The 70870-nt window shown below is 48.3% G+C and overlaps 1 protein-coding gene and 1 non-coding gene across 5 annotated transcripts; one reads left to right on the plus strand and one right to left on the minus strand.

The window, feature by feature from the left end:
- The first annotated feature begins 2177 nt into the window (after nucleotides 1-2177).
- FGR (FGR proto-oncogene, Src family tyrosine kinase) lies at nucleotides 2178-54393 on the plus strand. Of its 4 annotated transcripts, none has more exons than XM_035118679.3 (13): nucleotides 2178-2669; nucleotides 36389-36449; nucleotides 43711-43975; nucleotides 45500-45602; nucleotides 46193-46291; nucleotides 46613-46716; nucleotides 47322-47471; nucleotides 48444-48608; nucleotides 51175-51354; nucleotides 52508-52584; nucleotides 52946-53099; nucleotides 53523-53654; nucleotides 53780-54393. In XM_035118679.3, the coding sequence occupies exons 3-13, from the start codon at nucleotides 43723-43725 to the stop codon at nucleotides 53986-53988; spliced, it is 1626 nt and encodes a 541-aa protein (XP_034974570.1). In that variant the 5' UTR covers nucleotides 2178-2669; nucleotides 36389-36449; nucleotides 43711-43722; the 3' UTR covers nucleotides 53989-54393. The 4 variants fall into 4 exon arrangements, with proteins under 4 accessions (XP_034974570.1, XP_034974572.1, XP_088528509.1 ...); XM_035118681.3 differs by lacking the exon at nucleotides 48444-48608 and adding an exon at nucleotides 49756-49911 and having other exon boundaries at nucleotides 2209-2669; XM_088672383.1 differs by lacking the exon at nucleotides 2178-2669 and adding an exon at nucleotides 23105-23229.
- Nucleotides 34782-34855, minus strand: TRNAT-GGU (transfer RNA threonine (anticodon GGU)). Its single transcript has one exon. It is a non-coding gene; the product is annotated as a tRNA-Thr (tRNA).
- Nucleotides 54394-70870: the final 16477 nt, after the last annotated feature.

A 70870-nucleotide genomic window follows, 5' to 3' on the forward strand; every position in this document is an offset into this window, starting at 1 on the left:
CTTCTCACCTCCACCTCTCGAATCTTCTCTTCCCACTCATTTCCCTTTGCAAAGCTGCTCCGCTCTGCTTTGCCTGCCTAAATCAGGAACAGTTTATTTTTGTGTTCGCAGCCAGTCTTGAGGGAGGGAGGTGGGGAGCCACAGGACTGATCACCGTTTAGGTTTAAATTGGAGCTGTGCCCCAGCTCAGCGCATGGGCATAGCTGGGGGAGGGGGCAGGGAAGGGCAGCTACCCCCCCTAAACCAATAAAAATCAATAATTAACTGAGGTTCTGTCCCCCCCGAACAAAAATTGTGGCTACACCCAGGGCTCAGAGTTCTCCCCCGTTTGGCATCTTTCCCCAGGGATAAGAATCCCTCTACATAACAAATGACACCCTTAACAAATGACAACTCCCAGGGTTCTTAGGGATGATGGGAGTTGTAGTCCAAAAAAATAAATGTTTAGGGGTATGCATACCCCAGCATACTTCCAGAAAAAAAGCACGGACCATAGGTGAGGTTTGGAACTATATGCTAATACCATGAAAGAACAGCCCTGCAAGTCTTTAGTCAATACTTCCCATGTGGGGATGGGGAAATTGCAGCCCTCCAGATGTTGCTAGAGTATAGCTCCTATCATGCCTGACCATTGGTCATGCTGGGTGGGCTGATGGGAGTTGAAGTCCAGCAGCATCTGGTGAGCCACAGGTTCATAGAATCATAGAATTGTAGTTGGAAGGGACCATGAGGGTCATCTAGTCCAATCTCTTGCAAGGCAGGAATCTTTTGCCCAGCGTGGGGCTTGAACCCACAACCCTGAGATTCTCGGGCTCTACCAACTACCCTATCCCTACTGCAGGTTTTTTGTTCTCACCTTAAAACACATTTGACATACAGTACATTATTTCCATCCAAGAATTCTGGTCGCTTTAATTTACCCCTCAGAGTTAAAAATTGCTGGCAACCCTTAACAAACTACAGTGCCCAGAATTCTTGGAGGGAGAGAATGTGTTTCAAACGTGCTTTAAATGTATGATTTATACAAGGGTTTCCGGAATTTGGGTCTCCAGCTGTTTTTGGACTACAACTCCCATCATCCCTAAGAACCCTGGGAGTTGTCATTTGTTAAGGGTGTCATTTGTTATGGTGCTGGAGGAGACTCTTGAGAGTCCCATGGACTGCAAGAAGATCAAGCCTATCCATTCTGAAGGAAATCAGCCCTGGGTGCTCACTGGAAGGACAGATCGTGAAGCTGAGGCTCCAATACTTTGAGAAGACTCCCTGGAAAAGACCCTGATGTTGGGAAAGATTGAGGGTACAAGGAGAAGGGGACGACAGAGGACGAGATGGTTGGACAGTGTTCTCGAAGCTACGAACATGAGTTTGACCAAGCTGCGGGAGGCAGTGGAAGACAGGAGTGCCTGGCGTGCTATGGTCCATGGGGTCATGAAGAGTCGGACATGACTAAATGACTAAACAACAACAACAAGGGTGCTGAGAGCTATTAGGATATTTTTATTCCTCTCACAGAGCTCCAGTTGCCAGAATTCCCTGTGAGGAGGGATTGTTTAAACCACTTTGGGAACTGGAACTCCATGTGTGGAAACAGAACTCCTAAACGACTCTCAGCACCTTCAACAAACTACAGCTCCCAGCATTTTTTGGGGGAAGCCGGCGCTGTTTAAAGTGGTGTCATAGCTCTTTAAAGGTATTGTGTGAATATGCCCTAATACAACAAAAGAAAACTATAATAGAGTTCTGTGCTGAGGGCCTATGAGAAGCAGAGGACTTCAACCACATCCCCAACATACATTTAAACCACATGGGTTCCTCACCATTCTGGGAACCCATAGTTTGTTCAGGGTGCTGGGAATTGTAGCTCTGTTGAGGGTGAACTACAGTTCCTAGGATTCTTTAGGGGAAATCATGTGCATCAAATAAAGGGTGTCAATGTGCCTTAGTTATTGCCTAACTCACATTGATCAGGCCTCTCCAGGAAAAAAATGTTCTAGGGCTTTTCCAGAGTAGGAACACACACAGGTAGTTATTCCAGAAGTGCTCTTCTACGGATGGGGATCTGGACTCGCCCACCGTTAGGCAGTGAATAAGGCTAAGAATAGTTTTAAAGGAGGAATATTTCCTCTTCTGAACCAACATGAGATGCCTTTAAAAAAAAACAACCACCCACGAGAGAAGCCCTTCATTGGCCGTTCCTTCCCTCCTCCAGAAAGCAGCAAGCCGGCAATCAATGAATGGGTGGGACCTGGGGAGTCGGGGGTCCCGCCCTGACAGCTGATTGGGGGCGGTGGCGCTGGAGCAGAGGCGCTGGAGCTAGAGAGCTGCTTCCCCCCCTCTCCTACAATGAGCTTCTGCTCGGCGAGAAAGGGGAGGGCAGAGAGAAGGAAGGTGGGGAAACAGAGGAGGTGCTTTTCTGTTCGTGGCATTACACCAGCTGAAGGGTCAGTCCGGGGGAATATACAGATACACGCACGCACACACATGCCTGCGCGCTCAGGAAGTACTCTGGCTGGTCCAAGCCCACTTTCCCTGCGTTTTTAGGGAAGGGAAGGAGCAATCCCAGCAGAGGAAGCGCCGGGAGGAAAAGCGAAGCGACCCCAGCGCTGGTCTTGCCAAAGAGGGACCCGTAGCGGGCGAGCAAGCTGGACGAGGAGGCGAAGCAGTTCCAGGTAAGGCGAGCCCTCGATCTCCGGTGCTGTTCGAAGCTGAGTGGCGCGGCGGGTGCGCGGCTTTGTGGATGCGCGCTCGGAGTTGGGGGTCAGGGGCTTAGGATCTCTGCGCCCAGAAAGGATCCCCCTCCCTCCTGTATATATAGATATATATGAAAGACAGAGAGAAGAGAGGGTCAGGTCGCCTTCCTGTAGTAGCTTCACCATCTCTGTGGCTTGTTGCTGCATCGGGGGAAGGAGGAGGAGGAAGAGCAGCCCAGGCCGCGGAGGCTGGAGACTGGGGGGCGAGGAAACACGTCCCTAAATAAATGATCGGGGGGCGAGCAGTGGCTAGTGGGGGCGGCAAATGTACAAAGGCGTTTGGGGAGGAGGGTGGAATGTGTGGGTGCTCAGGGGAGTGACTTCCCCCGAGTATTGGGCGGGGAGAGAGGGGGTGTTCTCGGGGTCCAGCACCGTTCCCGGAACTGCAGTGTGGTGGTGTCAGTGGGAGGAGGAGAAGATGGATGGGGAGCTGTAACGCTCTCCGGAGCCCTAGCAGCCTCCGTGGTAAACCACACTGCGCAAGCCGAAGGTGGGGAGGAGAAGGAAGAGAGAGGGCCAGAGAGAGAAGGAGGTGTGTTTGATGGGCACAGGTTGATGTACCTTTGTCTCTCCGCCCCCCCCGGCTGTCCTCCTCCCACCCATCCCCGTTTCATGCAAGGATGTGCAGGCAAAAAGAAGCAACCACTGTCCTTTCCTCTCTCTCTCCCGCCTCCAATTTCAGCAGCTGGAGTGAGGCATCAATAAGCTCCTTTTGTGATACCCAGAATCTGCTGCTTATACTGGGGGTGAGGGGGGTGTTTTCTCTTTCTACTGACGCCCCCTCGCCCCCGGCCGCTTTCTCCTCCCTGGGGACGCCTGGGCCATAAATCCTTCCCTTGCCAGCCGCGCTCCACACAGCAAGCAACAAAAGGCTCGGCAGCAAACAGCCAAAGGGGTGAGTTGCCGGCTGCTCCAGCCCTGCAGGGGGAGAAGCGGTTTGTGTATACTGTATGTGCGTGCGTAGCGTAGGAGTGTCCGCCTCCTCCGCCCCCCCCCCACCGTTGTAAGGCCGGCGACCTACGGTACGAGGATCCCTTCTGACGCTGGACCCGGACACCTGTGGACCACCTGCCTGCCTTTTTCCTTGCCCGCTTCAGTCTCGCGTTTCTTGCCCCGGCCGGAGCTACATCGTTTCTTTAAATCATGCTTTCTTAATTCCCTTTCCTCTCCGGCTCTTCCCTCCCCCGTCGTGTCTGCTTATCTGCCAGATCGGATGTTGAGAGAGGTGTAAAATTAAACCATCTTTTCTCCCCCACCCCCCTTCCAGCTCTCTGGCCATTGATAAGATTCTTCCCAAGCCCCGCCCCCTCTTCGCTCATGTTGTGAAGAGAGCGTGGGCAACGTCGCCTTAAGAGAAGTTGTGCCAAGCAGGAGTTGCAGTCACGGCATCCTCGCAGGAGCCCTGATTCCCCACCAGTGAACTTCGGTCCTCTTGGGTTCCGGAATTGGTGGTCTTTTTTATTTTATTTTATTTAAATGCAAAGCATGCCTACCTCTTAAGCTGGAAACCTGTGTTTCTACAAAATGTAGCAAGCCAGCTGTGTTTCTGGGTGCCCTCCTGCCGAGTGGGGCTCCGCACTTCTGCCCTAAAGCAGAGCTGTAGATACGGGTGAGGTGGGCTAGCCAGGTTTCTCCCCCCCCCCCCCGTGTGAAACCTCCAGAGGGGCACTATGGAGGCTCCCAGCCTCTGTGTGTGTACGCCGATGCACATGAAGGGGGTGCCAAACTGGGTCTTTGACAGGTTAAATAAAGCCTAGTTTCACCCCTGCCTAAAGTCCTCCAGACTCAGGGACAGGCGAACCACTTTTTCATTCTGAGATCCGCCATTTGTGCTAGGCAACCTCCTGGAGGCCACAAGATGTCAACAGTGGGCAGAAGATTGAATGTGGTTGTTAGCTATGTACCATACAGGGCCATCTTACCCATAGGGGTGTGGGGCACCCAGTGCCAGGCTCTCAGAAGCACCAGGCCGAGAGTCCGGGGAAGAGCCTGTCTGTCAGTCAGAGTATTGCGGTGGGCTCTTCTGCTGCAGGCGGTATTGCGCCGCGAGTTCGGAGGCGACCGAACCAGCAAGACGCTGAGGCGACCAGCGGGCCAGCTCTGCCCTCCTGCGCGCCTGGGACTGGGCAACCTGGGGGGGGGGCAGATCTTTGCACCCCAGTGCCGCATATGCTTAAGACAGCCTTGGTACCATAGGCTGACTTTTTACACACATGCACCCCTCTCTGTTGCCCATTTGGGCAAGAAAGAGGCATTATCTAGGCAGGTAAAAGCACTCAAGGAATGTGTGAAGCAGGATCCGTGAGGGACAAGGCAGAGTGGGTGGGTGGGTGAAGTGGCCTGGGGAGAGTCCTGGGGGTTAGATAGGCCTGGAAGGTGCATTTGACCCACAGGCCCAGGGTTCCCCAGCACTGCCCTACTGCCAGGCTTCCCCCTTCTAACCATGCACATGGCGACCAGGCCTCAGCACACATTCAGGAGGCTCAGTGTTATGCCGAGAGAGCCTCTGAGGGAAACAGCTTGTTTCCTTCTCTCTTGGAACGGCCCACCCCACTTGTGTCTTTGGTTTCTCTCCTGCATTGTTCTTCTTCTTTTTTAAAAAAAGAGAGGGGAAAATTGCCTGTCTCCTTCCCAAAGCTAGGGGTTTCTCCTAGAATGTGACCAACAGTTTCCGCCTCTCCTCCAGCACTCACAGATCCGGGAATTGGCACCTCCTTCCGGCGGAAGTCCTGCTTTTCTCAGCCAGAGGTTGAGCTGGGGGGAGGTGATAGGGTTTATGGGGAAAGGGTTACCATGGCTACTCCTGCACAGAAATGAACATTTCTCTTGCCTTTCTCTGGGTCACTTTGCGGAGAGAGTATTTTTTATCAGGTTTCAGAAGGACATCCCTTGCGAGGGAGGGGCTGCAGCCCAGTGGGAGAGCTCATGCCTTGCCTGCAGAAAGTCTCACCAACATAGTGAGAGCACCGGAAGAAGGCAAGCTGCTTCACACTGAGTCAGGCCATTGGTCCTTCTAGGTTCGTCCTTTTTTCAGCCAAAGGGCCGCATTCCCTCCTGGGAAGCCCCCAGGGGCTGTGTGTGTCACTGTTGGGAGGCGAGGCTGGGGGCAAAAGTGGGTGGAGCAATGAATGCAAATTTTGTACACTTGGCTAACTTGACACACATTCACACAACCTCCATCTAACGAAGCAAGAAGCACTATTAGAGTTGCAGCCAGGCAAAAACGTTCAAATAGGGTGTGAATAACAGAATCAAAGTATCATAGAGATGGAAGGGTCATCTAGTCCAACACCCGGCAATGCAGGAATCTTTTGCCCAATGTGGGGCTCGAACTCACAACCCTGAGATTAAGAGTCTCATGCTCTACTGACTGAGCTATGTAAGGCGAGTGAGGGGTGTGGTGTGAAAGTGGGTGTGGATAGAGGAGTCCTGAGGGCCAGACAGAGAGGGTGGAAGGGTTGCATTTGCCCCCCCCCCCCGACCTGAAGTTTCCCACCCCTAATCTATACTCAGTGCCCCATTGCACTGTCAGATAGGATATAGGGGAGCATAATATTCAAGTTACATTGTTGTTATTGTTATTATTGTTGTTTAATCTTTGTACCGCTTTTATGATAAAATAGCTCCTAAATGGTTTACAACTACAAAATCAATCCACAATTAAAGTACACAATAATTTTAAAGCACCCTTAACTAAAATACACAATAAAAAATAACAATTAAAAGCAGTCAAAACTATAAAATCCCAAGTTCAGTTCAGGGGAAAGCTTGCCAAAACGGGTGTGTCTTCAGGAGCTGAAGAGTTGTTTGTCTGTATTGGATCACAATCTATCAGGGGTGCCCAAACTTTTTTCAAAGAGGGCCAGATTTGATGAAGTGAACATGTGTGAGGGCCGACCAAAGTTGTTGAGATTTTTTTAGGATTTTACCCCAGGACATACACTGCAACGGGGGCTGGACTAAACTGACCGGCGGGCCAGATTAGGCCCTTAAAATGGACTTTGGACACCCCTAGTCTACTTTAAAAGTCTGTCTCTAGTAACTGGGAGGTAGGTTGCCCCGGATGTGGAAGTATATGACTAACTGTCATGGCAACAGTCATTGGCTGTGCTTACCCAGAATGATAGAACTCTTGGGTTGCCTGTGCATTTGGGATGGCCCAGAGTTTTGGACTGGACCACAGCAAATGTGTGAAAGCAGTTGGACGATAATCTTTTGTATTAGAGTGGGTTGAGGGTGAGAGAATCAACCTCTGGTCCTTGTGCTAATTTCAGAAGCCTCCTTCATGCAATCTGTTCCGCTCCAAGCAGCCTGCTGAAGGTGGGGGAGCCACACCCCTTTTAGTTTTGGCCACACCCACATGTCAGCATGGGCCCTCTGACAGTGGTGGTTGGTGCCCATTAGTACTGGCAGGGCAGAATGCAGGGAGGCCAAGGGAGGCGGAGCCAGAGCCTGATTGGGAGGAGCCAGAGCCTGATTGGGAGGAGCCAGAACCCACAACAGACAGAGGCAACCAATCCTGGTTCCACCTCCATCCTCTTTCCTGCTGAATTTTACAAGGGCAACACAGAGACCAAGGAAGAGGAAAGTGGCTGTGCAAAAGAAGGGGCAGACAGAGGTTGGTGGGGCATTTGCTCATCATCCTAATGGACAAGCCACCACAAGATTTATTGTTTGCTGCCTGGAAAAAGAAGGGGGGAAATATTCTAATACATAAAGAGAGCATGCAAACAATAAAAATGTGGAAGAGGCCACATTTTGAGATTTAAAAAGCAAGCACACCTGTGTTGGAGCCCAGGTGTTGGGGGATGAGTGTTCAGACCCCTGGGCTCTCACTTGTGGGGTGCCTCAGGGTTCCGTCCTCTCCCCCATGCTTTTTAATATCTATATGAAGCCGCTGGGAGAGATAATCAGAGGGTTTGGGCTGGGTGTTCATCAGTAAGCAGATGACACCCAGCTCTACCTCTCTTTTAAATCAGAACCAGTGAAGGCGGTGAAGGTCCTGTGTTGTGAGTGCCTGGAGGCGGTTGGAGGATGAATGGTGGCTAACGGATTGAGGTTGAATCCTGACAAGACAGAAGTACTGTTTTTGGGGGCCAGGAGGCGGGCAGGTGTGGAGGACTCCCTGGTCTTGAATGGGGTAACTGTGCCCCTGAAGGACCAGGTGCGCAGCCTGAGAGTCATTTTGGACTCACAGCTCATTTTGGACTCACAGCTGTCCATGGAGGCACAGGTTAATTCTGTGTCCAGGGCGGCTGTCTACCAGCTCCATCTGGTACGCAGGCTGAGACCCTACCTGCTTGCAGACTGTCTCGCCAGAGTGGTGCATGCTCTAGTTATCTTCCGCTTGGACTACTGCAATGCGCTCTACGTGGGGCTACCTCTGAAGGTGACCCGGAAACTGCAATTAATCCAGAATGCGGCAGCTAGACTAGTGACTGGGAGTGGCCGCTGGGACCACATAACACCGGTCCTGAGAGATCTACACTGGCTCCCAGTACGTTTCCGAGCACAATTCAAAGTGTTGGTACTGACCTTTAAAGCCCTAAACGGCCTCGGTCCTGTATACCTGAAGGAGCGTCTCCACCCCCACCATTCAGCCCAGAAACTGAGGTCCAGTGCTGAGGGCCTTCTGGCGGTTCCCTCGCTGCGAGAAGCCAAGTTACAGGGAACCAGACAGAGGGCCTTCTTGGTAGTGGCACCCGCCCTGTGGAACGCCCTCCCAGCAGATGTCAAGGCAATAAGTAACTATTTTACTTTTAGAAGACAACTGAAGGCGGCCCTGTTTAGGGAGATTTTTAATGTTTGATCCTCTACTGTTTTTAATATTCGGTTGGAAGCCGCCCAGAGTGGCTGGGGAAACCCAGCCAGATGGGCGGGGTATAAATAATAAATTATTATTATTATTATTATTATTATTATTATTATTATTATTATTATGATCCTGTGAATGAGTGCATCTGGGAACATAAAACTTAGCTACGTGCTCTGGAATCAGTTTCTGCTCACAACCTGATAGAGAAAAAGTGAGTAAGAAGCAACACAGTGTAGGTTTATTAGATTATGCACGGCGTGTGGAGAAAGTGGATAGAGGAAACTTTTCCTCCCTTTCACATGACACTAGAACTCATGGGCATCCAATGAAGCTGAACGCTGGAAGATTCATATAAAAGAAAGAACTTCTTCATGCTGCTTTTACTTTAAACTATGGAACTCACTTTCCCAGGTGGCAGTGATGCCACCAACTTGAATAGCTTGAACATAGGGTTAAACAAATTCATGGAAGACAAGGCTATTGACCAGTGTTTCTCAACCTTTTTTGGGCCAAGGCACACTTGTTCCATGAAAAAAATCATGAGGCACACCACCATTAAAAAAGTTAAAAAATTTAACTCTGTGCCGCCCTATATTGACTATATAATTATGACTGTAAGAAACACTTGCCAATTGCTGTGTTGGTTGCAATCTCCTGTAATAAGGCTTCACAAGCCGCTGATTTCTCTGCCAGCACAATCCTTTGCTCAGCAAGTTTCAGGTTGAGCTCATCCAGCCAGCTTCTTTAAGTTTGTCTAAAACCACCCTCCCGTGGTGGTGGCTGTTGAGAGCTGCGCTCGCCCCGCGTCGTGACCCGGCCAGCTTCCTTTCCGGTGGGTCAGTGTAGGTTATTGGCGGCCGCCAGGCACGTGACAATGCAAATCGCCCTTCTCGTCGCCGCACGTCGTGGCACACCAGCCAGCGTCTCGCGGCACACTAGTGGTTGAGAACAGTGGTTGAGAAACGCTGCTATTGACGCTTGCTAGCCAGGATGGCTGTGCTGTCCTTCCATGGTCAGAGGCAGAGAGCTTGCTGCACTCATTTCTGGTTTGCGGGCTTCCCATAAGCATCTAGTTGGCCACTGTGAGAACAGGATGCTCCTTTGGCCTGATCCAGCAGGCTCATCTTATATTCTTAACCTGCACGGCCAAGCAAACACCATCATGCCATTTTATTAACAGCACACACATGTTTCAGTGGCAGGTTTTGCCTAGAAAACCCTCTTGATCTGCACACCCCCCACCTCCCCACTGGCATATATTCTGCAGGGTTGAAGCCTCTGTTTAAACATATGTGAGCCATTCAGAAACGCCACCATGCACATGCAGTTTGTACTCAGGAAATCACCAAGTACAAGATGTAGCAGCATATGAAGCAACCCCCGCAATTCCCTCCCCTCCCCAAGACATCCCTCTGCCTATTCAAGGTTTTCAATGGCATGTGGAAAGTGTGGGCAAGTTGAAATTTGAATGGAATAAGGAAAGAATGTTCATCTACTCTCTGCTGTGTGACCTTGTGCTTCTGTATCTGGAGCTGCACAATGTATGGTAGTTTGTTTTTCAGTAGCATTTTCAGCATGCAAAGTGTGCTGTGGTGCTTATTGTCTTCATCCAGTCAGTGCTGGGATACAATTGAGGCATTTTGCATTATTTCAGGCCAAGTTCTCAAAAGCTTTAATCTGCCTCCTGGAGTATTGCCGTTTTGTGTGTGTGTGTGTGTGTGTGTGTGTGTGTGTGTGTGTGTGTGTCCAGGTTGCCCAGTGCCTCCATCTGCAGCATTGAGCAAAACCATGTTAACTCTTTAATTCAGGAGTATCCAATATGGCACCCCCAAAATGTTGGACTCCAACTCCCATCAGCTCCCAGCCAGCATAGCCAGTTGTCGGGGTTGATGGGAGCTCCAGTCCAACAATATTTGGAGGGCATCATTCTGGCTATGCCTGCTTTAATTGATAGAATCACAGAACTAGGAGGAGCCATATGCATCATTTGGTCCAGTTCTGATTTGATGCAAGAAATCCAGTTCTAGAGCAGCCCCAACAGGAGAGGGCTGTTTGCTTTTTCTTGAAGGCCTCCCTTCTAGGTAATTGGTTCTATGCCTAAAATGCCCACCCATTCAAGAATTTCCCCTTAATGTTAACTGACACCTACCCTCCTGTATTGCAGGATGCAAATGAAACAAGTAATAGTGCAAATACACTGGAACTTCAGTTTTCAAGCATCTTGGAAACCGAACAATTTGGAACCTGAATGTTGAAAACCTGGAATGCTTCCATTTTCGAACACACCTCAGAAGTCAAATGGCTTCCAAGGCGCGTTTCTCCATTTTCCCCATTGAAATCGCTGACCGCCCATTGCGCCTTGGTTGTCGAACGTTTCGGAAGTCGAATGGTCTTCCGGAACGGATTACATTCAACAACCAAGGTTCCGCTGTACCTGCTATCGGGAGTGGGCTCCTTGTGCAGAGGATGCCAAGCTCCCTCCTGCTTTTGCATTGCCATCATTATTAGGAACATAGGGCGTTGCCTTATAATAGCAACTCGAAACGCTGGTTCGAGGAACTCCGTATTAACACAGACTGCCAGTGTGGTTGTGCAGGGGTTCAGAGAAGTGTCCAGCTCAGCCTGGAGATGCCAGGGATTAAATTGGGAACCTTCTGCGTGCAAATCTTGTGCTCCATTACTGATTCTTGTGCTTCCTTTCTACCTCCACTGTCAGAGGCAAAATGTCAGTGGCTTGGAATCACAAGGTGGGAGAGGGCTGTTGTGTTAAGGCTTTCTTGCGGGCTTCTTGTAGGCATCGATCTAGTCCAAGATGCTGAACTAGATAGGTCTTTCACCTGATCAGGAGGCTCTTCTCATGTTCCAGCTGATAGAACATCACATTGGTGTTGGGGCACCAGTGAAAATATTAATCTCCTACAGCAAGAAGGGGCAGTGGCAGAGCATCTGCTTTGCATGCAAAAGATCTATGGCTCAACTGGTGGCATCTTCAAGAAGAGCTGGGAATATCCCTTCTCTGAAACCCTGGAGAGCGATTGCCAGTCAGTGTAGACAATACTGAGCTGTGTGGAGCAACGGTCCGATTCAGTATAAGTCAGTTCCTATGACAGGAGAAGCCATCTATGTTGGTGGAATATTCAACACCATATTTAAAGGTACAAAGAACCCTCTCTGGGTCTGGAGCTGGCACTGTGTCAGCCATCCAAGTCAATGGGTGTGAAGCTCATGAGCCAGACATGATGGAGACATGTCGTTGATCGGCCTCGGCAGCAGCTGGGCATCAAAGGTATGTGTGGCCTGTAGAGTGGTCAGATGCAAAAAAGAAAAGAAGATCAGGCTCCTGCACCTTTAATAGCATGATACCTGCTGAAGTGCCCTCTTCTACAGAAAGAGCATGTAGAAGGCAGAAAGGGATCTAATAGACCTTTTGGTGCTTTAAAACAGATTAGCATGGCTTTCTGGGTGCTCCCCCCCCCATAGTGCATTGGAATGCGTTTTCCTAAACAGCAGATTCACTTGGCTTCTTGATAAGGCAGACCTGGCTATTTGCCACGGTTTCTGCTGGATGCATCGTTCTGCTCTGGGTGACTCCCAAATGTTCCATCGTGCAGGAAGCTATGGAGAGAGGCAACATGTTCTCAGAGGTGGAGTGATCCTCTTCACAGCCCTGCCACTGACTCATGCAGCCTTGGGGAAGATGTTTCCTCTTCGTGAACCTCTTGCTTTCTCGTCCTAACCCAGCAAACAGAAAAATGCTTGCTTAGTGCCTTCTCCTTTGGACACCCTCATGATGGCTGTCACGTCACAACTGTGGCAACCTCTGGGTAAATGTTGCTGGGAAAGTACCGGCGAGCTCCCCCAACAAGTGTTTCAAGTTCATGTTTAGTGGAGGAGGATGTGGTATCTATCTCAGCGTACCACATTTCTGCTTAATCTGGATACAGATGGTGCTGCGGGTATAAGGTTTTTTAAAAATGAAAATGTGCATTTATAAAGGGTCATGGCATAATCTGTGCATAGTCTGGCCACTGATTGCCTGTCGCCCACTATTTCCTTCCTATGAATCTCCTGTTTGGAGCAGGGGTTCACAGAATGTGCTCTGCAGACCACGGATGCTCCTGGTCCAGGAGCTTCCATTCCCTGCTAGTACTCTCCCCAGAAACACTTGTCTGGCATCTGCTTCACTAGCATTTTAACACCACATGAAGACAAATGTTATTTCCCTTAGCTTTTAGTGGATGATGATTATTTTTATTGCTAAGGATGGTCAGCTTAGCCCATTTCCACTTTGTCAGTTTCACATGCACCCAGTTGTGAGTTTGTTCCATCTCATTTGGACAGATTTCCCCCCTAAAAGTATGAGGGGAAAGAAATTGCGTTTGAACCATGTATATTCTTAATCTAAAACACACATTTTTGAATGCTTTCTGGTGCATTTGCCCCCATAAAATAGGCTTCTTTGGTGTGCATTTTTGAACTGAAATTCAGTTCCAATCTATGTACAAGCTTGGTTGGTTCACTTCAAAATGTGGACCAAACAAATTTCTACTCCATCCCCTATTTATTACTACTTCTATTATGTGTGTGTGTGTGTGTGTGTGCGCGCGCGCTTCTATCTTATTATTTTAGCTCTAGTGTTAATTTGTTGTATCTGAAATGTTTACTACTTTGGAAGCTTTGTTCAAAAGGTGAAACAGAAATCTTTTAAAATGAAAACAGATTATGTCTACACAGTCCCATTGCGTTCAGTGGTGATTACTCCTAGGTAAGCGGCTGTAAGGATTGCACTTTAAGGGTAGAAATGGCAAAGCAGCAGGATTTGGCTAAAGATTTGGAGGAACCTCTTAGTGGTAAGAGCTGTCTGTCGTGGAACAAAGCCATCTTGGGCGGTGGTTGGCTCTCCTTTGCCGGAGGCTGGGTGGTCATCAGTAACTGCAAATGTCTTGCACTCAGCTGGGTGTTGGGCCAGATCATTGGTGGGCAACCTCTGGGCAATCTTGGCCTGCCAGGCCATTTCCCCCAAACCATGCCCATCACTCCACCAGCTGCCTTCACTGGTGGCATCAGCTGATGGGTGGGATTTGATCCTTCTGGGGTCTTGGGGGAGCAAGCTGGCAATGCAGACCCCTGCAGTCAGCAGAATTGCACTCACCAGCTGGTGAGTAGAGAGTGCAATCCTGCTGGCATCAGCTTCACCCACCCCTGCAGGTCAACTCTGACAGGTAGGCAGGACCACCACCTGTCAAGCAGCAGATGTTCGCCTGGCAGGCTGCAGCAGCCTTTGCGAAACAGCCATGCCGACTGAGTTGCAGTCAAAACATCTGGAGGGCATCAGGTGGGGCTTAAGAGAGAAAACAGAATGCAAGGTCACCAAGGTCACAGACGTGGCTAATCTGACCCGGAAGATGATAACTTCCTGACTCCAGCTGCAAAACAGATACCATCTGAAAAAATTTAAATGCCTTGTGGCACATTTTTATAAGCTTGTAGATTGTGATGTGAAATGCCCATGTCATCAGTTGTACCCTATACCTAATTAGGTGAACGGGGCCAGGAAACCCTTCAATATCAAATATAGGTTTTATATACACTGTACTTTTAAAGTACATTTAGAGTGTGGGTAGAGAACTTTGAAAGAATCCTGGGAACTGTAGTTTACCACTCACAGAGCTACGTTTCCCAGCACCCTTAACAAACTACAGTTCCTGGATTTATGATTCTTGGGAGGTGCAGCTGTAAATGTACGGTGTGCCTGCAGCTTCTGAGTTTCCACTGGCGCGTTCAGTACTGTACACCCGAGTGCCTCATTGCAAGTAATAGATAACTGGTCACAGTGCACACTCCAGAGATGAGCTTCTGGCAAAGTGTCATTTTATAATTTAAAGGAAGTTTCTAACCCTTAGGTGAACAGCGGCAGGATTGAAATAGTAAACTGGAAATGGAGTGATGATGATGGTTAGAAGAAAACACCGGGACTAAATCAGTCTGGGTTCCAGGGGTGAGGTTGCATAACTGGGTGACCCAACCCATTTCTTCCTGTCATAACCTCCCCTGACTTACATGATGTTGCTTCCTTTCTTTTTGCTTCTTGCCATATATTTATGTGAAACCCTGGAAAGTCCCAGATTCTTCTATTTCCCATAATTAATGCGATTCATGTGTCTTGCAGAATACAGTCTATGCCACAGAGCATACCTAGACTTCAGTGTGCCTTCAGAAGTCTGAAGAGCATTTTGTCCTGACCCTCCCATCCTGCTTAAACCAGACGCCCCTCCCCACGCCTCCTAAGAAGAACCTCCTGGATTGCGTCAGATCACAGACTATCCTTATAGGAGGGTTAGACTAGGGCTGGGGGACCTCAGGCTTGTTGGTCATATGTGGCCCTCCAGGCCTTTCCATCTGGCCCTTGGGACTCTCCCTAGGCCACGCCCCTTACCAGACCTGCTTTGCCGCCCTCTGGAGTCTTCCTGCCTGGCTGTGTCATTCGACTCTGAGAACAATGCCTCTTGTTTGCCTGGATGGGGAAGGGCACGTGAAGGTTTGTGTAGAAGCTAGCATGCTCTACCAAGGCAGGGTTCTCATTGGTTATTCTGCTCATTTTTGCTTCTGGCACTGCCCACTGGGTCCCCAGATGGTTGCCTAGGAGGGAATGTGGCCCTTGAGCTGAAAGGGGATCCCCATTTCAGGGGCCCTTGAGAGGAGATTCCCTCCCACGATTGCACCCTGCCCTCTATTCCCGTTTCTCCTATCTCAAGCCCGCTTATATTGCTGTTCATTGGATATTCCTTTGCATGCAGCTCGGCAGCCTTTCGCCCCACCCCACCCCCCAACCCCTCCGCAGTCCTCCTCAGCTTCCTCCTTGAAGCTGCTGTGAACTGGACCGGAATCTGGTGGCTTCCTGTCTCCATCCGGTTTCCCTCCAGCAAACGCCCTCCCCTCCCCTCCGCCACTTCCTCTCTGGCTTGTGCTTCGGACCCTCTCTTTTGCTTGAAAAGGTCCTGGTTGCCTCTCTCTCTCTCTCTCTCTCTCTCTCTCTCTCTCTCTCTCTCTCTCTCTCTCTCTCTCTCTCTCTCTCTCTCTCCTTTCAGGATCGGTTAGAAAATATATCCCCTTCCCCACAATGCAGTGCAAAGTGTAGCAGGGAGTCTCTGAAGGGTAGCCGTGCTGGTTCCTTGCACCAAAGCCAGCAGAGAGTCTTGAACAATAGACAGGTGGGTCGTCTTGCAAGTCTGCAGCCCACTTCATCAGAGGAAGGAAAGCAGAATCCAGTCCTTGCAAGCAGAGGCTGAGATCAATTTGTTAGGGTTTTAGGCATGGATGTTTGTTGGACTTCAGCTTCCCTCCTGCTTGCTTGACCACTGGCTCTGCAGGTTGGGGCTGATGGGAGACTTTTCCAACAAAGTCTGCAGAGCAAGAGGTTCCCCGACCTGCCTTAAAAATGTACCAAATCTAATATATGAATATAGGAAGCTGCCTTCTACAGATTGTTGGAGTTGATCTAGCCCAGTAGTGTCTGCACTGGCTGGCAGCAGCTCTCCAGAGTTTTCCACCTGGAGTCTTCTCAGCCTTACCTGGAGATGTCAGGGACTGAGCCTGGGACCTTCTGCATGAGAGAGAGAGAGATGCTCTGTGACTAAGCTACGTCCCTTTCCCAAGACTATAGGAAGCTGCTGTATTCTGAGTCAGACCACTGGGCCATCTAGCTCGGCACTGCCTACACTGCTTGGCAGCAGCTCTTCAGAGTTTGAGATGGGAGTTTTCTCCAGCTCTACCTGGAGATGCCTGGGATTGAACCTGGGACCTCTTGTATGAAAGCAGCTGCTCTGCCACTGAGCTATAGCCCCCTCCTCCAATCACATTTCGTCTCAGGGCTGGCAGTGGGTTAGCATATGTGCGGGGCTCTTTTTTTCTGCTGTTTGGCTCTCCGCTTTCCCGTTTGCACCTGACAGGACCGGCTACATCCCAGCATCTCCTCGCTGAGCCCTTCCCGTCCGTGGCCATCTGCCTCTGTGTGCAGGCTGCCATCTCCTTGCCAGCAGCTTGGGTTGTTGGGCAGAAGTTCAAAGGCCACATCTCACACCCACGGGCTGCTTGGAAGAGGGGATGGAGAGAGTCCCCTGTGAAGGAAGGTTGCAGCATTTGAGACTTTTAAACTTTAGAGCAAAGACAAGTAAGAGGTGGCATGAGAGAAGTGTGTAAAGTAATGCAAGGCATGAAGAAATAATGGACTAGAACTTGAGGACATCCAATGAGGCTGGATGTTGGATATTTGAGACAGATAAAAGACAGGCGTGGGTGGCACTGCTTTCACTACATGAAATCGCTGAGTGGGGTCTGCCATAATATGTTGTCAGCCAGTGCTTTATTTCTGGGAGGATGCATACTCCTAAACATTTTGTGATTCTTTGTACTTCTGTCCATTTACTGCATTTATTTTTCCTGATTTGAACTGTAAAATGGTGATTTTCTTGAGTCAAAATGAGAGTACCCCTAAACTTTTTTTAAAGAAAAAAACCCACTGCTGTCCATAATATATGGATGACACACAACTCTACTTCTCCTTTATATCTGCAGGTGTAGCAGTGGATGAGCTGGACTGTTGTCCTGCCTTAAAGGTAAAGGGTAAAGGGACCCCTGACCATTAGGTCCAGTCGTGACCGACTCTGGGGTTGCGCGCTCATCTCGCATTATTGGCCGAGGGAGCCGGCATATAGCTTCCAGGTCATGTGGCCAGCATGACAAAGCCGCTTCTGGCGAACCAGAGCAGCACATGGAAACGCCGTTTACCTTCCCGCTATAGCGGTTCCTATTTATCTACTTGCATTTTGACGTGCTTTCGAACTGCTAGGTTGGCAGGAGCTGGGACCGAGCAACGGGAGCTCACCCCGTCACAGGGATTCGAACCGCCGACCTTCTGATCAGCAAGCCCTAGGCTCAGTGGTTTAGCCCACAGCGCCACCTGGGTCCCTTGTCCTGCCTTAGTTGAAGTCAAACTGCTGCCTTAGCAGCACTGAAGTGACCACTCTGGGGCACAAGCCTGGGCAGTGTGTCTGGAGGTCCTGGGCTGCCCAGATGACGAGACTTCCCTCTTGGCCTTAACACTGTGGTCCAAAGGAAAGCAGGAGCTGCTGGAAAGAAGCATACAAGGTGCCATCCAACCATCTTAGGGACTCCACTTCGAATTTGTGTAGGGTTACTCCTTAGCCTTTTCTTCTACTGAAAATGTTCCACAAGAGAGCAGAGGTTTAGGATCAGTTTACCTTCTTCTAGATGGGCTCCTTGCCTCTCACTTTCCTTTACAGCATGTGCAGAAATCGCCATATTGACTGTTGGACCCACTATTGGTCTTGTCCAACCAATCTGCCAGAGCCTGTTGTAAGTAAATTAATAATAGTTAAACTGTGCTCCCACAGGATGGCTGTAGAAAAGGAAAAGTGGTGGGCCCAGGTAAGCTAAGATGGCAGCTTTCTGTAAGCTCCACTGTAAGGGAGATAAGAGAAGAAGTGTACTGTATCCACCCCATCCACAAAACCAGAGGCCTTGTGGCTCTTCCCACCCCCAGCCTCAACACCCTTTCCCCTTGCCATTGTGTGAAGGCAGAGCCTGTGAAATATTCTGGGCTCTGTTCCCTTGTTGATTTACACTGCCAGATTCCTCTGGGGACAACGAGCCTGCTGGGATGTCAAAGGGGGAGTGCCCCCAGGGGGTATGCAAAGTCAGGCTCTCCTACTTCTAACAATACCCCCCCCTGGGTTCAGCTATTTTAAGCTTTCAATAGGATTCCAATTACAGATGCTTTCATTATTCTTGGGGAAAACCCAGCTGCAGAGAAAGGGATTAACAGCAAGCAGAGGGACTAGTGGTGGCAGGGAAAGAGCTAGAGCTCAGTGGTAGGGTGTCTGCTCTGCATGCAGAAGGTGTTGGGTTTGATCCCCAGCATCTCCAGGTAAGACCTAGCAGAGTCTCATTTCTGAGTTTCTGGAGAGCCACTGCCAGTCAGCATGAAGCTAGGTGGACCAAGCGTCCAATTCAGTATAAGGTGGCTTCCTATGTTCTTATGCAATCTCTTCCGTTGCAGGAGAATAGAGTTTCCTTGTTGTTGTTGTTGGCTGTGATTTGTAGCATCTGCAAGCAAGACTTTGGCCATCTTCTTCCCTGGCCATTCTATGGTTTCCCCCGTGGATGGATGGGAGGAAACCAGGGAAGGTACATAGCTCAGTGGAAGGATGTTTCTTCAGTATGCAGAAGGTCACAGGTTCAAGCCCAGGCATCTCCAGTTTTTAAAAACAAGAGCAGGGTGCAGGTGTTAGGAAAGATCCTGGAAGGTTGCTGCAGAACTGAGCTGAGTGGACTAATAGCCTAACCTGTTAGAAAGGTGCTGCCTCTGAAATTAACCTGCTAGATTACTCAGTTAACCTTCTGATGAGCTAATAATGTATTCCAGAAAGATTGGCAACCAATTTCTTTTTTAATATTATTTTTAAAAATCATCTTTATAACATTGCAGGCGGCAAACCACATTTTAAAAGAGGAATTCTCTGTCACACACAAACACACACACACACACACACACACACACACAGAGAGAGAGAGAGAGAGAGAATACATTTTCAAATATGTGTGTATATATCTGCTGAAAACAGAGCATGTGCTTATTGGTTCAGAAGATTTTTTTAAACTGGCATGTAAATTTAATCAATTGCTTAATCATACAAGTTTGGAGTCGATTAATCAATTTAAATTGCATTTAATTGGGCTGCAGCCCCAATAACAATGTATTTGTAAAAATGGTTTAATTGCCCCACCCTCAGCCTAGTGGAGGGGACCTTGTTTTAGCTAATGTTCTCAAAGGTGATGGCTGTATGTGTTACAGGCCACAGACCTCACAAAGTTGCCGTTTGTTTGCAGTTCTGCTGCTGTGAATTTCTTTTCTCATGGGCAAATGTACCAAATTTCATTTATGGTGGGGAAGGCTCACGATGCTTCGATCTTTAAAGAAGATGGGTCTCTTCATCTAGTTTTATTTCATTTGTTTAAATGCATTTCTCAATGGCTTAATATTTTAAAACTTCCCAAGTGGTATATGGAACATACAACTTAAAGAAACCTTAGCACAGCATCCTAAAAACAGAGTTACAATACAGTCCAAAAAGGATCTGCACTATACTGCTTTCAGTGCAGGGTTTTTTTTAAAGCTGGAACTCAGTTCTGTCACCTCTCAGGTGGGCACCATGGCCATTCTAAGAGAACAAGAGTGGGGTTCATGGGGAGTTCCAGCACCTCTTTTCTAGAAAAATAACACTGATCAAATGTATAATACCACTTTAAACAACCATGGCTTCCCCCGGCGAATCCTGGGAAGTGTAGTTCATTAAGGGTGCTGAGAGTTGTGAGGAGACCCCTGTTCCCCTCACAAAGCTACACTTCCCAGAGTTCCTTGGTAAGAGGGATTGGTTGTTAAACCACTTTGGGAATGTGGCTCCGTGAGGAGAATAGGGGTTGCCTCACAACTCTCAGCAACCTTATTAACACACTGAAGCTCCCAGAATTCTTTGGGGTGGAGCCATTCTTGTCTAAAGTAGTACGATACTGCTTTAAAAGTAGAGTGCAGACAGGACTTTGTATGTTATCAGTAGTCCGGGGCAAGCCAAACTGCAGCATTCCAGTTATAGTTTGACTCCAGCCAGTGGTTGAGGAGGATGGGAGTTGTAGTCGAACAACTAGTGGAGGGCACCAGGTTGGCTACCCTTGCAGTCTCTGGTGATGTTGGACCTGTACCAACTCCTCATGTGTGCCCAACCTGGGATAGGGAGGACAAAGCACATCTTCACGAAATGTTCGTCAGCTTAACAGTTGCTTTTGTGTGTGTCTCCCCTGTCTGGGGTCCTGCTCTCATATTCATGGGGTGCCTGGGGGAGGGTCATGCATCAAGACACATACACACCCGGTTATGGCATGCATGATGCACTTCAACGGCAATTTTAGACCCTCAAGACCAGGTCATGCAGAGCTGGCAGGGTGTGTGCGAAGGCGGCAAACTGGGCACGGCTCCATCCCTAAAATGCAGAAGAAATCCTAAAAATAGCTCTTGGGTTTCCTCCAGCCTAAAGCCACTGACTGGCAGCAGTAGGTTCAATATGTATGGGAAGGAAGACTCCTCTTGCCCAGTGTTTAATGAACGACTCACATGAATGCAATCATAAGCTGGGCCTGCAACAAAATGTTGCAGCATGGAGTGCTTCTGTTCAGAGCTCTGGCCACTGCTTTCCATCCCCCTTGCATCAATTGTCAATTGACATTCTGTGGCGACTGAGCATGCTCAGTCCCCATGAGCTTTCTTCTAGCTGCCACCGGCCCGACCTTTTATAGTGTAGTTGTGCAAAGGTTGGGATTCTCCCAAGCCTGTTAAAAAGAATGCCACCCAACCCTGCCAATTCCTCCTCCTTGTGGGTGGGACTGTTTCGGTTGTATAAGCAATGGGGTGGCCAGTGCAATATTCTGTGGGATATATATATATAATTGTTGCTCTCTTACTGCTGAGAGATATACAGTGGTGCCTCACTAGATGAACACCCTGTAAGACGAATTTTTCGCTTAACGAAATTCAATTAATGTGTTCCTATGGGCAAAATAAATAAATAAATAAATAAATTCAATGCATTCCTATGGGATTCGCTAGACGAATTGACCCGTGGAATGAATTAAATTCGTCTAGTGAGGCACCACTGTATTTCAGCAGTGAGAGAGATAACAATGACCAGCACTGTAGAACTAAAGATATATATTTGTGGATAAAGTGGTGGCAGGTTGGGGGTGAGAGAAAGTAAATTAAAATAAGTGTCTTCAGTTTCTGATGGGAAAGACACAGCCTGCCTCATTTTGATGTGGAAAATATTCTGGAGCTGTGGCACCCCCACTGAAAAGGCCCTGTCTGTTGTGCTCTTTTGAGATGGCCCCTAAAGCAAAGCTGGGGGGGCGGGGTGGTAGATAAGCCTGCCTGCTGCTGCCAAGGTACCGTAGTAGTGCAAGTGTTGCTTGCCTTGTATATAGCAGGTCTTGTATGTAGCCTTGTACACAGCAGGGAGACATTCAACCAAACATACAAATGAAAACTCCCTCGAACAGTACAGCCAGCATGTGCACCCTCAGCAAACATCAGGCTCCTGTGCCTGGCTGCTAAGCATCACTTCCAGCCCTTCTGCCTTCCCCCTCTTGGTTAGTTGACTTTCACACGGACAGAATTAACCCATAAGTTGGACATGGAGTGATCACTGCTGTTGTGCTTCCAATGAGTGGAAAGGCTACAAGCCTGAATGCATTTACTGTACCTACTTCCAAGTAAGTACTATTAAGCTCAATAGATTCTACTTCCTACGTTGTGCGTGGGATTGTAGCCCAAATCTTTGACTAGCAGGATTACAGCCTAAAGCTCCCCCCACAACCCTTTTATCCAAGTTTTGAGGGACAGAATAGGGAGTAGAGACAGTCACAGGTGCCCCTTCTACTAAAACATCCCACTCAGAGCCTGTGGGACTGTAGAGAAGCTGATGTCTCGCAGCCCAGGGGGGCCTCTTTGGGATCTACAACCTCACCATATACATCCCAGCTTCCTCTTCCATTCTGAGAAATGCAGCTCCGGGCCGATTGCAGCCAGTGACTGTGCGGAAGTGAAAGTTGGGCTGTGAGTCACAGCAAAAGTAACCAGCCAGCAAGCCTTGCCTTTGGTTCAAAAGAGCCAGAGGTCTGAGACTTGGCGCCATCACGTTCACTCCACCTGGCTTTCCCAGGGGCTTCAAATGTATGGCATTGATGTGACCCAGGTCTCCCAGTATACGTAGACCTGGCATGGGAGTGGAGAAGTTTTGGTGCACCCGATGTTGCCGAACTGCACCTCCCGTCAGTCGCAGCAAGCATGGCCAATGGCCAGGGATGATGGGAGTTGTAGTTCAGCAACATCTGGAGGGCCAAAGGTTCCTCACAATTGTCCTAGCATAGCAGCAGCTGTATTCTCTAAGGGTGCTTCCAAGCAACACCATCCTGATTTGTGTGCATGGAGGGCAGACGAGGGTTATTTAACGAACAACCCTTCTCATTTGTTTGTGGGGAGGTTCAATGACGTTCAGTGATCCTTCGCTCCCTGATGCATCTCCCCATCACTTTCCGTAGTATGAAAAGTCTAGTGTTTTGGGGAAGTGTGTCCATTGTGCAAGACCTCCCAATCAACTGTAAATGCACAAACTTAAATTGACCAGTTTGCGGTTGAATCCCACCCAAAAAATACTTAACAGCCTCGAATTGCCCTTAGTTCCTGTTTTTGTCTTTGGGGAAGAAGTTGAGGATGCATTTTTAATTTTTTTAAAAATATCGAATCAAATCAGCGTGCCCCCGTGTGAACTACAGATTGTCCAGAGTATTTAGAATATAAGAGAGGCCCTGCTGAAACAGGCAGGTAGGTTCCAGCGGTGTGGAACCTCAGGTCAGGCCTGGGAATTGAATGTGGTCCCCAGACATCTCATCTGGCCCTCATGATTCTCTCCAGGCTACACCCTCACTGACCCTGGTCTACACTCTCTTTCTGTGCCTTGACCTGTGATGATGCCTTTTGCTTGCCTGGATGGAGGATTGAGAAGGGGTGGGGGCTGAAAAATAGCCAACTGTACGAAGGTAAGAAATGCATCTATTGCTCTATCCACCTCTTGTCTTTGGCCCGGCCCATCACTGGAATGTCATGGTCCCCACAAGATTCCCCACAAGGGGAAATGCAGCCCTTGGGATGAAGGAAGTTCCTCAACCCTGTTGTAGGTCAACATCCTGTTTCCCACAGGGGCCAAATGAGTGCCTCCAGTAAGCCCACAGCTGTAGTGGCCAAGTATCCTATTTTACAAGGGACAGTCCTCTATTTGAAGGACTATCTGGTCTAAGGGCCCGTCTCCCCAATACATCTAGAACAGTATTGTACCACTTTAAGCAGCTGTGGCTACTCCCAAAGAATCCTGGGAACTGTAGTTTTTTTAAAAGGATGCTGAGAGTTGTTAGGAGAACTGCCTGTTCCCCCCACAGAGCTACTGCTGATTGACTGATTATTTAATTTATATGGTGTTTAATAAATTCAATATATTTATAAGCAGTGCACAAAAAACGGAAGCAACAACAGCAGACTTTAAACAAAATATTACAAAAATACATGATAAAAATGTTACATTAATACAAAGTCACACAGAGACACACACACAAATATCAATTTCCTATCTGGCATGCCCCCCCTCCAGTGGCTTAACAGTCAATCTCTCTTTTCAGGGAATGACAACCGTAGCTCTCTTAAGGAGATAGGGAGTGTCTGTGTGTGAGCCAAAGATACAGCTTTAAATTTATAGTAGGGTTGTCAGACTCAATAGAGGACAGGACTTCTGTGCCTTTAATTGGCCTGCTCTCTTTTGAGTCTGGAAACCTTAAAGAGAAACCAGCAGACCCTTTGTTTAATTTCCAAGCAAAGGGTCTGCTGGTTTCTCTTTAAGGTTTCCAGATTCAAAAGAGAGCAGGGCAATTAAAGGCACATAAGTCCTGTCCTCTATTGAGTCTGGCAACCCTAATTTATAGTGCAGATTGGGGCCTAGTTAAATTTCACCTCAATTGCTATCAAGTGTCTACATTATCTTTCCAGTTGCCTACTGACTTCCAGTCTACGGTCCAGTTTACATTATTAAATTCCTGCATGTCCCTATGAAGAAAGATACAAGCTGAATTGAGAAACTGAGCCAGCTCCTGTGGAGAAGGTGGATTTTACCTTAGCACGTTGGACCTCATGAGGGTATCTTGTTGTTGAAAGCTGGATCTCTTGTACAAATTGCCTTCTCTCTTTTTGGATTGCTGAGGCATTATCTCATATTTCAATTATTCTAGTCTTGCATTCATCGGAGGAGAGGCAGAGATTTATAAACTGCATTAATCAAAGAGGTCTCTAAACCTTGCATAGAATAAAATTGTAGGTGAAGTACAGCTAAAAGCTACAAAACAATTAAAAACAAACAATACATAAAATAACTAAAACGGATAAACTACAGCAGAACAAGAAGTGGCAGTGACTAGGTAGTAGGAGTATGATCACACACCCTAATAGAGTGTGTGATCACAATCCTGATATCCCCACAAGGCGAGAGAGTGTCACAAGTGAATGTGTGACGGCTTGCCTTTAATGCTTGGCGAGGGGGGTGGGAAACTTGCTGGGACATCTTTGTTGCTTCTGAAATTCTTACCGTGCTCCTGGGTTCCTGAATCATAACTTCTGAGCGCTGTGTCTGCTGCTGATTCTGTCTGGTTATTTGCCTGAATAAGGATGTCTTCCTTCCTTCCAAGGAAGATCCCCCATCTGTGTGCGTTGCAGGGGAGCCAGGGCAGTTGCTTGGATCAGAATGCTGGTTTGAAACAAGCAAACATGGTTCCAAAGTAGCAACTATTTGAGATGGACGGACAGGCGGATAGCAAAATGGTGCACATAGAACATTTTGGAGGTTTATTGGGGGAATATTTTATGGTGCCCCCAAACTTCTCTTCTGTGCCAAAAATGTACACTTCCAAAAACCTGGCAAAAACATTCCCTGTTGATATTCAGCCTTATGACCCAGGAGTGACCATGGTTCAGAAATCTGTTGGGTTAATCTTTTGTCTTTATTGGTTTTGGGGGGATTTTTAATATACGCATGGGGATTTGATGTGTATTAAAGGTTTCATTCATTCATTCATTTGATTTATATACCACCCTTCATCCAAAGATCTCAGGGTGGTTCTTGATTATGGGAAGGGTAGCTTTTAAGTCAGGTGAGCAAGGCTCTAGTTTGGGTAAGGTCTAGGTCGCTTGTCCCGGACTAGCTGGCAAGTTAGATTTATGCTTTATGGTCATGTGGGGGCTGGCTGAGGGCAGACTGAGGTTGGTGGGGCAGTGCCAGCCAACACTGCTCAGAACTTATGTCACCTTGTGAAAACACAGAAGGGTTTGTGGGAACCTGGGGTAGGGAGGGAAGCCATTCTAGAGATATTCCAGGACTTGGAAGAGACATCATCTTATGAAGCCTTAATTCTGGCTGCAGGCTGGGTTAAGCATTTCTCTAACGTATTTGGTGACCATTCAGGGCAATCCCACTAATCAGTTGCAAATATAGATTTGTTAAACTTACTGAATGGCAACCGGTGTAGAATAAAGGAATTAAATCAACCATTGAAGGTTTGAAATATTTGTAAAGCGCCAGGTGAAGAAGATATGTTGCCTCCTGAGCTTTTTAAGGACCACATGGAATGTTGGATACCCATCTCGGCAGGTTTATTTACTTTCATAAATAGCACGGCCCCAATCCCTTCTGGATGGAAGATGAGTACCATTGTCCCAGTTTTCAAAAAAGGGGATAGAAATGATCCACAGAACTATCGCTCAGTTAGGCTACTAGACATTTCCTCCAAGCTTTATGTGTGACATCTCCTTCATATTATCAGACTGGCTGCACACTAATAATATTTTTCATGAAGACCAAGCAGGGCCTAGAGGATACAGTATTATCGATCAACGCTTCACATTGATGCACATCATTAGGAAATATACTGAAAACATCAAGAACACTCTATATGCCGCTTTCATTGATCTCTCTGCTGCTTTTATTCTATTAAGCAAAGCAGAGTCTGGGAGAAACAGTGACATGGAAATGAAGGTTAGAGTAGATCTTAAGGGTGGTGTGTCCAAAGCTTTCAAATCGACTTGAGGATTGAAACAAGGGTAGATTTGGGCCCCCAGTCTTTTTAAGTTCTGTACTAATGACTTGGTACCTTATTTAGCCCAAGTTTATTCCCCTTCTCCAGTAATTAGGAAGTTAAAAAATTCACATGTCTGTTGTACACTGATGACACAAAATAAAAAATTCTTTCAGTAGCACCTTAAAGACCAACTAAGTTTTTATTTTGGTATGAGCTTTCGTGTAGAAGTGTGCATGCACACGAAAGCTCATACCAAAATAAAAACTTAGTTGGTCTTTAAGGTGCTACTGAAAGAATTTTTTTTATTTTGCTTCGACTCAGACCAACACGGCTACCTACCTGTAACTAGAACAGATGACAATCTTCTTCCTCTTTCTCACCTGGGCCTTAAAAATGTTTTGGCTGCTTTCAGTTCCTATTGTAAGCACGAAAGCCTCTCCAAAACCAATATCATGATTTTTGGTAAACACAGTACAGTACTAGATTTAAATGGAGTACGGGGATCATCATGATTTAGAGCAGATCTGATCTTTTATATACCTCTTTAGTGAATATCTGCCAAGTTGGAACTGGCATATTGAGGCAGTGAAGGCTAACACATAGAAAGCCAATAGGGGCACTGATGAAATTTTACTATAATGAGAGTGGTTAGCTATTCAAACCTGCACTGAAAAATTACAGTAGCAAAATGATTCCTCAAATGTTGTATGGAGCTGAAATCTGGGGCCACAACTTGAACTTCATTAAAGGGTTAGAAATAGTGCAGAATCAATTTATTAGGAGATTATTCTCCTTACCTACAGTAGTGTCAGCATCTCTTTTACACACTGAAGCCAGGTGGGAAATGTTTAACGCCAGAGCAGCTTGCGCCTAGTTAAACTACTTGAAAAGACACTTCTTTACCCACTGAGCATCTCCTGGCTATGTGTTCTGTGGATAGGGTTGCCAGACTCAATAGAGGACAGGACGTCTGTGCCTTTAATTGCCCTGCTCTCTTTTGAGTCTGGAAACCTTAAAGAGAAACCAGCAGACCCTTTGTTTAATTTCCAAGCAAAGGGTCTGCTGGTTTCTCTTTAAGGTTTCCAGACTCAAAAGAGAGCAGGGCAATTAAAGGCACAGAAGTCCTGTCCACTATTGAGACTGGCAACCCTATCTGTGGAACTGAGGACTATCCATCTGTGGAATTCAAATGGTCAAAGTATTCTAGACTATTATTGTTTTCAGGAGTTCAGCATGGATAAGCTTCAGCTAAGGGACCGGCTCTTATGGATAGAATCCAGAAGGGACCTGCAATCAATTTGAACTATCAATTTTTCCTTTTTTGAAAACAGAGCATTTCAGATCTAGCTATTTGACCAAACTCTTGCCTGCCTCGTTAAGAACTGCTTTTATTGAGTTGCAATTTCAAGTGATGGTCGCTACGAAAAGGTACTGCACTGTACACAGACTCTTTATTTGTGGGCAGCCCCAGGTAGAATATATGTCCCATTGTATGCTAACTTGTCCATTAAAAGCAGATCCAAGGAGGCTCTTTCTAAAACCCCTCTTTGGACGGGAAATCAGCTCTCCCTGACAGAGCGGGTCCAGTGGTTGCTGAGTGACAACAGTGCTGTAGTGGCACATAAAGTGGACCTTTTTTGCTCTGGTGGCAAAAAAAAAAGGTTAGGAGAGTTACTGTATCCCTAGTGGTTTCCCTGTTATTGTCACCTTCCTAATTTATGGTTCCTGTTTTTATTTGCAGTTGCTTGAGTTATATTTTAAGCGGCTTGTGGTTGTATGGATTTGCCATGGCTTTTGGCTAGTACAGTGTTTTTTATTATTATTATTAATCGCAGAGATAGATGATGGGGCAGCTCCAACAGGCAACAGAGCTACACCAGTTCCTACCTATTTCATTCTGGGCCAGCACACACAAGCAGGAAACAGGCTGTGATATGAAAGTGAAGGCAATACACTTGTTGATGAAACCACAGTTGGTTATTTCTGTGTCATCGGATTAGACTTTGGCCAGCGTGGTTTTCTGCTCTGAAAAGCGCCACGTGGTCTGTGAGGTGGAAATGGAACTTTTGTATGGGTTTATTTACTGCAATTTGAGCTTGCCTTTTTTCTGTGTAGCTGAAGGTACCATGGGGTGGTTCTCTCACGCTTCCATTTTTTTCTTGTGACAAAACAATCCTGTGAGGTAGGCCAGGCTGCCAGATGGTGAATGGCTCAAGGTCACCCAATCAGATTTCATGGCTGGTGGGGGCGGGGGGGGGGAGGCAGCCTCAGCCCTAGCCCAACACACTTAACTGCTGCACCAGACCGGATTCGCAATGTTGGAAAAGTCATGGTTTTCCTCAAGGGTGGGGCTGGTTCACTGCTTCCTGATTGGGGTGAACAGACCGGTATGGCTCCTCTTTGTTTGGTGTCTCTCCGCGGCAGTTGCAAAATGGAGAAGTTTGCTCAGCCGATTGTGAGTCAAGGAACTTTGATCGGGAAGGGTAGTCCAGTTCATCTTCCTCTTCCCGCTTTGCCTCAGGTTACACACAGCCAACCGATGCCCTTCAGATGTTGCTGAGCTACAGCTTCCGTCATGCCTGATGGGAGTTGGAGTCCAACAACAACAATGGCTTCAAGTTGCAAGAGAGGAGATTCTGACTAAATATCAGGAAAAACCTTCTGGCAGTGACAGCTGTTTGACAGTGGAACGGACCCCCTAGCAAGGTTGTGGATTCTCCTTTTTAAGCAGAGGTTGGATGGCCATCCGTCATGGATGCTCAATGCAGCTGAAATTCCTGCATTGCAGGGGGTTCGACTAGACGACCCTTGGGGGTCCCCTTCAACTCCACGATTCTATGATTTTATTAACATTTTGAGGGCACTGCATTGGCTACCCCTGATGTGGGCTGGTCCAGGAGGAGAAGTGTTCTTCTAGTGTTCTTCTAAGTGGCGCTATAAAGGTAAAGGGACCCCTGACCATTAGGTCCAGTCGTGACCAACTCTGGGGTTGCAGCGCTCATCTCGCGTTAGTGGCCGAGGGAGCCGGCATACAGCTTCCAGGTCATGCGGCCAGCATGACAAAGCCGCTTCTGGCAAACCAGAGGAACGCACGGAAACGCCATTTACCTTCCTGCTTGGAGCAGTACCTATTTATCTACTTGCACTTTGACGTGCTTTTGAACTGCTAGGTGGGCAGGAGCAGGGACCGAGCAACGGGAGTTCACCCCGTCGCAGGGATTCGAACCGGCGACCTTATGATCGGCAAGCCCTAGGCTCTGAGGATTAACCCACAGTGCCACCCGCGTCCCATAAGTGGCGCTATAGCTCGGCACTAAAGAAGGTCCCACATTCCTAAGAAGAGCCTGATGGATTGGCCCATCTTAGTCCAGCATCCTGTTCTCACATTGGCCAACTGGATGCCTGTGGTGAAACCGCAAGCAGGATCTGAGCACAACTCTCCTCTTCTGCAGCATTCAGAAGCGTTACTGCCTCCAGCTGAGGAGTCACTGACAGGCTTATCCTCCACAAATCTGTCTAATCCTCTTTTAAACCCATACATGTTGGTGGCCATCACTGCCTCTTGTGGAAGTGAGCTCCATAATTGAGATTTTCTATTATCTGTCCCAAATCTTCCAACATTCAGCTTCCTTGAATGTTCATGAGCTCTAGTTTTTTGACAGAGGGAGAAAAGCTTGTCTCCTCTTGCCTTCTCCATGCCATGCATTATTTTATAAACTTCTGCAATGTTGCCTCGTACTCGCTTTTTCTCTAACCTGAGAAGTCCGAGATGCTGCAGGCTTTCCTCATGGGAGAGTCACTCCATTCAGCTCCCAGCATCTCTCCCTTCCTATGGTTGTAGCCAATGACCATTTACTCAGAGTAGACCTATTGAAGTCCATGGTCCTGGCCCATTAATTTCAACGCATCTTTTCTGAGTAAACCTTAGTTTAGCACAAGCCCCTGTCAGTAGTTTATAAAGATTTGTCATGATCTACAAGAATAACAAACTGCAGAGGAAATGGAGGAGGAGGAGAACAGTAGCTGAAATGAGAGCAAAAACTATAAAGGAAGGGGGGGCTGATGTCCTTTTGGGAGGCAGAAAACACAAGGAGGGAAAGAGATATCTAATAATTAAATTATGCCTCAGATATTAACAGCCTAGGGGCCTGTGGAATAACTAGAAACCCAGATATTTGTTTTTGATCAGATAAGTAGGAAGAATAAGGAAAAAGACAAGGAAGGAGTGAGAAAGTAAGAGCAATCTCTAACTCTTCATATCTCCAGAAAACAAATTTATACTTACATTTTCTTTTAAAATAACAGTGCTATTTTTCTAGAAAAAAGAGGTACTGGAACTCACCATGAACACCTCCCTTGTTCTCTTATAATGACAATGGCACCCACCTGAGAGGTGCCGGAAGTGAGTTCTGGCTGAAAAAGGCTTGAAAATAGACAGAGGCGCCCTTTCCATAGGGGATAGGGGCTCATTGCGCCAGGGCGCCGGCCTCTCAGGGGCGCCCCAGCATTGGCGGGGCACAACGACCCATTAAGCCGTATGGCTCCTCCTCTGCCGCCAGCTCCTCTCCCTCAGCGCAGAAATCCCCTGCCCACCGAGCCGCTGTCAAGCAGCGGTGATGGGAGCGGCTCCCTAGGGGCCTCCTCCACGTCACCGGTGCCCGCTCCCCCCCCCACTCCTGGGGCACAGGCGGCGGCGTGGAAACCACCTCCTGCTCCTTGGGCTGCTGGGCAGCAGCAAGAGCGCTGGCAGCGAGCTGTAGTCACCCCGTCCTTTCCTGCCCCACCAAACGCAAAGCTGAATCTAATCCATATAACTCCATTTATACCTGTGACTGGGAGAGAAATCGACTTCTATCCATAGTCTTTCACCATTTGCTGGCTTAAGGAGCGGGCGACGCGTAATTGCACGGAGAGCCACCGGCTCACAACGCAATGCGAAGCCCTCATACTCTCAGCCGGAGTTTTACACGACAGCGCGAGAGTGGAAAGGGGGCACATAGGGCGATCTTTGGAAATCGACCGGATAACTTGACAGCTTTGGCAGGCAGCGGACTCCTTCTTTCAAGGAGTGAAGGGGACTGTGGAGGTGGATAGCTAGGCATTGTCCCCTCCCCCCGCTTTGTAAATAGGTCGAAAAACTAGTTCAACAAAGTGAAAATATTTCATGCAGTCTTTATGAAGGCAACTGTCCCTTCCTTGCAGACTCCAAAGTTGGCCGATACAATTCTAAAGTAACCCACTTCTTTGAGCGCCCCTTTGAAAGTGAGGGGGGGGGGTCCCTTACGGCTAAGTTCACGGTGGTGTTTGAAAACCCTGCGGGTCGGCGTCAAAATCAGCCTCCAAGAACACAGCTCTTAATATAGCAGGCAAAGCAGGCCGGAATTCAAACTTGACACAGATTTATTATCCCCTAATCTCCCTGTCGGGCTGACTATACTCTGTGCATGTTCAGTGATACATTCTTTTGACCTCACATGCTCCCAGGACTTCGCCCTGAGCATCATCGTGGGCGCAGCATCTAGGGATGAAGCTGTCACTCGGATGAACTCTAAGGAGGAGGCAGGGCCAAGTTCATAATTTTGGGAAAGGGAGGGGGCACCGGAGGGACCTTTGCACCATGATGCTGGATGTGCTTAAGACAGCCCTGAAAATAGATACCCCTTTCTGCAACAATGCATCTACAAAAGGCATGGGCGTAGGCAGGGGGCAGTTGCCCCCCCAGAAGCAAAAGGCTGAGGGGCGCAGCGTGGCAGCCCCAGGCTTACGCTCCCTGTGCGCCTCTGGAGCTTCGAGCCGGTAGCGGGAGCCTGGGGCCGCCTCCTCGGAAGAACTGGGAGGCGCGGAGGAGGCAGCCACAGGCGCACACTCCCCGCGTGCCTCTGGAGCTTCGCGCTGGGAGCCGGAGCAGGCCACATAGCCCTGCCCACATTCCCTCCCGTGCCTTGGCCCCGCCCCTTGCCCCCCAATTTTGCTCCTGGGTACGCCCCTGACAAAAGGGGTGAAGTAACCCAGGCCCAGCCTGACCCTTCTCAGTTACACAGCCTCACTGGCTTGACTTCGCATCCTCCTTGAGAGATTTTACCTGGGTGGAATGCATTCTTCAACTTAGTGCCTCTTCCTGACCTGGAATTGGAACAGAGAAGGGGAATGTGAGTCTGTGCAAAAACTAGCCCTCTGGACTCTCCCCGGCCACAATCCCTCTCCTCTCCTCAGGCCACAGCCCTTCCTGGGTCTGCTCCACTGGAATATCTCCTTGAACCCCGATGGTCCATTTTTGCTTGTCTGGATGGAGGACAGACAGGAGTATGTGTGTGTAGAAACTGGCTTAGTGTACAATGATAATTTTCCCTCTCTCTCTCTTTTGCTCTTTTCACTTTTTCCTCTGGTCCTTCCCACCCCTGGCACGTGGCCCCTGGAATGTTGCCCAGAAGGGAATGGGGGCCTCGGTCTGAAAAGGTTTGCCACCCCTGACTTAGAATAACCAGTTTGCCACTAGGGGGACCAGAGGATGGCATGTCATACGACAGACAGACGTGTCAGTCTCCGTCAGAACCTCTCTTTGTTACTGTTCAGTGAAGGGTTGAAGAGCTGTGGTGGGCTTGGCTGCCCCTGGCTGCCCTGGAGGTCTCTATCTTCCTTCTCACCGCCACCCCTTGCCCTTTGGGTTACTTTGAAGGGCACCCAATGCCCTTGAGCCATGACACGTCCAATTCAGTCCATCGTACTTTGCTCCCATTGTGTTAAGGCACCCACCATGGAAAACAATTTCACAGACCAGCCGTCAGGAGAGAAAGATCGGGGGTGACAATTGCCTGGCCGGCAACTGGGCCTGGTGGCGAAACAGAGAGTGGAGCAAACTCGGCAGAGGGCCCAGAGCAGGGAGTCTGGTGCTGCTGCTGCTGCTGCTGCTGCTTATTTAGTGGGGGTAGGGATGAAGGGAAGGTGCATTGACTTCGCTCCAGCTATTGGGAATTAACAGTGTGTGGAATCAGCAGCCCTCAAGATTGCACGGTCACATGTTTGGGCATAGACATGAGAAAACTGGTGAGCAAACAATTTAAGGTGCCTAAATGCAAAATAACATAACTGGGCTTACAAGCCTCTCTGTGAAAAAAGCAACCTAACAGATGTCTCAGACCCTCCAAGTTTCCCTATTTTCCAGGGACAGTCCCAGATTTACAGAAGCCGTACCAGTTTCTGATTTGATTCCGGAATGTCCCTGTTTTCATTGGAGAAATGTTGACGGGTGTGGAACAGGAGAACCCTATTTTCATTGGAGAAATCTTGGAGGGTGTGATATCTTAAATAAGAAAAATAACATAAAAACGAGCCTTCTGGATCAGGCCAATGACCTATCTAGTCCAGCATTGTGTTTCCATAGGAGCCAACCAGATGGGGAGCCCGCAAGCTGGGATTGAATCCCATTTTGAAACAGCAACCATCTGGGTGTGCCTTTCGTCTCACCTCTCTGCAAACTTTGCAACCCAATCAGGATGGGTGCTCCATAAACAAGCCACCTGGAAATGGCTGAGAATGCTTACGCTGTAGAACAAGCTCCGTTGCAGCTTGTGTGGTCAACTCTTCAGTTTCTTTGCTGGAATCCCGAGGTCCATTGGCTGGAGTCGGGTGCAAAAAGAGGAAGGATAGGGAAAACATACACTTAGGATTAAGAAAGAGGGTGCCCTTGAGCACCGGGGCTGAGCTTGCAATCCTACCACAGGCAAGAATCCACTCCTGGTTCTCCAACCGTTTTATTTTATTTTCATTTCAGCAGCTTAATTTAGAAAGCATTGGATGGGTGGGGGAGTCATTTTGTTGTTGCAGTTGAACAACTGGGAGTTGCAAAGCCTTGCCAATTTACGGCAAATCGCCCAGAAATGTACTAATAGATCCCAATCCACCTCCTGCCTTGCCCTCCCCTAGCTAAGTGCAGAGCCACAGGGAATCAGGATGGAATTGGAAGGATCCAGGGAGTGAGGGGGTGTCATGGGCCCCACAATGCTGTCAGGATCAGGGCTGGGCTGGCAAGCCCCAAGGTGGCAGTAGCAGCAGCAGCAGCAGCAGCAGCAGCAAGCGGAAGTAGAAGGAACAGAGAGGTGGGGCCTGACTGATGGGAAGTGGGATTTGAAGGCAGCGCTCTGCCGCATGTGCCTTGCCTTCAGCCACTTCAGAGGGGAGAAAAGGCATGCCAGCTCCCCTCCCAACTTCCTAGTAAAGTGGAGAGTCTCAGTGGAGGCTGGGGAGGGCAGGTAACTCAGAAGGTGGCAGCAACTGCTACAAAGTCTGTACTGTTACTTCCCTGAATAAATACCTCTTCCTTACTTACACATAACAGCTTCTCTCTGCATGCTTTGGGCGCGAGATGGGACAGTGGGCAACACAGGGAACCCTTGAATAGAGCAATCATAGAATTGTCAAGTTGGAAGGGGCCCTGGGGATCATCTAGTCCAACCCCCTGCAATGCAGGAATATGCAGCTGTCCCATACGGGGATCGAACCTGCAACCTTGGCGTTACCAGCACCACGCTCTAACCAACTGAGCTATCTGGGCTGTGAGCCTTCCTGTATCCTAAGAACAGTAAGGAAGCATAACAAATAAGTAGCTTGGCCCCCTTAACCCTCCTGGGATTTGAGCACAAGGCTGAGTCTTAACCCTGCCATATTCCACAGCCAGAGACTGAACCTGGTTACTGGTACCTCCCAGACGGTCAGGGCAGTACAAAAGGAACACATGCTGTCTTCTCCCTCCAGGTGTGCCTTGCGTCCAACCCAGATCTGGTCCTGAGGGCTGGGGCACACTTGTTGTTGTTGTGTGTACATTTATACCCTGCCTTCCCCCCTGACAGGGACTCAAGGCGGCTTACAGATAAAAATCAGAACAGCTAAAAACAGAACAGATTTAGTGGATGCTCGGGGGAGGGGAGGGGTGGAATGGGAGAGTCCTGTTGCACAAGCAGAAATTCTTGTGCTCGTGGAACATGTTATCTCCACAAGTTTGGATACAACCTCCAGTATTTTGCAGGAGGGATTCAAGTGAATACCAGGACTTTTTTGTAGTTTGGAAAGTGACAGGGAAATGAATTGGAAAGTGTGGAATTAATTAACAACAGGAAGACTTATAAGCACCCTGCAAGCAATTCAGGATGAATGCAGAACAAATGCTTATTAGTAGTATTTATTATTATTTACTTATTTAGAGCATTTGTACCCCACTCTAGCAGGTGGTGCTGTGGTCTAAACCACTGAGCCTAGGGCTTGGCGATTGGAAGGTCAGTGGTTCGAATCCCTGCGAAAGGGTGAGCTGCCGTTGCTCGGTCCCAGCTCCTGCCAACCTAGCAGTTCGAAAGCACGTCAAAGCGCAAGTAGATAAATAGGTACCGCTCCGGCAGGAAAGTAAATGGTGTTTCCGTGCGCTGCTCTGGTTTCACCAGAAGTGGTTTAGTCATGCTGGCCACATGACCCGGAAAAACTGTTTGCAGACAAACGTTGGCTCCCTCGGCCAGTAAAGCGATATGAGCGCCGCAACCCTGGAGTCATTTGCAACTGGACTTAACTGTCAAGGGTCCTTTACCTTTTTACCTAGCTAAAAAGGCTCACGGAGCGGCTTACATACAGACAATTAAACCAAAACAAAACATGATACAGAAGGGGAAAGGGACAGGGAGGGAAGAGGAAAATGAAGTTCAAACTCGGGCACCAATTCTTGAACATTTGTCGTTATAATGACCAGATTGCAAGGTTCTATGACCTTACAAATCAGAACGAATGCTCCATAAAGGCCAGGTATAATCTACCCTCTGTGTAAACTTTGCGCAAGACAATCAAATGCTCAGTAAATGCAACACAGACTTGTAGCAGCCTTTGCAATGTCCACCAGAGGAATGGGACTGTCATCTGGGTCACCTGTGTTGTGAGTCTTGACATAAGGATTCCTACCTGTCTGCAAGGACACTGCGATGGATGGATGCCGGTGTGCTAAGTGCTTGTCCCTTGGTGGGAATATGGCAGTGTAGGGCATGAGATTTAGTATCTCTGGGTAGTAACCAAGCATCCTTCTGTTTGTCTTCCTGCTGTTTTTTCTTAGGCACGTGTTCCCGTCCAGCAGGAGACATGACACAACAGCACTGACCTGACGGGACAGCCTGGTAAGTGGGCAGGTGGTAGGGGAGAAATTTGAGTTAGTTTGCATTCTAAAGGCAAACTTAGCCTAATTTGCAGTTTCCAAAACAATGGAATTTGAAATTTGCACTTTTCTGAATTTCATAATGCAGTTCTCTGGCCAAGCAGCATGTACCGAAAATGCATATACCAGGGTAAAGTGTCCACTTAAAATGCATTTCTTCATCCTGACTTGTTGGGCAAAAGACTCCTGCATTGTAGGGGTTGGACTAGATGACCCTCATGGTCCCTTCCAACTCTACCATTTATGACTGGAGAAAATGGTCTGCGCATGTGTGGCTTTGTCATTGTTTTATGTCTGCCAGAAACTATAAAATGCCTGGTTTGTGCTGCAATAATGTTATGGAGATCCCCCGGGACAAAATTACTTTAATAATAATAATATTTTTTACCTGTCCTTTATCGAAAAACAGGGTTGTCACCAGAGGGTGGCTACCTTGGTTATTTGCTTGGGCTACAAGACCAGTAAAGGGGCCACTGCCCTAACATTTGCACCATTTCCACCTTGCACAGAATATCCAAGAATCTCAGTTGCAGCATAGATGAAATCTCAGTTTGCCTGTCCTGCCTGCCCTGCCTCTCCCAGGTTAGGGTGTCCACTGAGGGCTCCCCAAATTCTGGAGCCAGCCCTGATCAAAATATTCCAGGGTAGAGATGCAAGAAGACATCAATTTCTGTTCTGCCCTGTATTTGTTGCATGGAACTCTGTTTCTATTCCACTACAGCTCATTTTCCAACAAAAAAACTTAATAAAAAAATTCCTTCAGTAGCACCTTAAAGACCAACTAAGTTTTTATTTTGGTATGAGCTTTCGTGTGCATGCACACTTCTTCAGATACAGTGAAATGGAAGTTTCCAGGCACTTATGTAGAGAAGGGGTGGGGAGGGGTGGGGATGGGGATGGGGGATCACTCAGAAGGGTGGTGGAAATGGGTGATTGACTGACTGATAGCTGTTGATGACCGCAAACGACTGCAAATGGTTTTGCATGAAAAAGCAAGGGTTGAGATGGCTGAAGATCGCTTATCATGTATAATGAGATAAGAACCCGATATCTCTGTTCAAACCAGGTCCCTCCATGGTTTTGAGCTTGGTGATAAGTTGCAATTCAGCAACTTCTCTTTCCAGTTTATTTCTGAAATTCTTTTGTAGTAAGACAGCTACTTTGAGATCTTGTATAGAATGTCCTGGGAGATTGAAGTGTTCTCCTACTGGTTTTTCTGTCTTCTGGTTCCTGATGTCAGATTTATGTCCATTTATCCTTTGGCGTAGGGTTTGGCCTGTTTGTCCAATATAGAGAGCTGAAGGGCACTGTTGGCATTTGATGGCATACACAATGTTAGAGGATGAGCAATTAAATAGTCCTGAGATGGTATGTTGGATGTTGTTGGGGCCAGTAATGGTGTTGTCTGGGTGTATGTGGCAGCAAAGTTGGCATCTGGGTTTATTGCAGGCTCTGGTACCAGTGTCCATGTTAAGTCTGGTGGTTGTATTATTGTGGGTGAGGAGTTGTTTAAGATTGGGTGGCTGTCTGTAGGCAATGAAAGGTCTTCCTCCCAGAGCTTGAGAAAGGGAGCGGTCATTGTCCAGGAGAGGCTGTAGATCTCTGATGATGCGTTGTACTGTTTTAGCTTGGGAGCTGTATGTGATGACTAGTGGTGTTCTGTTATTTTCTTTTTTGGGTCTGTCTTGCAGCAGGTTCTCTCTAGGTATCTGTCTGGCTCTGTTGATCTGTTGTTTAACTTCATCAGGTGGATATTTTAGTTCTAAAAAGGTTTGCTGTAGATCTCTTAGGTGAGATTCTCTGTCTGTAGAGTTGGAACAGATGCGGTTGTAACGTAAGGCCTGGCTGTATACGATGGATTGTTTGGTATGTTTGGGATGGTAGCTAGAAGCATGTAGATATGTTTGTCGGTCAGTTGGTTTTCTGTATAAGGTGGTGTCTATACGTCCATCCTGTATTTTTATAGTAGTGTCCAAAAAATGTATTTCTTGCATAGATTGGTTCATTGTTAGGTTGATGGTGGGGTGAAAGTCATTGAATGTCTGGTGGAAGGTTTCCAGGGTCTGTTGTCCATGTGTCCAGATAATAAAAATATCGTCAATGTATCGCAGGTACAGGAGAGGTTTGAGTGGGTAGGAGTTAAGGAAACGTTGTTCTAAATCTGCCATGAAGATGTTGGCATACTGTGGGGCCATGCGGGTGCCCATGGCTGTGCCGCTGATCTGGAGGAACAGGTCATCACCAAATTTGAAGTGGTTGTGGGTAAGGACAAAGTGGCAGAGTTTGGTAGCAAAGTCCGCTGTGGTTTTATCTTATATAAAAACTTAAAAACTTATATAACTTATATAAAAACTTATATAAAAACTTTTATAAAAAACTTAAGTTACTCATCTCGCTGTCCACCAGTGAAAGTGCTGACTTACATAATTAATTACATAAATTGCATTGCCATTATATTATTCCTCCCTGTTCATTTCAGCGCAAAGGTCCGACAATGCAAACAGGGGAAGAAAACGCAATCAATTACATATTGTTTGCGGACTGAAAGCAACGAGAGCAAATGCCAATCCTGTTTGGCTGGATTGATTTCTGTTCTGGACATGGGATGAATAAGCGAATGCCGGAAATTTCTGCTTCCGTTTCCATCAGAATTCCCCAATATCCCTTTTCCGGGGTGTGTGTGTGTGTGTGTATGTGTGTGTTAATAAATGGCACTCCACAATAAATGCAATTTCAAAACCCACGAATAAGCAACAAGACAGAAGACTGCAAATATATTTTTAAAATGCTGCAATGTGCCCCAGTTATTGGTTGCATGAGAAATATCCCCCAGACAACAGCCGTGGTTCCTCAGTGTGGGTCTGAGAGAAGGAACCCCTGGCAATGTTATTGTCTCTGCATGTTTATATATATCTTGCCTCCCCCTTGCACAGCGCCAACCATTCCTCACTTGCTTCCCACTGTCCTACTAACCCAGGGCTGTCAGTGGCAGGTGTCTCTAATGTCTCTGTCACTCCGAATTAAGAGATGCTCCCTCCCACCCCAACCCCCTCCTGGGTGACTTGCCTGCATTCCTTCACTACTTGCAGATCCAGACTCTGCCTAAGGGCCTGTCTAGATGCAGCTTTGCGCTCGCTTTCCTTCCACAAAGATGGGAAGAGCTTGCTTTCTGAAGGTGGCATGGGGGGGCACATGTGGGTTTTGTTTTGCCTTCCCTGGGCAAATTAAAATCCCTCCTCAAGCCCATACAGGGACTGATTTGTTTATTTTTATATATTTCAGGGGTGTGTGTATATAAATCTCTGTCTCTATGTATTGATCGTGTGTGTGTGTGTGTGTGTTTGTTTTCAATCATTAAATGCAAATAACTAGGACTAAATTAATCTGTCTATAAATATACAAACGTTATATATCTAAACATTAAATACACATACCGGTAGTAAGTAAGTAAATTGTAAGTTGTTTTTAATATTGTGTTTTCATGTTGTAACCTCACCCAAGACTTTGGGTAATTAATAATAATAATAATAATAGTGTGCAAAATCTTTTTTTAAAAACATTTTAAAATTTATTTCTGACAACCCAAAAGTACAGTAGCAGGGTATTACATTGTACCATAAAAAAAGGAATACTGGCACAGCAGTCAAAATCAAGACACCCATATTTCCCAAGCTGGCGTAGAGGGTGAATGTGGGGCATCTAAGTCCAAAGCAGAGGAAATAAAATCCCCCCCAGCTGATGTGGAATTGTTCTGGGCCTCCATTCGTCTGGAGACACACAATTATATGTGTTATTTCTTCCATAAAAACCATAAGTTCTTAAACTTGCTATGTTTTTTCAAACTTTTCCACTGCCGGGCTACTGAAATCCCTGCTGCAGCAAAGGTTCTTTAGAGTGACAAGCTCTCATGTTAAATATGCATATTGTGGAAACTCATTCAACATTATTCAATATAAGATAACCTGGTCGTTTCCTTTAATTTGCAAAACAATCAGGGCTCTAAACAGAATTTCCTTAAGCTAACTATATTTCATTATCTAACCAGAGTTCTGATATATTTAAATCTGTCTCTCCTCCAATAACCAATATGGATTTATCACCTCCTGTGCCCTTTCTTTCCAATATATGATCAAGCTCCACTTTTCTACAAATCTCACTGCCAGCCTTCTGTAATCCTTATTATATTTGCAAGTTTGGTCATCTGAGCTACATTTAGAATCTTAGTCAGATTTCTTCTATGCTTGACACAGAGCTATTTGGGCTGCTGTAAGAAAGTGCGGCCTCCATTGATTTATATACAGTACTTCTTAATATTCACAATTTCTAAGCGGTGTGAGATAAAATGTTCTGGGTTTTTTTAATTAAAAAAATACATAGAATAAGAACAATTAAAATTCATCCTGGAAACAGAAAACTACATTAAAATGCTGTCAATTTCAAAGTCAGGGTACAGGGACAGTTACAGTTGATTTGGAGGTCTTACGCAAGAAACTTGTTTCCCCAAAAAGATTGGATTTTTTGCAGTAGGGAAAATGATGGAGAAATGTACTAGGAAGTGTGAGCTAACACTTGCTTTTCACGCAATGCATGGGTGTTACCAGGATTTTTTGTTGGGCGGGGGCAGAACTTCAGTTAGCAATGTATTTTTATTGATTGGGGGGGCAAGCTTGGCTACGCCTGTGATGCAATACCATCTAACCTCCCCGCAATCTGTTCAGAATGAATGGTAATTAACCAGCCAATGCCGCCTTACCAACCTGCACACAGATCGGAATGAATAAACTCAATAAAGTGGGCTTAGAGCAGCATAACTTTGGCACCTTATTTCGTGGAACATTGAACCAGGATATGGTTTCCTTGCTTTTGTTCTGGACATCTTCTTCCATCTTCTGTGTGCGCACCCTCCCTCCCTGACTGACTGTATCTGTACTCCAGATGGCTGAGAGAGATCAGAAGGCGCTCAGTTTTATGTCTCCCGGATTGCAGGGAATATCACCCAGCTGGCAAGATGTTCTGCTTCCTCTGTGCTGTGCACCTCCTCCAAAAATGCAGGCCGGAGTTCTTCTCTCCAATATGTTAACACCGTCAATGAAGCTTCCCTGAAATTCCAGCATCCAAAGCAATTGCTTAGTTTGCCACTGGAAATCATTTCTGGGAAATCGGATGTAACGCAGCTTGCTGAGAGGGGTTTTCATAGGGTTTAGACATAAAGTAAGAGACATCCCGATTCCTAGACAATACCTGTACCCCTTTATGTCTGTGCTGACTTCTCTCTGTCCTCCTTACACTTTCTCTGGGCCTTGAGCACTTAGCCCAGCATCCTGTTCTCGCCTGTGGGAAGTCCATAAGCACAACTGCCTTCTCCCCTCCTGGGATTTCCATAAACTGAATTTCAGAGGTGACCATTCAAAGAGATTGCTCATTGTCTGGCATGGATGTGACTTGAGGCACCAAAGTTTTTGTTTGTTTTTTAAACACCCAGGCCTAAAAATAACCCCACAAACACTTCTGGCAGTCCTAATGTGAATACCATTTGCTTGGAACCACAGGAGGGGGGGGGGCTCCTGTGCTTGAATCCTGCTTATGGGTTTTCCACAAGCATCTGGGTGGTCACTGGCCTGATCCAGCAGGCTCTTCTTAGGTTCTTAATGGGCCCTTTCTACCATTAGCCCTACTGAGAGTAGACCGCTGAAAATGACTGAGGGGTCCGTTAATTTCAGCTGGATACAGCTGGATACAACCCAATAACTCCAGTTCCAATGGGGCCATTCTGAACTGTTCCAAGTGTTCTCCATGAACTCCTGGCCCTATAGAGCAGGGGTCCCCAAACTAAGGCCCGGGGGCCAGATGCGGCCCAATCGCCTTCTAAATACAGCCCACAGACGGGCCGGGAATCAGCATGTTTTTACATGAGTAAATGTGTCCTTTTATATAAAATGCATCTCTGGGTTATTTGTGGGGCATAGGAATTCGTTAATATTTGTTTTCTTCAAAATATAGTCCGGCCCCCCACAAGGTCTGAGGGACAGTGGACCGGCCCCCTGCTGAAAAAGTTTGCTGACCCCTGCTATAGAGCCTACCATGTCTCTGAATGCTTCCCTTCGGCTGCTGTCCCAGACACGTTGCCATGCAACCGGCATGTGGCAGAAAGCAAGAATTGTGGTTGGGGGAGGAGGGGGAGAGAATCACCTCTTGGCAGTCCTTGAGAAAAATAAAGCCAGCAAGCTACCTTTCTTCCTCTGCTGCCTCCAGCTTCAAGTTATGTTGCACCATCTCCACACCCACCCACCCACCCACCCACCTGTACAGCATTGTATGTCTTGCACAGACGGATCTCAAAGGCCTTCCTTTCCTGATGGGCGGCGGAGTAAAGCTGCAACCGTTTATGGTCATGTCATCTCCTCATGGCTTATAGTCAGGGGTTCTTACAGACCCTCCTGGGTGTCAAGATCAGCACAGGGGGCTTTTCTTGACAGTTCTCTCTCTCTCTCTCTCTCTCTCTCTCTCTCTCTCTCTCTCTCTCTCTCACACACACACACACACACACACACACACACACAAGGCATTACCTTCCATATTCTCTTGACCGTATTTTGTGTAAAACAGATTTTAAAAGTGTATTTCAAATTGCTAAAACACACCCACAGGGAGTATAGCTCAGTCTGGAGGCCATGAGACTCTTGATTTCAGGGTTGTGGGTTCGAGCCCTAGGTTGGGCGAAAGATTCCTGCACTGCAGGGTGTTGTGCTAGATGACACTCATGGTCCTGTTGCACTGGTTAGAGAAGAAATAATAATAATAATAATAATAATAATAATAATAATAATAATAATAATAATTCTATATCACCTTTAATCAGCCAAAGGCCTTGGAGAAGAGGAATGCTTTTGCCTGGTGCCATAATAATAATAATAATAATAATAATAATAATAATAATAATAATAATATGGAGGGGGGCAGTTGTTCCTTTCCTCACATTTCAGATCACATGCTGTTGTTATTCTTCAGTATGCACTGTTTGGTTGGGGAATGAAACTGCAAAATTCAGAGAAGTGTGAGTTTTGAAGGCTAGCTGTGTTTAGGTTCGCATTCTGGTTCGAAAAGTGTACCGTAAGTGAGGTAGTTTCTCATTTAAATGTCCCTGCAGCAGCCCTCAGTGTTTCATCCAGTCCTAATTTCTCTTCTCTCCCTCCTCTTTGCCTGTCTCTCTGATTCCATTTCAGGTGCTGCCAGCGATGGGTTGTGTACATTGCAAAAGGAAGAGGCCCAATAAAACACCCAGCAACGGCAGCGATGGGATGGCAAACCTGCAGCCCAGCTCCTGCTACGATCCTGACCCCACCCCACAGAACCCCACCAACACGTTCACGCGCATCCCTGACTACAACAACTTCCAGGCAGGGACCTCGGGGCCTTCCACTCCAGCCTTCATGGGGGGTTCCAGCCTGTATCCCAGCTCCCTCCCCATGCCTGGAGCCGGGATTGCAGGTCAGTCTCTCAGGGAAGGCTGCAGCTAGAGGACTCAGGTGTGGTGGGCAGGCTTTGGCTGGGCCAGCCCTTTGGGGCAGGGCTAAGTCATGGGTGGGGAACCCAATTGAGTCCTAGGGCAACATTTCCTTCTCACCAAACCTTTGGGGGCCACATGCCAGTGGTGGGAGGAGCCAGAGGTTAACATGGGTGGAGCAATGGATGCCCATTTTACCTTTGTACAGGAGGATGGTTGCTAGGTTGCTAGGTGCACAAACATAAACACACACAGTCCCCTCTATCCTCCAATCAGGCAATCAAGCAGCATGGTCACAGAATCTTAGAGTTGGAAGGGATCCAAAGGGATCATATAATTAAACCCCCTGCAATGCAGGAATCTCAACTAGAGCATCCATGACAGATGGCCATCCAACCTCTGCTTTGAAACCTCCAATGAAGGAGAGTCCACCACCTCCTGCAGGACCGTCCCACTGTCGAACAGCTCTTACTATCAGAAAGTTCTTCCTGAAACTCTCTCCTTGCAACTTGAAGCCACTGGTTCATTTCCTGCCCTCCAGAGCAGGCGAAAACAAGCTTGCTCCCTCCTCCATGTGACAGCCCTACAGATATTTGAAGGTGGCTATATCTCCTCTCAGTCTCCTCTTTTCCAGGGTAAACATTCCCAGCTCCCTTAACTGTTCCTCACAAGGCTTGGTTTCCATACCCTTGATCATCTTGGTCGCCAGTCCATCGCACACGTTCCAGCTTGTCAACATCCTTCTTAAATTGTGGCGCCCAGAACTGGACACAGGATTCGGAGCTCTGGGACATACGCCAATCAGACAATAGCACTCAAGAGGAGTAGAAAGCAGGGCTAGTGAGGAGTGTGACATAGGGAGAGAGCTGTAGTGGCTGCAGAGAGTCCTGAGGGCCATGTAGAGATGCAGGGGCGCACGTGAGGGACACGATGACACACATTTGATCCTCGTATCCTCGCATACCTGCCAAGTTCCGGCCTGAGAAATAAGGGACTGGACCAGAAGTAGCAGACCGGAAGTAGTGCTGCCGCCATTTTGGAACTGGGCGGAGCATGCTCAGAAGCGACTTTTGATGCTGCTCTGCCCTGTTCCAAAATGGCCGCCGCACCAGAAGTCACGCTGCAGCCATTTTGGAACTGGGCAAAGCAGCATCAAAAGTTGCTTCTGAGCATGCTCCACCCAGTTCCAAAATGGCCGGCGCACCAGAATAAACCAGGGGGGGGGAATCTGTTTTTTCGGCTGGGGGCAGCTGGAAAAACGGGGTTTTCCCGGGGAATACGGGAGACTTGGCAGCTATGCATCCTCGCTTGTTTCAAAGGCTTACAAAGTTATTTCTGGACAACCTGTTGGATGCAACCCAGGTGGCGGTGGCATTTCCTGTGGACCAATTGTAATTCAGGAAATACCACACTTATAAGTAACATACCTGGGGGTTTCTCGTAAGCTGGAGCTGCCTGTGCAGCTTTTGCTGGGTCTTCTCACTGCCTTTCTGCTGCTGCCCCCGTAGGTGGAGGAGTGACCCTGTTTGTTGCCTTGTACGATTATGAAGCCAGAACAGAGGACGACCTGACATTCAAGAAGGGAGAGAAATTCCACATAATTAACAATATGTGAGTATTGGCTTATGGTATGGCTTGAAGGAGGAGTATAGAACATTTGGTGCTCTAGAGTTGTTGGCTCAGCTACAACCCTCACCAATCCTGGCCCTTGGCCATGCTCACTGGGACCGATGGGAGCCAGTCCATGTGTTCTTATTCATTTATATGCCACTTCCATGTTGTGAACCAGCCTGTGCTCTTTGGATAAAGGGCGGTCTACACATTTAATAAATAATAATTATAAATTAAGTGGTTTACAGCTATACAATCAGCTATAAAATCCATATCTAATTAAAAAACGTACCTAATACAAAACGCACAAAACAATTCATCCTTAATTAAAATGCACAACAGAACAAACCAGGTGGAAAAAAATGGTATTTAAAACAGTTTAGAAGAAGAAGAAGAAAAGATCGGACATTGGGAATTGAACCTGGGACCTTCTGAATGCAAAAGCCTGGGTTCTACCACTGAGCTATTCCTCCACCCGGGTGAGCTTTATAGAATCATAGAGCTGTAGAGTTGGAAGGGAGCACAAGAGTCATTAGTTCTGACCCTTCCTCGTGATTCACTGGCTTCTTTTCTCTCTCCTGTTTCTCCAGGGAGGGTGACTGGTGGGAGGCGAGGTCTCTCAACACAGGAGCGACGGGCTACATCCCTAGCAATTACGTGGCACCCGTGGACTCCATCCAGGCAGAAGAGTAAGTACGGCAGCACCTGAAAAGGGGGGGGGGTGCAGGGGGTAGGAAAGGGGAGAGGTACTCAGGTGATTCTTTGCTTTTAGCTGGGTAAGGAACCTTTTTGGCCTGGCGGGCCAGATCACTTATCTCCCCGCATCCCCAGGGGGTCAAAGTTGAGCCACAGGAGTGGGGAAGAGGGGTCTGTTCCCCCACGGGAAGCACGGTGGGGAAGCAGCACCCAGAAGGATTGAACCTCGCTCTGCTCTACAGAAGCTGGGGACGTGGATCGGGTCCTCTTCCCCTCTGTCTCCAAACATTCACTTCTAAATCTTCTTTTTCCAGATGGTACTTTGGGAAAATTGGCCGCAAGGATGCCGAGAGGCAGCTTCTGTGCCATGGCAACCCCCGGGGAACTTTTCTCATCCGCGAGAGCGAGACCACCAAAGGTAGCACCTTTCTCCCAGGGGTCATCTAGTCCAAACCCCTGCAGTGCAGGAAGCTCAACTAGATCATACGTGACAGATGACCGTCTGCTTAAAAACATCACCTATTCTCCCTGTAAACAGATCAGGATGACAGCTCGTTAAACAGGTCATCTGTGCTTTGAACATTCTAGGTATTTAAACAGAAGGGTCCTAAAAGACCCCAGGGAGGACACAGAAATCAAAGTAACTTATGGAAGAAGAAAGTTCATCTCCCAGATAGGTGGGAAATGCAATCCCTTTTAACTTGGCCTCATGGAGTACAGCACCACCTGCTGCCTTGCTGTGCAATTATGTCTTGATCATTCCTTTATCATTATTTTTTTAATTTATTACATTTACTGGTATTTCCCACCTTTTCCTCCAAGGAACTCAATGTGGCATACATACGGTAGTAGTTCAAAGCTAAGAGGCGGGGCTTCAGAGAAGGGGCAGAACCTTGGCCAGGGACCTGGCTTTTGATAGGTTATTCCACAACTGTGCACCAATCAGTGTCTAAGGAATGTTTTCCGTTTTGCTTTTGCTCCTCCCTCGGGACCTGCCTCTGCCTCCTGGTCTCCTCCTCCCAGGTGCCTACTCACTATCCATCCGGGACTGGGATGAAGTGAAGGGCGACCACGTCAAGCATTATAAGATCCGGAAGCTGGACAACGGCGGCTATTACATCACCACCCGGGCCCAGTTTGAGACGGTGCAGCAGCTGGTCCAGCATTATATAGGTAGGGTGTCGTGGGGAGGGATCAGCAGGAGAACCGCAAAGAAGAGACAGGGACAGGGAGTCTGGACCCTCCTCCAGCCCTTCAAGGATTTGGGTGGCTGGAATGTTTTATTTCACAAAGGTTGCCTCCACAGCGTACGTTGAAAGCACTCCTTTATATCTCTTTAAGAGCAATGGAGGATCCTGGGAACTGTAGTTCGCCAAGAGTGCTGGGAGAAGTAGGTCTGTGAGGTCAGCACCCTGAGCAAACTTCAGTTCCCAGGGTTATCTGGGGGGAAGAAGCCACTGCTATAAAACTATATATAAGAAAGGGCTTTAAATGTATTGTGTGGAGGTGAGCAAAATTAGCTCAACTCTGCCTGGAAGTGGTTTCCGGAAATCCAGCGGTGGATGACATCCATTGGCACTGATGGAACAGAAGGCAGGGAGCCCAACAGTAGGGGGCGCCAGAGCCAGTCTAGTTTTGTCCCCACCCTCCTCCCTGCTGAGTTTTACAGGGGGCACCATTGAGTCTAAGGAGGAAGAAGCTGATAGGCAGTGCTATGCCCTGGACAGGTAGGGTGACAGGGTGGGGGCCGGCTGAGGTTTGTTGGGCAAAGACCCATAGGCCCTAATGGAGCCTCCACCGCTGGAATCCTTCATCCCTAAGCCTAAGACTTGGAAGACTATCCTTCCTCTCTGCTCCGGTCAAATCCTCAGCATCTCCTGGTAGTGCTGAGGAACTCTGGGAAACTGCTGCTTGTCGGGTGTATGTTATGGGGATTGGGAATTGCTACTGGCAAATCCAGTGAGCGCAATGGTTTTGGCTACCGCTTCAGTTTCTGTGTAGTAAAAGGGCATTTTCCACCTTGGTGACCAACTTGTTCTGCACCGGCTATCTTACTGTTCTTTATCTCTTCTCTCCCCCCCTTTTAAAAAAAATGTGTATTCCCCCTCCCCTCCCGTCCTTGCTTTCCGGGGCTCCTTCTTCAAGAGAGAGCTGCAGGGCTGTGCTGCCGCCTGGCCGTGCCATGTCACAAAGGGATGCCCAAGCTGGCAGACCTGTCCGTCAAAACCAAAGACGTTTGGGAAATCCCACGTGAATCGCTGCAGCTTATCAAGAAACTGGGCAACGGGCAGTTTGGGGAAGTGTGGATGGGTAGGACTGACCGCGAGAACAGAGGAGACGGAGCCCAAGAGGGGAGAAGGAAGAAGGCAAAGACACCAGGCCAAGGGCCAGTCACGGGGTGGGGACTTGAGGTGCGCATGCCAACACATAGTGGCATCCCAAGAACATCCAGTGGGCCCTGCTGGACCAGGCCAAAGGCCCTTCTAATGGAGCATCCTGTTTTCGCCGTGGCCAAGCAGGTGACTCTGGGAAGCCTGCGAGCAGGACTTGAGTGCAACAATTCTTTCCCTACTTGGGATTCCCAGAAACTGGGGTTCAGAGGCAGGCTAAAGGCAGAGCAGAGCCATCATGGCTAATAGCCACTGATAGCTTTATTCTCCATGAATTTGTCTAGTTCTCTTTTAAACCCATTCAAGTCTGTGTCCATTGCTATAGTCTTGCTATCAAGGGCTGCTAACGTCCTCACATTATTGTGCCTTTTGGGAAGAAGCAGGAAAAAGAGGGCACCTGGGCATGATTTAACGTCTTCATTCCAACATGCAAAAGTCACCGTAGGGTGAGATTACAATCAGCCGCTGTTGATTTGTTCGGAGGCAGCAATTCTTCTGAATGCCTGTTCCTGGAAACCAGAGGAGGAGAGAGGGCTCTTGTGCTTAGGTCTTGGCTTGTGGGCTTCCCTGGCCACTGCGAGAACAGGAACCTGGACTAGAGGAGCCATTGGCCTGATCCAGCAGGCTCTTTGTATGTTCTTATGCTCCATCTGCGCTCAAAGCAGTTCGCGTAAATACCAAAACAGTGTAAATATAGTAGTAGAGTGCCACTTCATCAATAACTTGTGTAAGAGTGGCCAGGCATTAACTTTATGGTGGTGATTTCTGCAGGCAAGCTTGAACCTGCCCTAATGCTCTCTTTCTATGCAAGTCAAAAAGGGAAATCTATCCTTGTTCAGAGAGCTGCTGCTCTAAAAGTAAGCCAAGGGCACCAACTAGTGGTCAAAGCAGATACTTCTGCCTGATATAATATGGGGCCTGGTGCCACACTCCTCTTCCTCCCCCTCCTGGGCCCTGTTCGTCCCTCTTGGGTGCATGGGGAATCCATCACTCCATTTTCCATCTCGCATTCTCTCTCTCTCTCTCTTTCCCACCTTCTCCATCCTACCCCATCCCACCCATTACAGAGTACAATGATGGTCTCTGCCACCTACTAACCAGGGTGTGCCCTTTTCCGAAACCCCAGACTATGGGCCTGTCTAAGGACGCTTGGGAAATTCTGCGCCAGTCCATACACTTTGACAAGAAGCTTGGCATGGGATGTTTTGGAGATGTGTGGATGGGTAAGGTGGGGGCCTTCCAGGGTCCCTCTGTAGCTTGGAGGGCACATAAGTTGGAGGTGGGGGGGGAGCCCATGGAATGAGAGTGCATTTTAGGATCAGGCAACTTTTGGGGGGGGTGCTGCTGATTTTATACCTAGGAAAGATCAGTATCCTGCCTCATTTGGAAAGGCTGTAGCTCAGCAGCAGGACAGCACGTGCATTTTATACAGAAGGTCCTAGGCATCACTCAGGAGATGTGGCTCTCTGGAAGTTGTTGGACTCCAGTTCCCAGTGTTGGCCAACAGTGTGGCCAACAGTCAGGGATGGTGGAAGTTGTAGTCCGCCAACCTCTAGAGGGCTGCAGGTGACCCATCCTTCATCTAGTCATTGGCATCTCCAGTCACAAGGATCTCAAAGTGGAAAGGCAGGGCAAAATCTTCTGCCACTGCTATTCTTCCTATTCAGAACAGGCTCGGGGGGTCTCTCTTGGTGCAGACCACACCTCGTAGCTTTTAAGAGCAGCCAATAAGTGCATCGCGCCCTGCAGGGCTGTGATGTTCAGTGATCAGTCCTTGAAAGCACAGGGTTTAGTACTGGATCTGCAACTTCCTGGGAAGCAAAACTCTTCTTCGTTTCTTTGTTTAAATATAAGTGATGCTTTCCGGCCCTTGCTGCCTTCAGGCCCGAGTCAGAAGCCGTGAACTCTCAGAAGCCGGCTCCTTGCAAAGTAGGGAGGGCAAGGCAGGGGTGCCAACTTGAATAAAATATTGGGGGGTGGGGGAGAAGCTCCACCCAGCATAATCTATCACAAGAGTGGCAAGGACCGTCAACTTCAAGGCCCAGCCCCCTCAAACATTTTATTGGCTCCTATGGGGCAGGGTCATGATTGAGCTGGATTTCCATTGCTCAGGGACTGAGCCTTCCAGTGTGCTGCATAGTTCCTGGCCCCTCCCCTACCACTAGCAAAACAGAACAAATGAGAAGGACATACATGTACTGGAAAAGGATTGCTCTTCAGCTAGGAAGTTAGACAAGGGTGGGAGCAGTGGAATTGGCCCTTCTGGGTTGGGCTTTTCAGAATGAGGGCATTCCTTCCATCCCCCACATGTTCCACCTCTCTGCTGAGGGAGCACCATCCTGATCTGGCATAGCTTCCCCCTCCCATCCATCTCCATCTCCACATGGGTCAAGGTGGGAGAGCGCAAGGGAGTGCCCTCGATCTGGTGGGCGCCCCCCTCGCCAACCCCCTCAGTGACTCTTGCCTGTGCTTCCCGCTGGCTCCAGGGACCTGGAACGGCACCACGAAAGTCGCGGTGAAGACGCTGAAGCCAGGGACCATGTCTCCAGAAGCCTTCCTGGAAGAGGCCCAGATCATGAAGCGCCTTCGGCATGACAAGCTGGTGCAGCTGTACGCGGTGGTGTCGGAGGAGCCCATCTACATCGTCACCGAGTTCATGAGCCAAGGTGCGGCCAAGGCTGGTGGGAGGATGCCAAGGCTTCCGGGTGGATGGGTGGCAGGCAAGCCACTAGCTGCAACCCAGGGGCACCCCAGGAGGCTCAAGGGTGGGAGATTTCAAAACGGGCAAAAAGAAGTGTTCAACTTTGTACAGTGCAAGGTTTAAACTATGGCACTGGCTCCTGCAAGATATAGCGATGGCCGGCAATTTGGCTGCCTTGAAAAGGATATTAGACAAATCCATGGGGGAGGGTGTCACAACGGGGAGTGGTAGGGCGGGAGGCAGCAAAGCCCCCAGTAGGTGGAGACACAGCCACTGATGGGGCACAGACCATTTATTCTGGCTTTGTCCCCACCCCCTTCCCTGCTAAGTTCTTCAGCGGCAACTTTGGGTCTAAGCTGACAAACCACAGTTCCCTGAGAATGGATATCAGAGAATGGAAGTTTCCAATTCTCCTTGCAGTTGAGAAAGAGGGAGGCACTTGGCGGAGGGAGAGCAATTGTGCAGGCTTGTCCATGTACCAGGGAACTGTGGTTTTTCTCTTATGTTTGAAATGGAATTCTGGAAGGTACCGGGAAGTCAATGGTGTTGGGTCCCTGTGCAATTGCAGCCTTTTTAGTTCAGTTATAAAACCACTGATGGCCTAGCCCAACGGAAGTCCACGTGATGCCCTGCAGATCTTGCTGGATTCCAACACACACCAGGCCCAGACAGCATGACTCATGGTCAGGGATAATGGGAGCTGGAGTCCTGCAGCATCTGAAGGATACTACATTGGCTACCTCTGCACTACCCCAATTTTCTAGTCTATCATGGGAAAGTTCATCATATGCATTCAGCCTTTCACAACCTGGCGCCCACTTTTCAAAATGTTGTTGGACTGCAACTGCCATTGCCCCTGGTTATTGGCCACACTGGCTAGGGCTCATGGGAGCTGGAGTCCAACACCATCAGAAGGGTGCTAGATTTAGGAAGGCTGATAAGACTCATTCCCCAGCTGCTGGCCTGCAAGGGAAGGCCAGTGGCAGGAAACTGGGCATGGGAAGTAAACCGGATAGAGAAACTGGGTGAAATGGTTGATGGGCAGCTGCCACTGGTAGGTTATTGGGGAAAGATCCTAACAAGATGCTGGTCTAATCTCCCGACTCCGCCCTTCACAGGGAGTTTGCTGGATTTTCTGAAGGATGGCGATGGCCGGTTCCTGAAGTTACCTCAGCTGGTAGACATGGCAGCCCAGGTAACTGGGGGTGGGGGGCAGTCGTGGAAGCTACATTTAATTTAACAATAAAATTCCCCAGACAGCTTAAAGAAATGTGAAATAAGCAAGCATGCCTGTCGTTCAGTCTCATTCTTTTCTTTAGAACGGGGCAATAGACTGTATGACGTCCTTCCCCAACAGGGTGCCCTCCAGATGTTTTGGACTACAATTCCCATCAGTACCAGCCAGCACAGCACAACACAGCCAACATTCAGGGGTGATGGGAGCTGTAGTCCAACAGCATCTGAAGAGACCTTAAGTCAGAGGAAGGCTAAACTATGAAGATGATCCTTGGGGTCACCCACCTCCTTGTTGCATTCTCACTTCTCCACCACCCAAGATTGCAGCTGGAATGGCGTACATTGAGCGGATGAACTACATCCACCGGGACCTGCGTGCTGCCAACATCCTTGTGGGTGACAACCTAGTGTGCAAGATTGCTGACTTTGGCCTGGCCCGCCTCATTGAGGACAATGAATACACAGCACGGCAAGGTAAGCTCCTGGAAACATACCATGTTAAGAAACCCAAGATACTGTCTTATGCCAGGTCAAGAGTATTTGCCCATCTAGCCCAGTATTGCCAATTCTGACTGGCAGTGGCTCTCTGGGGTCTTGGGTAGAGTTCTCTCTCATTGTCTCTTACCTGGATGCACGAGGGACTGAACCTGGGTTTTATGCATGCAAAGCAGGTAGGGCCAGCGCCAAGGGTTGACATGGCTGGGCATCTGCTGGGGCCCCACTGACAAGAGCCCCCTGGACTTGCTACAGTGAAGAGGCAAAGTCATTAAGGAGTGCCCTGTGGATGAACTGGGCCTGCCTAGAGATGTGTTTTGTGGTGATTTGGTGCTGGGAGGGGAGAGGGCATTCCCCTTCTGTGCCGTCTCAGCATCTTCTCCCATCTCCCTCCACTGCCAGGTGCCAAATTCCCCATCAAGTGGACGGCCCCAGAAGCTGCCCTTTACGGCAAGTTCACCATCAAGTCGGATGTGTGGTCCTTCGGCATCCTCCTGACGGAGCTTGTGACCAAGGGGCGAGTCCCCTACCCGGGTAAAGCCTTCCCTTGTCTGGAGAGATGGACCTGACCGTTTTTGGTTTCTCTCCATTTTTCACTTTTCCAATCATAAATTCAGTTCTCGACATTTCTGCAGACATTTCTTGCTCTTTTTCTGCAGGCATGAACAATCGGGAGGTGCTGGAGCAAGTGGAGAGGGGCTACCGCATGCAGTGCCCCGGGAACTGCCCTCCGTCGCTGCACGAACTGATGGTGCAGTGCTGGAAGAAGGAGCCTGAGGAGCGCCCCACCTTTGAATACCTCCAGTCCTTCCTTGAAGACTACTTTACCGCCACTGAGCCTCAGTACCAGCCAGGAGACAACCAATAACTGTTGCTGCAGATGCCAGCAGGGACCATGGACAGCCCATCCCCAGGGGCACTCTGGGACTTGGCTGTCCGCAGAAACAGTCCTCTCCCTCCCTGGAGCAGGGGCCAAGGATCCCTTTTTGTACAAGTGGGGTTGGACTCCTATTTCCTTCTCTCTCTCTCTCTCTCTCTCTCTCTCTCTCTCTCTCTCTCTCTCTCTCTCTCCTGCTTCCCTTTTTTTTACGATTCCACACCGAGATTTTTTAATTGTGATTTTGTGTTTTAAAGTTCCGCTTCTTCTTGGACGACTGCCGTGCTGATTTTTTGGAGTTAAGAAGAGGACTGTGAGCCAGGGGCTCGGGTTAGCAAAGGGAGAGAGTGGGTTTTGTACAGTACATCCTTGCTTAATAAAGTTTCCTTTCCCCAACCCTCCCCTCCCTTTCCCTCCTATATTGTTTTGGAACATGATAGTGCTCTTTGGACAATAAACAACCCTCTCTTCCCTTCCCACCAGCCCTGGTGCTCCCAACTCTCTGAAGGAATGAAGCAGGCATGGGGAACCTAAACTTCCAGATGCTGTTGAACTGCAGCTTCCATCATCCCTAGCCACTGCATGATGGGGATGCGTGTCATGGGAGTCCAGCAACATCTGGATGGTTGGCAGATTCCCATCCATCCCTGACCTTACAGAGGTTGTTGGTCCCCTAACACCCTTCTGCCCCAACCAGCATGGCAAGAGGTTGGGGATGATGAGCATTGTAGCTCTGCAACATCTGGAGGACCCCAAATTATCCAGCCTTGGCCTGTATTGAGTGACTGAAGTTCTTCTCCAGGGCTTCAGGCAGGAGTCTTTTCCAGCACCGACCTAGAGCTGCTGGGGATTGAACCTGGAGCCTTCTGCATGCCAAACGCCTGCTCCACCACTGAGCTATGGCCCTTCCACTTTGCACAGCGTAGGTGGGCCACCTCACAAGGTTGCTTGAGATTGCCGAACTTGGCCCAGGTGGCTTGTGGGTCTGCCTTCATTGCCCTCTACAATTCCGTTGCCACCCAGCCCCAACTCACAAGATGCTCAAGGGCTTTGAAAGGGGTTGTTGGTTGTGTTTCACACCTCCCTCTTCCCCTCTCCTTCTATAGCTTTTCCTATCCTCCCCCATTTCCTTAACCAGCGACGATACTATTAAACCCATAATCCACTGGGGGTGTGATGGTAGTGGGCGGTGTTACAAAAAGCAGCTCACATTGGAGGTGCTATGCTATGTGCTGTGCTATGGCTTTCACTGAAGGAAGCAAGAAGAAGGGTTGCTCCAGAGGGAAATCTCTGCAATTGCGATGTGTCTATTTTGTATCAGTGCCTTCCGATAGCAAGATACAGTGGCACCTTGGTTCCCGAACAGCTTGGTTGTTGAAAAATTGGCTCCCAAACGCCGCACACCTGGTTTGCGAACGTTTTTTGGAAGCCAAACGTCCGACGTGGCTTCCACGACATCCACTGTAATGTTACTTATCAGACAGGGAGCTTTGGTAGCCATGTCATGAGAATTAACCATGACAACATCTATATCATTTGTCCCATAAGTTTAAATCACTATCATGCCACTTTAAACAGTCATGGCTTCACCAAAAAAATCAGGGAACTGTAATTTGGTAAGGATGTTGAGAGTTGTTAAGAGACCCCATTCCCCTCACAGAGCTGCAATTTGCAGGGTCCCCTGGGAAGAGGGACTGGTTGTTAAGCCACTCTTTGACTTGTAGCTCTGTGAGGGAAATGGGGGTTTCCTAACAACTCTCAGCACCCTTAACAAACTACAACTCCCAGGATTCATTGGGGAAGCCAGGAGTATTCAGTGTGGTGTACAGGCAGCAACCGATGTGCACGGGGTTTACATTTCAGATCTGCATGCTCATTGGTGGGCCCTTGGAAGGCTGCCCTGTTCCACCCCTTTCTGTGGCATTCCTGTGATGTTTTCAGGTCATTTCCGGGTTTGGGCCGATGTGTGTGCACGCAGTGTGAGCAGTAAAACAGTTGTTGGATTTAGTAGGGCTTCAGATGTACGACACATGAATATACAAAATTGGCAGCCGCTCCCTCAGTAAACCAGGAGTCCAAAATTCCCTATTGCGGAAGCCGGACTCCGGAGTCAGACCAATTCATGCATCTTCCTAATGATGTAGCTGTCAGGATTTTGAACTTTGAGGGCATGAAGAGTACCTGGTTGGTTACTTGTGTATGTGAACGCAAGTAGCTAAACCATCGTATCAGGAGCAAGGAAAATCAACACAGCCCAGAGGGAAAGGGCAGGTCAGCCGTAGCTACCTTGGCCACCATTGCCAGCCTCCCACCTGAGCAGACGAACAAGCAAGGAAAAAGTATTGAGGTAGCCGCACTGGACCAGGAGGGCAGCAGTGGGAAAGACTGCTGCCTTCTGGAAGCTGCCTCAAAATATGAAAACTTGTCAAAGTGTCACATGAAGTCTCACCGCCACCGTCAACCCTTGTCTTGTCAGTCTTGTAACCCAGAAACTCCCTTAAACTACAATGGACTTGGGATTTTGCAGGCGATGAGGAGAAAAGTCAGTTGACCAGCTGCGATGCCTTAGGCTGCCATCCTAACTGCACTTACCTGGGAGTAAGCCCCATTTAATTCAGCAGGGCCTGCTTTGGGGTGGACGTGGGGTAGGATTGCATTGCTATTCAGTCTGGGCAGTATCTAGTGCTCCAGCTAGCTCAAGGATTTCCACTCATGCAATGGAACTTCTCCCCTTCCTCCCCCAAATCTGTTCCGAAGGATCAGAGAAACTTCCAGCACAGATTTGGGTGGCAGAAGGAGGGGAAGTTCCGTTGAGTAGCCAAAAATCTCAGCGCTAGCGGAAGCATGGAGTTGGATATTGTTTCCTGTCTTTGCCACAGACTTCCCACTGGAGGTCAATCTTCCAGCAAGGAGTTGCTAGGAGTGGGTTCATGGGGGGCGGGGGGGCGGACCATGAATCATCTTCTAAGTGCCACGAGAATGCACCTGAGGGAAACTGACATTGGGGGAAAGCAGAATGATCTGGATTACTGGCTAGGATATTAATCTGGGGAGATAAAATATTTATGTTTACAGTCAAGATGATTTGGCGGTAATGAGTTGGGGAACTGAACTATTTCAGAGCAGGGTCTGCAAGGGAATTAACGGGTGAATGGACCAAAGATGAACAGGTTTGGGGGTGATCTGGTGACGGGTGCCAATTAATTGACGGCTTTTTCTGGAGTGGCTTGTGTGGGAAATTGTTCGGCTTGCCTTCTGTAACATTTACATTCTCAACTTGTATCAATACATATCAGTTAGCATATGCAAAGGTTCTGCAAAAGTGTGTCTCTGGGCCCCTGCCCCGAACCTTTCTTTGCCTAGCATCACTCCTGCCTGCAACCCTGGACAATGACACCACTGAGTCATAGGCATGATAGACAACGCCTGCACCAGCAGAGCAGGGGCAAACAAGCCCGGACTGGTAAAGCCCAGAAGACCAGCCTTTCGGCACAGGGTAGCTACCACAGCAGGGTGAAACCCATTTGGCATCACTTGGCTTTCATCAGTGTATCTGAAGAAGTGTGCATGCACACGAAAGCTCATACCTATGACAAACTTAGTTGGTCTCTAAGGTGCTACTGGAAGGATTTTTTAATTTTGTTTTGACTGCATCAGACCAACACGGCTACCAACCTGTAACTGTATCTAAAGGCAACACAGTAGAGTCAACTTAACATAATTTTGAATGCTGGGTCAGCTGCAGCAAGGCTAGGGATGGGCAAACCTTGCCAGATTTGGGGTTCTCTCAACCACTCATTCTTCCCAAGTTCAGTTCTCCCCATTTCAACATCAGTTTGCAATTGGGGAAAGAAATCCTCGTGAAAATTTGTCTGCAGCTTACTGAGAATTTCCCCCAATACACATGTTGGTATGCCATTTTGTCCAGTACACACATATTCCTAAAGCAGCTTCCTTATAAACTAATGCAATTTCAGTATGTTCGCTTTCACGGACACGTGCCTTTTAATGTACATTTTAATCCAGTACATGCATTTTTTTTTGTACATCTCATTTGGTTGGAGAGCTTCATTGCAAATTTCAGAGAAGGGTGTATTTCAAAGGATGGCAGCGTTTTAGTTTCCGTATTGTTTCCAAAAGTGTGAATTAGGTAAATTCACCTTTAAATGTGAACCAAATCAAATCTCTCTCCCTCTCCCAGCCCCATCCTTACTTTCAAGGCAGACAGACCATTCCTGAGTTGGAAACATGTGAACACAAAAGTCAAGTGCCAAGCCTCTACCTGCTCCCCTCCTTTCCAAGTCCTTTGGAGCTACCCCTTTTTACACTATGTTTTCTAATAAACAAATAAATCTGTAAATAAAGAGAAATAAACCTTTCTACTTTGAGGGGAAGTTTGTGAGTCTTTGCCACGTGGAAACGAGAGTAAGAATAAAACCAGGGCAAAGGGAGATTGCAGTCTTTGTTGCAGATGGTCCCAGGTTGCCACTTGAAGGGAATTAAGCATGTATTGTTAGGGGGTGGCCCAGGGGACCCAAGGCATGGATCTTTGCTTACAGGGCTACTGAGCATGGTGCAAGAGTCTATTGAAACCCAGCATCTTAATTTGCTCTGAGATCTACATTTGTACCTATGCCTATAAAATAGCACATTTTATGCATATTTGCATCATGGCCCTGATCCTTTAAAGTACCTAGCAATGCCACTTGCATGCATATTGTTGCACACCTGTCATCCAAGGAGAGGGACTCTGCAGCCCTCCAGGCACTGAGACTACAACTCCTGTCATCCCCAACCATTGACCATGCTGGTGGGGGCTGATGGGAGCTGAGTTCCCTATATCCCTGCTGTAGTTTTCTGCTCCCTCCTTCCACTGCCCAATGTAACATAGAACTATCTGTGATCAACATCGCTGCTTACAGGGATGTCTAGGCAACACAAACTGAATTGCATAGAAAGGTCTGCAACAACTTACGGCCCACCATCGCAAATGCAGCCCAGCTCTCCTCATTTGTGCAGCGAAACCTCCTACCCCTCCCCTCCCTGTGCACAACGGGTGGTCTGTGCTTGCGATGGCAGTTTACAAGTTGTGCGGGCCCATCTGAGAGGTTTGTGGCTGCAGGAGCCACTTGTATGGTACCAAGGGGCATCTCAAACCAGGGCCTCAGAAATCAGGTTGGGAGCACATTACCTCCTGCACCATCTGGTCCCTAAGCAAATCAGGAAGGTTAGAAAGACTCTGTGCATCAAGTGCACCCTCCAGGCTGCAGTTCCTGGCAGGATGCAGTCAGCTGAACCCACAGGACCCAAGCAAGACAAACCAGGTCTTCACCACTAAATCAGCTGCTCACTCTGAGCAACATGTCCTACCAAGTAGCTGCAGCGGTTCCCTTAAAACGTCCCTTCTCTAACCTCATGCCCTCCAGGATGTTTTGGACTACAGTACAACTCTCACCTGATGGGAGTTATAAACCAAACCTCTGGAGGGCACTGTGGCAATCACACAGGGTCCCTGGACGTTTAACAGTCGATTGATCCCTGTGCCATCACTGTTACTTGCTGCCACCAACCAGGCACTCCCTGGTAATCACTGAGTCCAGTCAGGGTTTTGAAAGTGAACACAAAACTTCAGTTTATTTCTTACAGAGTAACAAGCGTATGGTTTCTCGGGTAGGATTCAGTCAATATATTAACTTAGTTCCTATACCTATATACCTTTCACCCTCAAGTTCACAATCCAACCAACCTCCTCCCAGTTTCCAATCAAAACTTCCTCTCAGATGCTGACTGTCTCTGACTCAGATTCACTTTCTCTCACACAGACTAAACCAACCCCCAGACTCCCCTCACAGAACTCTCCATTCTCTCAACTGCGACTCCTCAACTCCACTAACTCAACTGCCTCTTAACACACATACACCCCAGGCCTTGTCTTATAACCTTACTGACTCCACCCCCTGGGTTCTGATTGGATATACATTTAATTCTTTCACACTCATACTAGGATTACATCACTAGCTGCAGAGGTCAAACGCCACAGGCACCAAGTTAGGGAAGGCTGCCTTAAAGCTTATCTAACTTAGGAAGCTAACAAGTCAGAATATTCCTTCATCTCTACATCCACTACCAAACTCTTGAGTGTAAGTCAGTGCCCTGGACTCCAGGCCTACCTGGCAGCAAGTCAGTATGTCAAGTCCAAAGTTCAAGTCTGGGGGTCAATCCACACAAGCAAAGGCCAAAGGTCAGGAAACACAGTCCAGGGTCAATCCAAGTAGCCAAGTCTGAAGTCCAGCAGTCAGGATACAGTCCAGAGTCAAACCCCTAGAGCAGGCACCCCCAAACTGCAGCCCTCCAGATGTTTTGGCCTACAACTCCCATGATCCCTAGCTAAGAGGACCAGTGGTCAGGGATGATGGGAATTGTAGTCCAAAACATCTGGAGGGCCGAAGTTTGGGGAAGCCTGCCCTAGAGGTTCAGGAGCATCCAAGCCGAGGTCCATCAACATGGGCAGTTGAGTCAGGACCGTCTTGAGCAGATCGCGCGCCCTGGTGCTGAGGGGTGGAGATCACTCCGCCGCCCGCCCCGCTGGGCGCAATTGGTTTCCACGCGGCTTTGCCGCGCGGCGCCCTCCTTGCCAGGCCGGCGCCCAGCTTACCAGCCCCCCGCCGTGGTGCACTGCGCCACCGGGGGTCTATGTAGAGCCGGCCCTGAGTTGAGTAGACCTAGCACCTCAGCTCTGCTTCCCTCTGGTGCTGATTGCAGCACCTGGGCTTGACGAGGCAAGTGAACCTCACCTGTCCCAAGCCTACTCCAGCTGAGGAATCACACACTTTCTCCCAGAGCTAGTGAGCTCCACCTGGCCAGCTAGAGAGCTGGATTGTGGGCCATTGAGCTGACCTCAGCTTCCTAGAGTGGCCCTCCCGCTGTTCCCCAGGCCTCAGAGCCTGCTCTGTTCGGGGAGACAGGCCCCTCTGGTGATGGGTCGTGCTGCTCTGGTTCCTGTGCACTGACCTCCATCCCCTTGCCATCCTCCACCATCCTGTGAGTACTACTTCAGTCTTTCTCATGGGCCCTGACAGCAAAGCAAACATTAGTTCAGTGGTCAGTCTTGCCTCTCCATCATCCTTCAGGTGGGCTGTAGGATATTGACCCTCCTGGCTTGCCGTACCAGGAGCCTCTGAGTCAACTCTCAGGCAGTGTGCTCTTTTGTTTCAGCTCTGCCTTACAAGCAGCAACCTGGTTTGCTCCTTCCATAAACTGTTTTATAGAAAAACATGTCCTCCTCTTCAGAATACCTTTCATAAACAAGATGCCTCCCTGTCACCTTTTAAAGTTTACAGACCCACACATACAGTTATTTATTCATTCAAGATTCACAATACCTTTTAGATAAATACTGCAACCCCCTTAAAAAAAGTTGCATAGCTGCTTAGGAACTGAGGTGCATAAATGGAGAGGTCTGTTAACTTCACATTTACTTCACAGCACCAGTCAATGAGTGCCCTCTGCTGGTGGACCTTTCCCATTGCAAGTCAGAATGCAGACCAGGGGTGTGTGTGTGTGTGTGTGTGTGTGTGTGTGTGTGTGTGTGTGTGTGTGTGTGTCTGTAGGCACTCTCGGGGCTGCCTGGCTTGTGACTGCAAGCTTAAAGGGCAGAGAGGTTTACAATGATTAGGAAATGGATGAAAGGATGCATGGAGTGTGGAGAAAGAAAAGCTTTCCACCCTCTCTTGTGATACCAGGGCTCATGGGCGCAGCCAATGAAATCAAATGTTGGAAGGTTCAGGAGAGATACACACGGCATTGGAAAGGGGTTAGGCAAATGCATGGAGGTTAAGGCTACCTGTGGCTAGTGGCCAAAGTCAGAGGCAGGATGGCTCTGGATGCCAGTTGCTGGGAATCCTGGGTGATTGACAAGAGGCTTCTAGGCCACTGGCAACTGGTGTGAGGGAGAAGGACTTTAATATTAAGATCTCATTGAATTTTTGTAAAGAATTACTGAACGGGGCTGGACTGGAAATGGAGAATTTGGGAAGTATAATTGGGGGGGGAGGGACTACTTTTGGACTTCTGGATTGGGAAAAAATGGATATGTGATGCCTGAGAAGAATTATACCTGGCAGAATGATAAGCAGCTATATAATTTAATATAGCTAGATGTTCTCCTGTAGTGTATGTTCTGATTAATTTGAATGATTTTTATATATATACAGATAGTGAATGGGAAGCCCTTTTTTCTCCCTTAGCTGTTTTAAAACTTTTAGCGATCCTCTATCCTGGACTGATGGAGACATGCACAGAGAGGTGATCGGTTTCTTATGTCAAAAACTTTTAATTTAAACAAAATTAACACACACAAAAGGAATTGTAGCTGGTTGGAGCACTGTTGCTCACAGGTCCTGCTTGTGGGCTTCCTGGGGGCACCTGGTTGGCCACTGCAGGGACAGAGTGCTGGACTAGATGGGGCTTTGGCCACAGCGCTAAAGCAGCTCCTGCTTGCCCCCAACTACGAAAGTACACAAGGTGCATGTGGAGAGTTGCTGGGCCCAGTCCCAGAGCAGGTGTCACTCCTTGGACTTCAGTAGCGCCCAGGGTTGCCTGGAACAGAAAATTTCACTGGGAGGTGGGGCGGGCTTCCTGGCCTGGTCGCTGTGCTTAGACTGAGCCTATTCAGGGCAGCCGATGTGAGTCCCAATGCCTTTCTCTCCCCCACTTCCAGAGCAGCCAGAGATTCCCCTTGTTCAAGGACAGTGGCAGAGAGAACAGCTTGTAGGAGGCTTGGCACCCTGGACGTCAACATTCATTGCAGTGAGAGAAGTGCAGCTAAGCGAGAGGCCTTGCCATCACCTGCCCTTTCCCCGTCCAGCTGGTGCTCATGACACAGCTCTCTCTCTCTCTCTCTCTCTCTCTCTCTCTCTCTCTCTCTCTCTCTCTCTCTCTCACACACACACACACACACACACACACACACACACACACACCAGTTTTCTGAGACGCATCAGCCAAGTTCACACTGCCAGAGAGTTGCAGGATCAAAACACAAAGCAGGACAACACTGCCAGCGAGTCGCAGGATCAGGCTGCAGATCTGCCTGTCTCTACTGCAGCTGCCAGCGTACTAGCAATCCTCCTCGGCCATCATCGGAAAGTCGCAGGATCAAGCCACAAAGCAAGATCGCCCTGCCAGCAGGTTGAAGGATCAGCTGCAAAGCTTTGCCTACTTCCCCCTGCTGCTGCTGCAGTGGTGGCTGCCAGGTTGCTAGCAATCCCGCTCCATCACTTGTCAGCCAGTGGCAGGATCAGATCGCAAAGCTGGATCGGGCCGCAAAGCAAGATCACTCTGCCAGGATGAGGCTGCAAAGCTCTGCCTGCCTCCCCTGCAGCCAACACACTTGCAATCCTGCTGAAGGCCATCTGTGGAGGCCATTTGGTGCAGCTTCTCCTCCCCGCCCGACCCCCCCCCCCAGCCAAGCCTGCCAGGAGTTATTTTTCATACTGACCCAGCCAGCACAGACAGCTGGCTGTGCAACAAGCGTGGGAGGGTCAAGGGGCCAGGAGGGTCAGGGAGGAGAGAGAGGTGGGTTCCTCCACTTGGAAGAAAGCCTAGGGAGGGACAGACGTACATAGAAGGGAAGTAAACAAGGTCGCCTGGTGGGTTTTTCGCCTTTTCAGCTGTACTGGTGCAATGCAAGATGGTTGGTGTACTTGGCTGATACTGTGGCAGAGACTGAAGATTCGCAAGCCACTTCTCCAGAGCCAGAGGGTTGGGACACTTTTACACGCAAGACAAATGCCCATGGGTCACAAGGAAGAAATGAATGAACGAATGGCGATTCCTGCACACCTCAAACACCAATCACCAGAGGAGGCTGCTTGCTTCCAAATGATGTGGGAAATCCCACCACATTTCTCAAACCAGGTGCAAATGAATGATCTGGTCACTCCTGATGCAGACAGGATGACTCATCCTCAGATGAAAGTGGCCTGTATCTTCTATGTGCCATTGCTTTGGGCTCACCTCCTTTCAGTCAGAAGGACTTCCTAAGACACTAGGCAAAGCGAAACGCAGCTCTCCTTTGAAGTTTACACTTGTCCGAATTTTGTCATGCAGATCTACAACAAAAAGATGTAGGGAAATGAGTTTATTAGGGAAACATTTGCCTAACAATGCAAATATTCATGAAAGTAACATACAAGCATGCGTGCCTAAAACTTTGAATCTGAGGGGAAACTGCGAACAAAAATTTATTTATTAGTAGAACTGTGCGCTGAAACACTGGTGAATTTTCATGAGCACGTTATGAAAAAAATGGAAATGTGCAAATGTGCCTAATGAACTTTAAGATCTGAAAAAAGAAATGATAATTGTTTCATCACTATCGCTATTCATTACAAGAAAGCATCACAAATAAAAAGGCAGGAAGATTTAAAACAATGATCAATACAAAATACATAAAATGCTCATGCAGTAACATTTAAATAAGGACAAATCTGACACATGCTACTACTAAAAGATGAGCACCATTGTAGGAGGCAACCTAATTGCCAAAGGCCTACTGAGCAAAAGGCCATTTCCAGGAACCTAAAGAAGGACAAGGATGGCACCAAGTGAATCTCCCTGTTGAAAGCATTCCATAGATGGGGGGGCCACCACTGAAAAGGCCCTCCACACTTCCCTCAAGTGGGGCACACGAGGACTGTAGGGTCTGAGCTGGTTCATATGAGGAAAGAAGACCCTTGAGGTATTGTGGTCCTGAGCAGGGCTGTCTTAAGCATATCTGGCGCCATGGTGCGAAGATCCCTCCGGCGCGCCCCCCCCATTTCCTAGCGCGGCTGTCTGGCGGGCGCAGCAGTGCAGCGCCCCCTGGTGGCCCAGCACCCGGGCGCATTGCGCCACCCAGCCTTGCCTTAGGGCCGGCCCTGGTCCTGAGCCGGATAGGGTTTTAAAGGTCAAAACCAGCCCTTAGAACTCATCATTGGTCCTTACCTTTCCCAGCCCTAAGCAAACACATCAAAATTGCAGAAAGGAAGCGGAAGGAAACACCCAACATCTCTTCAGGACAGGTGGATTGACTGAAATCATGGTTTACATCGTCAATAAAAAGGGCCTGTTAAGAGCATTGATTTAAATCAATTTTCCAGTGCCTTAATTCACACACTTTCGGAACATGCATGCATACTAATTGTTTGCTACAACAATTAAAACTTTATGTGTTGGAAAATAATAAATATGATTCATGAGCACCATTTGTCATATTTATGCTTCATTTCAAAAGTCACACTTCTTCTTTTGCCCGTTTCATTATTCTACATTTAAAAAGCAGGCTTACACTCAAAAGTGTTTCATAGAGAATCTTGGATTCAGCTTTAAGAGACTGTGACTATAAACTCTGATATGTTGCTTTGTATGTCATTCTGATAACTTTTTTTTTTTACTTCGAGGTACTTGATGTATCTTTTAAAAACTGACATAAAAATCCTATTGAAATAAAAATTGGATTTCAATTTTTGAAATGTTAGCATTCATTTTTAAATCAGCACCCTCTTCTCCACTCTTGCATTTACAGCAAGAGTCCTATTGTACCAGTTAAGGCTGTGAGGAGGAGACTGACCTGTGCCATGGTCCAGCAACAGATACCAGATATCCTATACATCCAGCGTCCTTGCTACAGGTAATAAGGATGAATTAGACCTGGGACAACTCCCAGTGCAAACTCCTAGCACAGGAGTAACAGAAGTTGCTGAAGAAACTCTAACTCTCCAAATGCTGTTGTCTTTCATCTCTGACCATTGATCATGCTGGTGAGTGCTGACAGATGTTACAGTCCAACAACAACTGGAAGGCCACAAATCCCCCATCCTGGAACGATGGTCTGAGAAGCTCAGTTGGGGTAGAGCAGGGATAAAGCACCTGCTTTGTCTACAGAAGGTCTCAGGTTCGATCCATTTTGGACTGGGAATATCCCCTATATGGAATTCTGGAAAGCTGCTACTAGTCAGGGCAGAAAATATTGAGCTAGATAAATGGGTGGTCTGGTTAAATACATGACATATTTCAGTGTTCCCATAGGGACAAAGCAGGCATGACAGCAAATGCTTCTTTGTATTGAACATGCACCTTAAATAAATTGTGCAGCCCTTGTGGGGAGGTGGTGGCAGCTGATAATTCCTGGGATCTCAGCAAACCCTTTCCTTCCCTCCTGCAGTCCTGCTGGAAATTGGTCCTCTGAAGATGCTATTTGCATTGCAAGGGAAGCTCCCGTTGTCATGGACACAAATAGCAGCTGGGGGTGACTGTGTTCACTGGGAAAATAACACGAGGGGGGTGTTTTAAAACCTTCTCCCCCCCTGCGCAGCTGTTTCAATCTCAATCCCCCATCCGCAGGTCCTTTCTCAAAATCTTGGGCTGTGGTATTGTTTAGGGGGTTCAGGGGATGCTGTTAATTTTTGGTATCTTTATTTTGGATCTTACGATTCATGCAGAAATTGGTTGTGTACTTTTAAAATGATTTATTGTTTATGATTACTTTTGTTATGTTTGTAGTTATGTATTTCTTTTACATGTTGTAAGCCGCTTTGAGCTTGGTTTAGACTTTGAGCTTTGAGCTTGGTTTAGACTTTGGAATAAATAAAATGATGGATTGATTGAAAGCAACACAGAAATGCAGATCACACATATAACAGTTTGTTTAGTTCAACCTTCTCCAGCTTGATGCCCTCCAGATATTTTGGACATCAGCTCCCATCAGCCCCAGGGGACAACTGAACTGATTTGACCCTTGTTTGCAGGGAACAGATATTTGCAGCCAATGCAGGATTTAACCCCACCTGCATGCCCATCAGATGACATCATGAGTGGTATCTGCTGATTGGCAGGTGTGGTTTTGGGAAAGTGACATCGGGGGGCCAACTTGGACCACCAGGTGGACCAAGACTGACCCATGGGCCAGAGGTGCCCCATTCCTGCCTTAGGCTGCCCTGAGGCAGAATCCCACTCACTCACCTCCACAGAGATCTCCTCTGCATCAGCATCATGGGCAAAAAAAGACCTGGATGTTCACAAGAGCAGTTCCAGGGGCTGCCCTGCAGAATCAAGGCAGGGGTCTCTCTTTTTGCTCTAGCAGGGAGGGCAAAAGGGAGGCTTGTTTTCTTGAAGAGCTTACCCTGAGAATGAGACTCCTGCAGTTTTTTTGGCCAGAAGGTGAGATTTCAGCAGGTATAGCTCTGCTTTAGCAGAGGCTTTTTTTTGCTGTTTTTCTCACCCCCTGTGTGACAAACTCAATTTGCAGCAGTGTTTTCTGCAGAGTACAGAAGCTGGGTTCTCCTCCTGCCTCTGAACCTCCCCATCCCCATCTGATTCACTGCACAAAGTGAGTCAGGCACAGTGTGTGTGTGTGTGTGTGTGTGTGTGTGTGTGTTTATCAAAGAAAAGGAGATATTCAGTGGCACAAATCTTGTGGATGAATGCCAAGTTTTGGACTGTACACGGTTAGTGCTGATCCTGCTAGTTCTTGGGCTGCCATTTCAACCAACAGGGGTGAGTTCATTGGTTAAGGAAGGGCCCGAGTTCAGTGGCAGAGCATCTGCTTTGCATGCAGGAAGTCCCAAGATCAATCCCTAGCAGCATCTCCAGGTAGGGCTGGGAATACCAGACAATACTGAGATAAATGGACCAATGGTCTGACACCTTCCCATGCTCACTAATGAGCCTGGCAGCCGTTGTCTAGAAGCTACTGAATGGTTGTAATGGATGGCATGTTCATCCCACCTTTCCTACCTGCAGCTCAGGCTGGTGCACCCAGGTCACTTCCACACACACAAACACACCATTTTATCATCACAGCAATGCTGTGGTTTGGCCAAGAAGTAGTGGCTGGCACTGGGTCATAGCCCAGTGGGGATTTGAACCCAGGACTCCCAAGGCCTATTCCAACATAGCCCCTACACCTCATATTGGCTCTCACCTGTTTGAACAAGGTTTCTTCTTTTATAGTGCGATAGTGAATGGGGTGGGGGAGTCACGTAGGAATTGCTTTGCTGTGTCAGACCACCTGTTCAAGCTTTGGTTGCTAAATCCAGATTCTGAGGCCACTTCCTACATCTCTTAAAAATTGCATAGGTTTATTTCATCAGGCATGGCTTTTCCCTTCAGTGCTGCAATGATAGAACTGCAGGAAAAGGACCATAGCTGAGTTGCAGAACAACTGCCTTGCATATGGAAGGTCCCAGATTCAATTTCTGGTATCTCCATGCTGAGTTGAGAATGTCTCCAGTCCAAAACCCCAGGGAGCCAGGCCACTCAGTGTGGACAGTGCTGAGCTACATGGGACAATGGTCTGAATCAGCACAATGCAGTTTCCTATGTTCCCAGAACAGAAGAAGCCATCTTTCCTGGTGGAGTATTCTTGTCAACACAACACGTAAAGGTACAAAGAGCCCTCTCTGGGTCTGGAGCTGGCACAGTCTCCAGTGGCAGCCAGCCAAGTCAATGGGCATGAAGCTCATGAGCCAGACATGATGGTGACAGCCCCACCTTGTTGATTGGCCTCAGCAGCACCTGGGCATCAAAGGTATGTGTGGCCTGTAGAGTGGCCAGAAGCAAAAAAGAAAAGAAGATCAGGCTCCTGCACCTTTAATAGCATGATACCTGCTGAAGTGCCCTCTTCTACACCAAGAGCTTGGAGAAGGCAGAAAGGGATCTAGCAACAGATCTCTTGGTGGTTTGAAGTAGATGAGCAAGGATTTCTGACTCCCAACTATGGCAACGACGACTTGGCTCCACAGCCTAAATTATGCCATGGAAATAAAGGAAGCTTCAGTGTGTGACCAGGAGTGGATTTTCTGTGTGAAAGAACTGTGAACTCACTTCATTTCTCATCACCGAAACAAATTCTTGGGCTCTGAATTCTTTAATGCTAAGTGCATGTCTTTTGCACCTGGCTCCTCTTGATGGCTCTCCAGGCTCTAATAAAAACAGCAAAGTAGATCCGTCAGAGTCGAAGTCTGCACCTTGTCCTCCTTTGCACCTGGACAGTGCTTAATGGCTTTATGTGTGTGCACATGCAGGAGAGCAGAGGCACAGGACTTCCCGCCTTCGCCCTAACCTGGAGCAATGAAACCACTGCATGCCCTGTCTGTCCTTGCCTTGCCTTCCTTCCTTTGTTCTCTGTGCTCTTCCTGAGCAGCAGCAGCAGCCGCCAAAACAGCATTGAGGAATGTTAAGTCCCACCCAACTGCTGCTGCGGCAAGTGCCATCCGCCTGCAGAGTTGTAGGCTTGGCAACAAGACCGCTGCTTTGCACAGGACTAAAATGGGCCCCGGTGCTGCTGCGAGCCAGAGATGAAGGACAACTGGCAAATGTCTTCACTTTCTTCGGCCTGTACAAGCTCAGCCATTGCCTTGACAACAGCAGTGAAACGGCCGATCATGCAGCCTTCCTGGCTGTGTCCGTGCGCCTGCATGCTCAGTGGTCACTGGTCCACCTGTTGATGCCTGAACTGTTAGGCGGTGCATCGCACCTTTGAAAGTGGAGGGTTGCTTATATTGATTGGGTCAAGCAATGCAGAGTTCCTGGGCCAGCAATGTTCATGACAAAAAGACACATAAACTTCCCCTTTCATTTTATGACGTCGCAGCTCAGTGGGAGAGCACATGCTTGGCATGCAGAAGGTCCCTAGTTCAATTGTTGGCATCTCCATGTAGAGCTAGAGGGAACCCTTGCCTGAAACGAAATCTGCAAGTGCCTCTTGGCCCCTGGCATAGCAGCAGGAGGAATTTGAGTCTATATATACCAGCTGAGGGAATACGCTTGAGCAGAGGTAAGGAGGTTTTTTCCAGTGGAGGACTGCATGGTCTTGGACATAATCTGCTGGTGGATGCCGTAGTGAACATGGCTAGAGCTTGCGGGGGTTCGTATTTTTCATAGAACTGTAGAGTTGGAAGGGACCCTGAGCATCATCTAGTCCAACCAGTTGCAGTGCAGGAATAAGCAGCTGTCCCTTACGGGGTTCAAACCTGCAACCTTGGCATTATCGGCACCATGCCAGTCTAGCGAACTTGTCCCATACTCCCAACAGTCCTTTCTGTGCAGCTTGGATGCCCACAGGCAGGGGTGGGTGGTGCCATTTGAAACTGATAGGGAGGAAGGCAGTATGGTGATTTTCACAGCACGCATTTAAAGCACTGTGATGCCACTTGAAACAGTTGTTGCTTCCCCCAAAGTATTCAGGGAACTGTCATTTGCTAAAGATGCTGAGGGATTCTTCCCCCGCCCCCTTCTTCCCCTCACAGAGCTACAATTTGCAGAGTGGTTTCACAGTCAAACCCTCTTCCCAGGGGACTCTGGGAATTGTAGGTCTGGGAGGGGAGGGGGGTCTCTTAACAACTGCAAAAACCTTTAACAAAGTACAGCTCTCAGAATCATTTGGGAGAAGCCACGAGCGTTTCAAGTGGTATCATAGAGCAAATGTGGCCTAGCAGGCGGTGCCAGAGCCCATAACAAGCAGAGTCGACTGGTCCTAGTTTGGTTCGCGTCCATCTCAATACTGAGACTGGGGAGAAGGAAGCTGACAGGCTGCGGGCAAGAAGGCAGGCGGGGGCTGGCTGAGGGTCAGACTGAAGGTGGTGGGGCAGTCCGCCTTCACAGCCGTTGTAACATACCACTTGTTATCATCTGCCTGTTCTGCCATTGAGGACTTCTCGGTCAACAAAAGTGGTTTAAAGACTGGCTCAAGGCAAATCTAAAAAAATGTAGTATAAACACTGGCAACTGGGAAACACTGGCCTGCGAGAGCTCCAGTTGGAGAACAGCCTTTACCAAAGGTGTCATGGGCTTTGAAGACACTTGAACTCAGGACGCAAGGGAGAAATGTGCT

This window comes from Zootoca vivipara, chromosome 6 (genome assembly GCF_965207765.1).
Source record: "Zootoca vivipara chromosome 6, rZooViv2.hap1.1, whole genome shotgun sequence".
Lineage (NCBI taxonomy): Eukaryota > Metazoa > Chordata > Lepidosauria > Squamata > Lacertidae > Zootoca > Zootoca vivipara.

Bases quoted from the DNA above. Each gene is read 5' to 3' on its own strand.
- FGR (XM_035118679.3), top strand. From the start codon at position 43,723: ATGGGTTGTGTACATTGCAAAAGGAAGAGGCCCAATAAAACACCCAGC. The intron at 43,976-45,499 runs GTCAGTCTCTCA...CTGCCCCCGTAG, and splicing joins GCCTGGAGCCGGGATTGCAG to GTGGAGGAGTGACCCTGTTT. The intron at 53,100-53,522 runs GTAAGCTCCTGG...CTCCACTGCCAG, and splicing joins TGAATACACAGCACGGCAAG to GTGCCAAATTCCCCATCAAG.